Source organism: Emydura macquarii, unplaced genomic scaffold (genome assembly GCF_026122565.2).
Source record: "Emydura macquarii macquarii isolate MOO-44397 ecotype Brisbane River unplaced genomic scaffold, CSIRO-AGI_Emac_v2 contig_1254, whole genome shotgun sequence".
In the NCBI taxonomy this organism is placed as follows: Eukaryota; Metazoa; Chordata; order Testudines; family Chelidae; genus Emydura; species Emydura macquarii.
Genome location: NW_027131391.1, coordinates 8,960,080 through 9,021,064, shown reverse-complemented (window position 1 = coordinate 9,021,064; position 60,985 = coordinate 8,960,080). Strand labels below are relative to the sequence as shown.

The 60,985-nt window shown below is 56.3% G+C and overlaps 3 protein-coding genes and 1 long non-coding RNA gene across 5 annotated transcripts; 2 read left to right on the top strand and 2 right to left on the bottom strand.

Moving 5' to 3' along the window:
* Positions 1 to 17,179: 17,179 nt before the first annotated feature.
* SEC14L2 (SEC14 like lipid binding 2) lies at positions 17,180 to 39,848 on the top strand. The gene is given in 12 exon segments (XM_067550206.1): positions 17,180 to 17,325; positions 23,076 to 23,151; positions 27,734 to 27,777; positions 28,599 to 28,682; positions 28,811 to 28,999; positions 29,724 to 29,819; positions 32,533 to 32,593; positions 33,108 to 33,191; positions 35,250 to 35,356; positions 35,608 to 35,747; positions 36,206 to 36,375; positions 37,210 to 39,848. Coding segments are annotated over 12 exon segments (1,260 nt in total). The 5' UTR covers positions 17,180 to 17,271; the 3' UTR covers positions 37,365 to 39,848.
* On the bottom strand, positions 37,009 to 40,942 carry LOC137154511 (uncharacterized). Its single transcript, XR_010920225.1, has 2 exons — positions 40,370 to 40,942; positions 37,009 to 37,316 (listed from the first exon to the last, which is right to left on the bottom strand). It is a non-coding gene; the product is annotated as an uncharacterized lncRNA (long non-coding RNA).
* A 3,873-nt stretch (positions 40,943 to 44,815) lies between these two features.
* On the top strand, positions 44,816 to 51,291 carry MTFP1 (mitochondrial fission process 1). The gene is made up of 4 exons (XM_067550205.1): positions 44,816 to 45,037; positions 46,580 to 46,707; positions 47,560 to 47,792; positions 50,650 to 51,291. Exons 1-4 carry the CDS (start codon positions 44,983 to 44,985, stop codon positions 50,723 to 50,725), a joined length of 492 nt encoding a protein of 163 aa, XP_067406306.1. The 5' UTR covers positions 44,816 to 44,982; the 3' UTR covers positions 50,726 to 51,291.
* Positions 51,292 to 52,335: 1,044 nt separating this feature from the next.
* LOC137154507 (uncharacterized) lies at positions 52,336 to 60,132 on the bottom strand. Of its 2 annotated transcripts, none has more exons than XM_067550203.1 (9): positions 60,004 to 60,132; positions 58,815 to 58,955; positions 57,435 to 57,635; positions 56,401 to 56,581; positions 55,707 to 55,818; positions 54,598 to 54,689; positions 53,942 to 54,036; positions 53,016 to 53,096; positions 52,336 to 52,664 (listed from the first exon to the last, which is right to left on the bottom strand). In XM_067550203.1, exons 1-9 carry the CDS (start codon positions 60,062 to 60,064, stop codon positions 52,375 to 52,377), a joined length of 1,254 nt encoding a protein of 417 aa, XP_067406304.1. In that variant the 5' UTR covers positions 60,065 to 60,132; the 3' UTR covers positions 52,336 to 52,374. The 2 variants fall into 2 exon arrangements, with proteins under 2 accessions (XP_067406304.1, XP_067406305.1); XM_067550204.1 differs by lacking the exon at positions 60,004 to 60,132 and adding an exon at positions 59,039 to 59,078.
* Between the last annotated feature and the right edge of the window lie 853 nt (positions 60,133 to 60,985).

Genomic DNA, 60,985 nt, shown 5'->3' with positions numbered 1-60,985 from the left:
TGCTTTTCCCAGCACTTGGTTTATCAGGGTTGCTTTAAAAATGGGGTGAGCTTTAGACTTTGTTTGGGATTCACAGATATGTTGCTGACCTGTTATAGTTAAACCCCAAACAGATATTTCAGGCTCTTTCAGGGCAACTAATTGAACATTCTCTGTCATGAGGGCAAAAGAGTTAGTAACAGAATATTTACCCAAGGTTTGTAGAGTTACTGTGCTTGTAATACCAATTCCACGTTTGTTAACTGTTTAGAGGCACCGATTGTAATAACCATTACTGCCCTTCAACATAGCATAAAAGACAAGTTAAATTGAAATTAAATCAATTTAATTTATTAAATCAAAATTAATGTTAAGTCAGGTCTATGCAAATACTTTGAGGGTATTAAACTTTTATAATGTTTAGTTGTATTTGGGGAAGCAAAAGTGGAAACCTGTTGAATTTGTTTGGTTAGCTCCAACATTCCCACAACAGAACCAGACATAATATATATTGTTATGCATTTTATCATTTTTACTATAACATTCTTATAACTATATTTCAATATTTAAAGGTGAAAACAAGTTTATAAACACCCAAACAAAAAACCGATATTTGCCAATATTACCTTTACATTACTGCTGAGATTTTGCCCTTACATTTTTTCCTTTGAATAAAAAATTATGACTAATAATTTAAAAAAAAAAATTTTGTTTGCAATTGCATTATTTGTTGAGACAAAAATATATATGTACATATATTTATAAATAAGGCTTTTTTGAAGTTTGCAGAAAAATTGATATTATGATGGCTATACCCCAATCCTAACATTAAATTAATGTGGTACCACTTATATTAAAAAAAGTATAAAATTGACTTTCGTTGCAACAAAAAAAAATTACGTGACACACAACACACAACACAGGACAAAATACATGACATACAGGACAAATTTACAATTAAAATCAAATGGTGCCAGTTAATTTACAAGATATTAAGAGCTAAATTATTAAGGCAATACATATTAGAAAATAGACAGGTAAACCAAAGAATTAAACATTTAAATAAGTAAGTTATTACCTTTTTATTTAACATTTTTTTATAAGAATTGATTAAAAAAAAGAATTCACATCAAGCCACCCATCAAATTTGTTGTATTAACTGACAAATAACATGACATGAACTTCCTCTTCACCATTTACTTTATTTCAAAACTGTATTATATGGAATAAGGAATGCCCATGTTTTAAATATTAATAAGTGACTAGGATTAGAAGGGCGGTATGAATCTCCGCCGCTTCAACATTTTTGCAACAGAAATTCACACCGCACCTCCGAACCCAGTGGTGCGAACCTCTGCTGCTTAGCAACCATATCTTCAAGTGAGTTCTCTGGCATCCCTTGGAAACATTCCTAACTCTCTTGAAGCAAAGTTTTGTACCTGTTTTGGTTTTTGTTCTGTTCGGTTTTATGTTGCTTCGTCTTTTTAGGAGTGGTGGTTTCTGTAACAACTATATTTTTAAACTTATTTTTTTACAAAACAAAGAGCAAGCCATAAGTGAGCAGAGGTGGGAGAGAGGGGGAAGAGCAATCTCAGAAGGGAGGAAGCCTTAAGCCAAGAGAGAGATTAACTCTATCAAGGTATCTGAAAGTACAGGCCACAACAGAGATTTTAGCAAACAGAGACGATATAAAGGAAAACGTAACTGGTATGTAAAAGTATTTAAGAAAGAAGGTTTTCGCTTTGAACGAGGAGCGGGGGTGGGTTAAAGCAGTTGGAACCCGCACCCCTGGTTTTTATCCTGGCTCTGAGAGGAGAGTGGGGGTTGTTATCTGCTTTTGTAAAACTTTAATTTGTTCCCCCAGGATCTGTTGCTTTTCTGTGCATGCCAAATGGATTGCAGGAGTGCCCTTGCCTGCAGTAGTTAACTGTTTCTGGGCAACTCCATTGTTAATGCATTAATTTTAGATGTTAAATTCCCTACTCTGAGTTTTTCACTTTGAAATCTTTTCTATCTAGTCCCCTGTGATCAAGTCGCAGCTTCTGTCCTCTAATGTGCTCTGTGAACTGTTCCATTTTCTCCTTTATCTGATTTACCAATCCAGTGAAAGTATTGTTTGCTAATTCCCCCTCCTGTGCACTTACTTTTCCCATTCTGACAGGCACCAGTCTAGGTCCCGATTTAAGTTTTACCGGAACCTGGCTTTTATCGTATGGTGATGGTTGCAATGTGGTGGCCTCTGGTTCATTTTTTAATTTTGCTAGGGTCACCTTTTTCCATTTCTGTCCCCACATACCAAGTGCTATAAAAGTACTTGGATTTTGCTGTTGTCCTCCAAAATGTATTATGGGGGATGGCACTTCTCTTTTTTGTAAGTTTTCTACAGCTGTTTCTAGGTGTTGATTTTCCTGTTTTAATTGCTCGAGCATATCATGTGTCTGAACGGCTTCTTGCTCTACCAGCAGAGACAGAGCTTTCCAATGTTCAGCCGTTTGAGTCATCTGATTTAACTCTTTCATTGTATTTGTTGCTAGCTCTGATACTTTAAGAGCATGCTGCCTTAACCATCTCAGCATCATGGCCATGATTTGGAGTACTCGACACTTCTTACTCTTATTATTCTCTTTTAGGGCAAGGCTCTCAGCCATTGACCTACATATTCCTGTCCATGTTTCCCCACTCTGTTTCTTAAACTCATATGGACCACCTTTACTTGCTACCCAATGCGTCCAATATTCATCAAACTCTGTGGGTAAGTGAAGGGAGGGAAAAAGGGGATTACCTAGCTCGCAGTTTTCTGTCATGTTAGATCGCGATTCCTTCCAGAGGACAGCTCGTTTACTTACCAGATCAGTGGTCGGGGTCACCAGTACCTGTTCTTGGTCCCTGATTATCCTGGTCTTATTCTCCACTGATGTTGCTATATGCGACACCAAACAAGAAGAGCCAGCCTCCAAAATCATGTGGAAAGAGGTATGGAACTCGCTATCAACACTGCCATAGCATCACTACCATATCAAATGCAATAAGGTGCATAATCATATATTATCACATATCATATATCTTATATATTCACATATATTATAGTATTCAATATATTTACTAGAGGTATATTTTATAATACAAAGTATCAGCACTATAACAACAGCGTGAACTACTGAACCCCACTAAATAAAAATGGTCTCGGACCTAACATTCCCAGGCCCACCATAAGGGACCAAAAACAATTGGGAATAAAATCTGTCCATCAGTCGTATGAGGGAATGTGCAAACTAAGGGACAGATGGGGCACGAGTGTATGGATAGTAGCAAAAGAGGTGACCACATAACAGTGTTTAGCCCACTGGGTTACCTTTACGTCCATGCATTATGCTTTTCCAGGACGATGGGTAAACATCCTCCACATTAAAAGACAAAAAGTGGGGGAATGTAGTAAGAAGTGAGAGCTTAAGGCCTGTAAAACAAGCTAAGGCCTAAATGGAAAAAGCCAAGTGAACAGGAGTATAAGGGGTCACTCAAGTTAACTGAAAGTGGCCCAGGAAAGTGCTGATACTGCAAGATTGCCAAAATGTTACTAAAATCTGTAGCAGGTATAGGAGGTACCAAGATACTAACTCCCTAAAATGACACTTTGATGGATAGAAATGACAAAAGGTGATACATGGAGTTGTTTTGCCCAAATCAGCCAATTAACAGAAAAGGTGGTATTAGACTACGGCAAGAGGGTGGCAACTACGTCAAAGGGGGCAGAACGAAAGTGTCTGTAACAATGTATAAAAGAGGGTGTCAGAGGGAATACCGGCGTCCGGTCTAGGGGATAACAGAAAGTCCCGCCGTTGGGCCGAGGCCATTGTAATGCCGCCTATACGAAACGGACCCAGAGATACTCTGTAGGTCATTTCTCATTGGGCCGCACGCAATAAACCTGGCCTGGGTGCCTTCGTTGCTCAGCTAATCCGTGGTCGTGTCGATTCATTTGATCGTGAGAGCCATCTCGGTTTCCTGATCAGAGCTGGGACAGCATCTACACAGGGACACACGCACGCAGCCTACACTGATAAACACCGGTGACCAACACACCGATTACCACACTGGTTTATAATCTTTGGAAACCAAGATGTTGAAGAAACATTTCTATAATCAGAAGTCCAAAGGGTTCTGGTATTTCATACATCTTGAGTGTATTTGCTTTTATTTGATACGCACAAGCTGCATTGAGTGATGGTTGATATGTATAATCAATACCTTGGAAAGGAGCCCGATGCCTTGATTACACACGGCGGAACATTCTGGAGAAACAGACCGGGTGTTTATACAGAGCAATAACGCCCAGGTGAGGAGCGGGCCGCTGAGAGCACAGTCAACACACCATTGAAACAGGAAACTAATCACTGGGAAGCCACAAGGCGAGAGTGGAATGTCCGTCTGACTGGGGGAAAACAATCCACATGTCCAAACAATCATTAGTGATACCTTAGGGGTCTCAAGTGGACAGGTGTCCACATTACAAAGGCAGCACCATTAATCAGCCGCTTGTTGGCAATCTCAGCTGAGAGGCTAAGGATTGAATGGCCAACAGAGCCCAACCTCCCCTCCCAGTCTACATTCACATTGGGTCAAGTGAACATAGGCCTGGGGGAAGGGGCAGGACAGGGAGCCCTGGAGTCTGAAGGCCTCCACTGATCCAGAGAGTGGGTGCTCAGCGGCTGGATGCTTCCTCCCCCCATCTTGTCATTGTCTCTAGGATTGGGAAGACAGCCCAGTCTCTGTGTCCCGTTCAGGCCGTGGCCTCTCTATTGTGAGCGATGGAGTTGTCAGGGGTCCAGCTGGCTCCAACACCGTAATGAGTTCCATGAAGCGGACAAGGGGCAACAGATTCAGAAGCAGCAACTGGTGTGGCGTGCCTCCGGTTTTGCGTGCTTAGCTGGAGACGTGGGTCTGTTGTTGGAGACTGAGCACCCGCAGCTCTCCGTGACGTCAGCAAGGGCTCGGGGTGCGCAGCACCTCTGAAATGTGTCCCAAGTTGGGCAGATTTGAAGCTTCCGTAATGAGCGGCCAAGTTGGAATAAGCTGGGTCTGGGCTCTGAACGGACGCCATCCAATTCATTTGTCAAAGGAGGTGCTAAACAGCAAGTTCATGGTTGCAACTCCCAGTCGCAATGGACCGATTTAAATTCAGACCATTGAATGTGAAGGGTCCTGTACTCCACGATCAAACACCTGAGCCATGCAGTAACCTGGTCAGCGGTATAGAGCAAGATTTCCTTCCAGCAACGCCCTGGCCCAGTTAAACATTCTTCCCACCACTGACAAACCATGGGGGACTGACATTCCCATCTCCCTCCACTGGGACCTCTTAATATTCCGGGCACTGTGGCCAGCCGCCCTGCCACAGGGTGTTAAGGAAGATTTTGGCTGAGTGGGCAACGCATATGTAATACGATTGGATCCAGGTTTCCTTGCTGTGTCTGACTGCTGAAGACTATCTAGTGGCCCGTCATGTTGATTCCTCTGTGGTTAGGCTCCGGGATGGAAGGTGATGTTCTCAGCACCTCCACGCCTGGAGTTTAGAACATGCTTGGAGCAGTATAACATTCAGAGACTGCAGCTGGCCAGTAACTTATTTGGAAAATTTAAAGTGGGAAAGGGAAGTGCTGAAAATCCTTATTTCACACAAAGCCGGACTCTGGGCATGTCACACCCGGCCCTGCTCCAGTTTTATCTCAGGGCAACATTGCTGAAATGAACCTGGAATCACCCAGAGCTGAATTAAACCCTTGCAGGAGTTCTGCCATGACTGTTTAAACACACACAGCTAAGACGTACTAAATAAAAGCCAGACATCGTATGGATGCCATAAAAACACAGTCACCAGCCTTCATGCAGAAAATAAACAAACCTCCATTCTAACACGTCTCCCCCACAATCAGACTGGGTGTTTCCACTATTTTTTGTGCAATCTGCCTATTAGTGATCCAGCAAACACACACACACACACACACACACGAGTAGCTTTCCCCTTAAAGCTGAGGTTAGTCCTGCTTTAAGCAGGAGGTTGGACTAGATGACCTCCTGAGGTCCCTTCCAACTCTAATATTCTATGATTCTATGAAAGTCAAATGGGAATACTCATCTGAGTAACATGACTCATGTGTAAAAGTTGGAGGGATTAGGTCATTGGATTGTGAACTCCTGCAGGCAGGGACTTTTTCAGGGTCTTGAACTGTGCCCATGCAGTGCCAGTATTTAACTAATCACAGCGGTGCTACGGTATATGAGACGGGGTAGATGGCAATGTGTTCCCTGCATCGTAAAAAAATCCCACTGAGAAAAATACAACGTGTGACCCTAATAGGTCCCTGCGTCCTTAATCACCTCATAGCTATGTTCATTGCTGATCTGGAACTGTTCTCTAGGGCTTGTCTACATGTGGACATGCAGGGAAGTTAATCAAATTAACAGAAGCCTGGTCTACACTTCAAATTTAGGTTGACATAGCTATAGCACTCAGGGGTGTGCAAATTCCACACCCGAGTGCCAGGCTATGCCAGTCTAACCCCTGGCCCCAGTGGAGACACCGTCGCTCAAGGAAGTAGCATTCCTATAGCAATGCCGCGATAGCCCCCGCAGTGTAGATGTGGCCTGAGAGCAGGGGTGAGCCCAGGGGTCCTCCCCAGAAATGACTCTGTGGGCGTGCCCGAGGATTCAAACCACACGGCTTCCACCCAGCAGTTAACCCAAGAGAGCGCCTCGAGGCAACGCTACAATCAAAGACCGTTTCAAATGGAGCAGCCGAGATAACAGCTTCCAGCACACACTGGAAGGCAGGGGAGGTAGGTCTCCGTTCTTGGCCACCGCCACCACCAGGGAGTCTCACCCTGTGTCACGCGTGTTGGCTGAGCTCATTGCACAAACCCAGGGCACCTGGCACCCCTCCATTCCCCTGCACCTCCCTCCCCACAAGCTCCCTGGCCACCCTCTCATCTTCCTTCTCTGGAACTCCCCCAAGTCAGGGGTGCTGTGTGCCCGCCATGTCCCTCTCCGACTGTCTCAGGGTCCCCTTCTCCCCCAGACCAATGGTTCGGAGTGCACCCCCTTCCCACCTGCCCCTCCATGGCAGGGGCGCTGTGTGCCCCCATTCCTCCCAAAGCAGGGTCCCCCATTCTCCCCCCAGACCAGGGCTCTGTGTGCACCCCCATTCCCCTCTTTCCCTCATACCCCTATTCCAGCCAAGGTCCCCCAATATCCCGCATCAGGGGTTCTGTGTGCCTCCCCCCCATTCTCCCTTCCCTTCTTCCTCCCATGGCAGGGTTCTGTGTGCCCCCGTTTCCCCCTCCCTGCATAGCAGGGTCCCCCACTCTCCCCCCCTTGCCAGAGGCTCTGTCTGTCCCCTATTCCCATCCTTCCTCCATGTCGGGGGTTTTGTGTGCCCTAGTCTCCCCGTCCACAATACTAGCGTCTCCCGCCAGCTCCATGCCAAGGCTATGTGCCTGCCCCCCAATTCACCCCCCCGCCCCTGTTGTTCTTCTTTCTGCCTGGTGATAAAATTCACTCAGGGTGTCAGCACAGGGCAGGCTGATGAGCCCGGGCATTGTTATGTGGGAAGGTGTGAAGGGACGCCAGCAGCCTGCTGTTTGCTCTATGGACAACGGCAGAGTTACAGGCCGGCGCTCCTACTGCCCAGCTGCAGCGCTGCCAGGGCAGCTGTTCTCTGCTGCTGAGCGAGCGCTGTCCCATCCACCTACTACTCCAGCCCCAGCGAGCGGCAGTAGCGACGTCTGCGTGCGAAGCCCTCCTGCCGACATAGCGCTGTCCGCACCAGCGCTTAGCTCAGTGTAACTTACGTCACGCAGCGGGGCGGCTTCTTCAAACCCCTGAGCGACACCACTTATCCCGACGGGAGCGGCCGTGTAGACAGCGCTTGTGTCTGTGCTAAAGGGCTCTTTCCAGTTTTCCCCCAAATCAATAGAGCTCTCCCAGAAATGCTGGGATTGAATATTACCCTGTTACGCACAGACAGACAGCACAAGAACGCTGCCGCCTTGAGAGCACGGCCTTCAGAAGCCCAGCCCGCCAGGCCATGGGAGTTGCAGCATTAGACACCTCCAACCCGTGCAATCACAGGAGCCCCCGAGATGGCATCTCAGTCACTCGTCCCTGGGACAAACCCAGTTGTAGGGGAGCTGGAACACGCTCTACCCATGCGGAGGATGCCCCCCTCCATGCACCTGATGCATGCAAGGTCATGCTGTGCAGAGCCCAGGCAGGGGCCTTGGAATTGAGCTTTGTAGCGTGCCCCCCCACCGGGACAAACGCCGCCGCTCTGCACCCCCAGCGTTCTTGGGGACGCACACAAGTGAGCAGAACGCCAGTGCGGACAGAGCACGTTGCAGTAATTGCCGCAGAACGCACGTGCTCTTCTGCTCTTTCGCTAGACAGGCTGACGCCAGGGGAAATGCCTCGCGGCTGCGAAGGCTTTATCCAGTTGGTTACGCTTCTGCGTGCGGCTCCCACAGGGTGTCGTAAGAAAGAATCCGCAAAATTGCCTTTTATTCGACTCAGTAAGCAGAGGTGTCCATCAGCCCCTTTGCTGTGACACCATTAGTCACGGCCTTCTCAACACCGCATGGCTGGTATGAAATATGCGACACCCCCTTCCCTCTGCGCTGTGATATCCTCACCTACTGTCAGCCACCAGTCCAGCATGTCCCTTACCCACCACCACTGCACTGATGACAGTCCTGCAAAAACTGTGGCTGAAGGTAAACAGCGATATAACTCTGATTTCCCGCCCCTTGGACTCAACAGTGATTTCACACCCAGATAACTTTGCAGCCATTGAGTCCAATTCTCTTTTCCACTAAAGCGGGTGGAAACAAGCTCTGTAGAACTGCCCTGCTGTAAACGGGTTCCCTGGCTGGGAGAGAGCTATTAGACAGGTTCTGCTTGGTCCCCCCAGTCCAGACTCTTGCACAGGGATGTAGAGGGAGGCATGGGCTCAGCACACGGGAATCCAGCTACCTTTGCTTGGTGGATGGCTCATGAGAGGCAGCTGCAGACAGAACATGGATGAAGGCAGCCTCAAGATCGCTCTAAGATGCTGAGCGCTGGGGGCCGGGAAGCCCTGTGGCTGCATTGAGTATTCAGTAGGTGCAAGCTGGTCCTTAGCCTCTCCTCCTCCTCCATCCCGTAGCCAAGTGCAGGAACAGATGGACAGAACTTGGGCCAAAGCATCCAACCCTCCTGATGGAGGCAAAACTCAGAGGGAATCTGATAGCGGGTCATGGCAGGGCTGCCGGATCAGGCCTTAGTCGCTGTGTAGCCTGATCTGTGGATTGTGTGTTGATTATACTGATTGTTTAAGAATTCTCACTTCTCACTTTGAGGGTTGACAGGTTCTTGTCCCAAGATCAGGCCCAGCATTATTAAAATGACTGTGTAGCCGGGAACCCCAGCGTGCACAGCTCACACAGCAGGGACTCGTCTCTATTGACAATAACGTATGAATACAGTTAGCACAGTCGCACACACGCTAACCCAGCAAGGTGGAGAGAGGTAACACAGCATGTACCTCTGAACATCCACATACGCAACACCAGCACCTTCCTCCTCATCACCAGGGGCCATCCTCCTCGTCCTCATCACCTCCCAAGGGCTACAGCTTTCTCTCCTCTCGCACCCAGGCTGGGATACAACTTTTATAACATGTTACGCTGATGCCACTACGTCTAATGCATAGTCAGTAGGGGTTTTGCCCTCTTCCTTATCGTATTTCCTCACCCTGCTAATGTCGGGGTGCCCTTCTCCTACAAGTTGGTAGATCAATGCTCTGAACTTATCATCATCTATGTCGGCTCCTTGCCATGGCACTCTCGTGGGTAGACCTTTGCAGATGTTCTGTCCAAGAGCTGGTGTTAGCTCCTGTTCCGGTGGTTGGCTGATGTCACTGTGGACATCCCGCTCTGTTTCCAGTGCCCCAGAACGGAGGGGTGACCATTGGGCCGTTGATCTGGGCCCAAGTCCATAGGCCTTAGGCTCACTGTCGAAGCCAGTGTCTGACAGGACACGGGCCTGTGGGTTCCTTGCACTGCTGCTGGGTACGACGAAGGCAGGCTAGCCCTGTGGGCTACCACTGAAACCCTTTCACTAGCCGGGGATTAACGAGCACAGCCACCTCACGCTTTTAGTGGCTCCGTGTTGTGTCCTAACGCAGGCGACGAGGGCTCTGAGTATTTGGAGAACACGCTCCTTTTGTCCTTAGGCAGCGGCAGGATGAATGCAATCACAGTGCGCACCCTCTCCTGGCTAGCCTCTGCTCGCAGTATATGCCAACACAGCCCCGCTGCTCCGTCTAGCCAGGCAAACAGAAGAGCTCAAGCCAGGCTGCAGAGGCAAACTCGGCCGCTGGCCTGTCAGAGGGTGCCAGCGCTCCCAAATGCCTTCCGATGTCATTTGGCAGCACAGACCAGTTCACAACACTCTGGGCCTCGCCTGGGCCTGGGGCTCCAGCGCGTAAGCCAGGGGACAGATCCTGTTCCCCGTATGCCGCTCCAGCAGCATACAGGGCCAGAACTGTGCTAGGAGGGGCTGGGGTAGAATTCCCCTGGTTTAGGCACAGCACAGGTCTGCCAGAAGCCACCCTACGTGCCCCACGTAGGGCCTCACAAGCAGGGGATGTACTGAGGGCAGGAGGGGGGAGGCCATAGCACCCCCGCGCCCCCGGGGATTCACAGGGAGCTACCCGGAGGCGACTGTAAACCTGGCCACTTCTGCAGCCACTCTGATTTGCAGTGAGGACCCCGCCGGGCCGGCTCCCAGCCAGCTCAGAATCCAAAGGCACCGACGTGGTGTGAAGTCGGTTTGACTCTCCACCCGTGCTGCACCCCCTAGAGGCAGCGCACCGAATCTCAGCCTAGGGGAAGAGGACAAGGATGAGCCCAGCCTCAGTCACACAAGCGGGGCCGAGACCTCGTCTGTGATGGATAATGCTGCTTTTGGGGACCCCGCAGTTCAGAGTCACCCTCCGCCACCGCCCTGCCGGTTATCGATGGCGCGCCCCACGTGCCCAGCCAGAGGGATGGGCAAGAAACAGCCAGCACTCGGCCTGTAGCTAACCACGGCCGCTCGCTGCCTAGTCACACGAGGACTGGGGAAACAGCTGGGTCCTTGCGGGTCCAGTAAGAGTTTCTCCCATCTTGATTAACAGCGTGTGGCTCTGGGGCACCCGCATAACGTCCCTGGGCGGGTGCAATAAGGTATGAGGCCACACCCTAAACCAAACCACATGGGTGCGCCTGGAAACCCTTCCCAAATCTCCTAATCCCAGCCCACGCTGCCCAGCTCAGGCCCTCGGGGAGCCCATCCCACAACCCTCGCACAGCATGGGTCTCACAGGGACATGGACGAGGCTGTGGTGGAACCAGAGCTGCTCTGTAATGTCTGATGCATGCAGCAGCGGGATGTGGAAGTGGGATATCACGGCAGGAACATACCGGTGTCGTTGAGGAGGGGGCTGTAAGGAAAAAGGAGCAGGACGGGAAAGACTGGCTCAGCCCCGGGGGGCTGGGAAGGGACAGCGGCAGGGCCTGCAGGACCAGAAGGGCCAAAGCTGTGGAACACAGAAGAACAAAAGCGCTCTAGCAGTTTAGCAAGGGACACCGTCAAGAGAGGCTCTGAGGAAGCCGGGTCTGTCTAGGTCATCTGGGAGCACAGCGAGACCTGGGGATGCTTTAAAAGCGTTTGTCTCTAACTGCTTTATTCCTACTGGCCAAGCAAGCGCACTTCGGTTTAGGCCGGCTGGCTGGTTCCCGGCTCAGCCCGCTCACACTCCCGCGGGGAAGAACTGCCGGAGCCGCGCTGAGCTGCGTCCCCATGGCGACACACCGGTGCGGAGCATGGCGGGCGTCGACCCCAGGAGAGGAAAAGGCGTGAGGCCTGTCACCTGAGGAGCACCCAGCGAGGGGGCCGGGGTGCTGCTAGCCCCGTGCCCGTGACACGGGGTCAGCCCTGTTTGCCCTGCCGCCACAGTGACCGGCTCGCCTCAAAATAGCCAAAGCTGAAATGAGAAGCAGACCCCCTCAGTCTACACCGGCAGCCCCTCCCCTACACAGCGTCAATAACAGGAAACCGCGTCCCTTCACAGAAAACCCCCGGAGAGCAGGTCTAGAATCCGGGTGGGCCACCCCACGGCGCGTACCCAGTGCAGCTGCACCCAGGACCCAGCAGAATTGTTTCGGGCCCTGTACAAACTTGTAACACGGGCCCCCCTCCCACAATCCCTCATCCTAGAAATACAATCGCATGAGCCATGAAAATGTTTTTCCTCATGGTAATGGGGGTTGCAGCCTGGCGGGCCCCCCAGGGCCTCTGGGCCCCGGTAAAGTGTACCCTTCCCTCCCTCCCCCATGTGGGGGCCCTGGCTGCACCATCTTCTTCAGTGGCTGATCCCAGAAGCTCTGGGAAAAGACAGATGTTTTTTCGAGCTCCGCTCACCGGCCATAGCTCAGGGTTACAAGACGTTACACTCGCTATGATACAGCAGCAACAGGCACGACCGAGAAACCAGCCCTTCATGGAGAACCACTTGGTTTCTCCTAGTGCTCCTCCCCAGAGCCTTGCCCTCGTACAGTCGCGTTCCGCCCAGGATGCGTTGCTGGGGTTGGTCCTTTCAATTTGGGAGAAGCAAGCAGCCAGAGCCCTCAAGTGCCTGTGTTGCAACAGGTTGGATCTGTTTCTCTTCCAGCCGGTGAGGACCCGTCAGGTTTGCCCTTTCCTGTTGCTAAGGAGCTGGCCTAGGACAGGGCCGGGGTAACTTCCCATTCGCGCCGATGGCCACTGTGCCAGCGACATTTTCTCTTTTTAAATCAACTGCACCTAAATCCTAACCTCAGCCCAATGCCGCAGCTGCAAACGCAGCCAGCCGGGAATCAGACACGTAGGGACATGCAGGGCGGGAGCTAGAGGAGGTGAGCTGAGCCCCCAGCGGATGAGAAGACTCGGCTAGCTCTGAAAACAGTTCCCATCTCAGAACCTCCAGGGCTTCCCCGTCGCACGGCCACGTCTCTTGTTCGCCTGCACTGGTCTGTTTGGCCGTAGAGGCTGTTACCCCACCTGGGGCCTGGATTTGCTGCTGCTGTTTCTCATCGTCGGGGGCATAGGGGGTCCCCGTCGCCAGCACAGGACACTGGCAGCAGCATTCGGGGTGTTCTCAAGAGGCAGGGCTAGTTTCCTCCTCCACCGTAGGACTGACCTCCAGGGCGGCTCTGACGCTGACCCGTGGGGTGGAGGTGCAGGCCAGTGGGATTTGGGCACCTGGTTCACTCAGGCCTTTTGACAATCGCCACCCATGCCCCTGTCACGCAGCAGGGGCACCGTTGACCGCAGTGGCTACTCTTAGATCTGGCACAGTCGGGATAACAGAGTGGCTTCCCCTCCATGCTTTGACAGTAGAGGGTTTGCCAGCCCTCCAGCATTGTCCTGGAGTCTCCAGGAATTAGAGATTATGTTGTATGATGAAACCTCCAGGAATACGTCCAGTCAAAACTGGCAATGCTACTGAGTAGCCCAGCAGGTCCTCAGTTTTCCCTGGTTAACGACTATTTACTGTATCTCAAAACTTTTCTGTCCTTGCACGGGGCCCTAACTTCCATCCCAGCACCTGCATGGGCTGTAAATCGGGGCAGAATTAGGCCCAGGGAGTTCAAGAGCAGCTGTGTGCTCAGCACTCACGATCACACTGCCCCAAACCACCTAATCTGGTTCATCCCGGGGGAGAGCTGAGGCAGGTGGTTTGTAACAGTCCTCACGTTTTTCTGGTAGAGGATCCTTTGTGATTGTGTGGATTACCAAAGAAACAGCCAGAATTGTCCTAAGGATGCCAGGCCTGGTTCTCTGCTGCCTTGTGCAGTCACTCACTTACACCTGTGCCAAGATATGTCATGAGCATGGCGGCACTTCACACCGCTGGAGGTGTGCAGTAATTGACTACTCCAGGTGCCAAGAGTTTCCGCACGCTGAGTCTGAGCCAATGCCCACTGAAGTCAATGGAAATGCTCCCTTTGACTATAAGGGTCTTGGATGAGGCCCTTACCCCCAGACCATTTGCAGGACACAGCTGAGCTGTACGGCTCTCTCTGGGAGTATTGATCAATGCAGTTTGCTCAGGTTTCGAGGCTGTCTCAGGGAATGACCCGGAGCTCACACCACTAATAGCTAAGCACCCCTCAACTCCTTGCTGCAATCGGTGAGAGTCGAGGCTCCTCCGCGGCGAGGATCACTCCCTGATTTACCCGGCCTCCATTCTAAAGCGGAGGCTCTTTCAGATCAGGAATTAAATTCGCCCGGTCTGAGGTTCAGAGAACGCTAGATTAGCTTGTGGACCACTGGCAAGGAGGCGTCCAGGGTCTGATATCTCAGCCATGCAGATGGATGAACACTTCTGAAAAGTCAAGGAAAAAAGGTTGTGACTGTTTTGCGCGTGTGTTTTTTCCAACCAGCGTATCGAATGGTCGGCATGTCTTCTTTACAGAAAATGGAAACTGACGCTTTTAAAAAAAAAAATCTGCAGAAATATTTGTGGCCTTTTCAACCAGCTCTACTCATGACCCACCCCATGCTAGACATGAACGGGGAAACTGAGGAGCAGATGTTCAGTGATGTGCCCAGGATTACACAGTAAAGCCATTACTTATAATAACAAAAGGCTGAGCAAAGCCAGGCCCTAGACTCAACATGATGGCGTTGCTCTGTCTCTGTCTGTCTGTAATGCGATAACTTTGAAAACCACATTGGATCAATTCCAGGATTTCAGGGCACATTCAGGCATCAGTGGGCAGAACCCTATTTATTTTGGGGCCAGCCAGAAAAGCCTGATTTCCACTCAAATCACCGTTCGCTCACTCAGGATACGGCCCTCACCCCACTCCGGTCAGCCCCCCCATCAGATGGGCCCCTCACCTCCCAACTCTAGCCAGCCGGGCCCTTCATGTTCCCATGCCCGCCGGGCCCCTGCTTTCCTGCTCTGGTCGGGAGTGAGGCCATGAGTGACCTCACAGAGGACGGGTGCAGGGTCACTCCCGATACTGGGGTGTAGTAGTGACCTCACAGAAGTCTGGGGAAGGCGAGCAGGGTCCCTCTGGATACAGGCAGTGACCTCAGAGGCCTGTGGCTGGGAGCAGGGCTCTTCTGGATACGGGGTGAGGCAGTGACTTTAGGCTAGGTCAGAGTGAAGGTTAATGTGCCCCTTATCCCACTCCATCCAGGCCTTCATCCCCCCTCTAGCCAACCACCCCTCAGCCATGCCCCAACCCCCTCCCCCCAGCTCCGGCCGACACCCCAGCTGAGCCTCTTGATCTCACTCTTATCAAATGGTCAGAAAAAAAGTCAAAATGGAAAGTGCCATTTTTGGGAGGGGGGGGGAAATTTGCACAAATGCTTTTGCACTTTCTGGCTAGACTCTCCCACACTAGAAATGAATGGGGAAACTGAGGCACAGATTCTAAGTGACGTGCCCAAGATTATACAGCGAATCCGTGGATGCACCGGGAATTGAACCCAGGCGTCCGGGATCCTAGTTCTCTGCTCCACTATAAATATTCATATTTTTATAGCGCTGTGATAGCCTCACCTACTGTCAGCCACCAGGCCAGCATGTCTCTTACCCACCACCCTGGCACTGATGACAACCCTGCTTGTGGCGGAAGGTAAACGGTCTGTGAGCTAGGAGAGATCCAAAACAGACGAGACGTGCCAAGACGTGCGAGGAGACAGCCATTCGAGGACAGGAGAGCATGGGGAGGTTATTAGTGCAGACAGCAACATCTGAAGCATTCATGGATGAAGTAGGGCTTTAAGGCAAGATTTGAAGGGCGTGTGGGGGGAGGCTGGGAGGGGCTGGGGGGTTGCTAGGAAGTGGGAATCTGTTCCAGGCATTTGGGGGAAGGGGGCAGCAGGCGGAAGGTAAGAAGCTAAATGTGGGAGAAGCCTTTGGGAGGAGCTGCGCAGGGCCTGGCGCACTGGGGATCTGGTCTCTGGCAGGGGTTTCTAGGTGCTACCGCAAGACTAGGCTGTCCCAGGCTAGCTAACATGGGCTCAGTGTACGTCAGTGTGCCCACGGGGCATCTGCGCTGGCACTAGCTGAGTGGTGCAGGAATGTCTGATGAGTGGCAGGCTAGATGCTGGTCTGGCGGCTTTGCCACGGGCACCCTCACCCCACTCCCCCGCGCCTGGCAATGGCACCTCTAGCACTTGGTGCCTGAGTCTAGAAGCTGCCCGAGAGCTACCCAAGGACCTAGACCCTCATTCTGGCCTTTGCTGTGGATCACGGACCCCAGCTCTGCAGGAGTAAAGAAGCTGCATCAGCCAGTCGCCCCTGAAGATGCCCCTGATAATGGGGGACTGCCTGGCTGGTGCAGCTCCCAGCAGAGGGCATAATGGTGGGAGAGGGTGTTTAGTTATTCTTAAATGTTTGTGGCACCTAGGAACCCCACTCCAGGACCAGGGCCCATTGCGCCAGGTGCTGTACGGAGCAATAACAAGAAGCTCCTGCCTTAGAGCAATCACAGGCTACACTGGTGGACGTGCCCTCTGCCTAGTCTTGGCTGCTGGAATGCTGGTACCGCTGCAGCCAAGCAGAAGTTAGAGCAGCCCTCTGGTCGCTCTAGCTTGTGCTAGGGGCTAGCCTGTTCCCTGGAGGGCCTCAGGACTAGGGCAAGAAGGTGTCTGGGGAGTGGGGAATGTCCCGTGCGTGGGCGCAGACACTGGGAGATCCCTGGGTGAATTCCCGATTCCGAGCCAAAGGAACAAACCAAAAAGGTGGCGTCAAAATCTGCCATCTCTTCTCAGCGCAAACACACTCTCCCTCCCAGGGACAGTCGGAGCTTTCGGCAACAGCTGTGCCCCGGCAGGACGAGGCTGGTGACCGAGAGGACGAACTGGGCCGCAGAGCAAGAGTCCAAGGCCAAAGGCACGAAAGTTACCGTCTATTATCACGGCTTGTCAAGGGGCAGGAGGCCGTACCAGACCGTGCCAGCCACACACGGGGGCGGCTGCTCCCTGCCCGACACCCCTGCCACAGCGCCCTGGCTACGAGCCCTCTCCTTCCAGCCAGGCCGGTCCTGCCCGGCCTTCTACATGCTTCCGGCATGTCTGAGACCTGTCAGGGCTGCCAGGGAGCTGTCGCCTTTAAGAGGTGGAGCCTGCAGCCTGGCACAGGAAGATCAAGGCTGGAGCGAACTGCCGTGGTCAGAGGAGGCTGCAGACAGAAGCCAGCTGATCAACAGCACCCAGGAGACCATGAGTGGCAGGGTGGGAGACCTGAGCCCCAGGCAGGCAGAGGCGTTAGCCAAGGTGAGATCTGGCCCCAGTCCCTGTCTTTAGCTGTGCTTTTATTTCCCCCACTCCTCCTCCCGTGGGGGAAGGCTGCGGGGGGGGGCTTATTTCCCTCCCCAAGGGTCCTGCCTTGGAGATGCTGGGATCCTGCAGTGATGGGGGCTGCACAAGCACCTGGACAGGGATCTTAGAGGGGTGAAAGGGGGCTGGGGGAGGCACATCTGGGCCCCCAAGCGGAGCGAGAGGCTGTTTACCTGCCCTCACTCGCAGGCTGCGAATGGGATTTCACATCTCCCTGCGCCCAGCTTTTCGCAGGACCGTCCTGCCAGGAGATTTCTCTCCCTCCCCAGCACCTAGCACCTGTGGGATGCAGGTGCCTGGAGCGGCCTGGCCCTGCTCCAGGAACTGACTCAGGAGGAGTGAGTGACAGTCCCAGCCGTGATTAGCCCAGAAAACGTTGGCAGAGGGTCTGGCTCGGGGGAGCCTCGTGCTCATGCTGGGTTCTGCTGCTGAGCTCCCTCTGGACTGTGAAAAAGGGGCAGAGAAGGATCCTGGGGTGACTAGGAAAAAGCCCCCCCTCACACCTCCTGCACCCCGAGTGGTGCCCCGAGCGAGCGGGGAATGGGACCGTTCTGACGTGTCGCCGCTGGGCCCTGGCGGGAGGGAGCTGGCACCTCCGCTGGGGAATGTGGTTGCCTGGTGACTAGCGGAAGAGGCCGGACATGAGGGAGGTGGCTGGTGAAAAAGGCTTAGGGCCGCGGGCGCTCGCGCGCTGATTAGCTCCGTAGTTGTTACTTAAGCGTGAAAAAGATGACGAGTCCTGGCTGCACAAATTACCGTGGCCCTGCAGCCCCCTCCTGTTCCCTCCATGGCCTGTTTCTCCCTGCCCAGGAGTAGCTGGGACTTCGCACAGCAAAGCCTACGGGCTCATTCCCTGCCTCTCCCGGAGAGGAAGGTTTGGGCGGGGTAGCTCTGAGCCCCTCCACAGCCAGGCTGCTGCCCCGTTCCCTGCAGCGCCTCCTGCTAGGCCAGACTGGGAGAAGTGGCCCAACTCACATGGTTGCTTCTTTGCCCCTTCTCTGCTCCCTCCCTGTAATCCCTGCCTCCTGTGCACCTTCCACCCCTTCCTTCCTGGGGCCCTTTCCCATCTTCCTTCCCCCAGCCCCTCTGCGCCCATCAGCTCTTTCCTGTCACCAGGAGCATCTGCAGGGGCCTTTTATGAAACTGCTCTTCCTTTGGTGCTAAGTCTCTGCTGAATGTCGGAAGGGGGGAGAGCCCTGAGGGGGATGTTAAAGGAAAAGGCCTGGTTCTGCTAGTCAGCATTGTTGCATTCGTAATTACATACCCCACCCCCCAATTATACAAATACCTGGGAAGTGGGAGCATTTCTGGTGATGACGAGTGGCTCAGCGTGTCCTGATCTGGGGCTCCCATGGCCCTGTACTGAGCAAGGGCGTTTGATCAGCTGAGCCGCGAGAACCTATCCCCCTGGGTTCAGAGGGAGGAGCAGCCAGCTTGGATCGGGCGTGTGAACAGGTTTGTAAGGCTCTGGGGGAGCAGAGCAGGGCTGCCTGGAACAGCACCTGCTTCAGTGAATTGACAGGCAGGTAAGGGCCAGGATTTGTGCATGAAGGCAACTGCACCCAGCCCCAATGTGCTCCTCCACGACCCCCTTCCTGCAGATCCTGGCCTGCCTCCCCACTGCCTTGAGCCAGGTGTCCTTCACCACGGCTGTAAATGGGGGAGGGAATCTTGACAGGCATTGGGCACAAGGTGGTGGAGAACCAGCCCCCACGCCACTTGAAGAGCACAGGTGCTGTTGTGGTTTAAACGTGTTCCTCCAGGGAATACAGAATAGCCTCGTAGGTAAGGTAGGAGGAGAGTGTACTCCTGGGAGATCTGGAGTCTATTCCCAGCTCTACCTGCATGGACATAGGCAAGTCACTTAATTTCTGTGCCTCAGTTTCCCCAGCTGTGAGATAGGGACAGTTCAACTTCCCTGCTTCTCCATGGGGCCAAGTTCATTAGTGGTGGGGGAGCCTTGGCAGCCTGCGTGCTGCCAACCGGTCTGTTTTGCATTCTTCTCATCAGCTCGCAGGCCGCCAGTTTCAGTGGCACTTTTGACTTAAAATAAAGAGAAAGAGGGTGAGATGTTGGCGAGGAGCGAAACCTCTTCCTCATTCCCAATTCTTGGCATTCAAGGGAGAGGGTCCAGGGTGAAGAGTGAGACATCAGAGGAGCTCTCTCTGGTGGGTGTGGGTGAGGGATTGCAGCTAATCATCATGGAGCCCAGCTCCTTTTATCTGCCTAGAAATAAACAAGTGCAAGGAACAGTAACTTAGTGCAAATCGACATGCACAGCTCCCCTAAAGGCTTGCTGAAAATCACCTCCAAACAGCGTTCAAAGATGGCTGCTTTCCCCACTGAAATCTGCATTCAGCAGAGGAAGCCTCAGCTCGTCAGATTTCACAGGCCTGTGTCAGCCTGCACGGGAAAGGTTTCCTCTGGTGTTAGACCCACGAGCCTGATTCTTGCACCTTGCAGGGCCATTGACTCCTGTGCAAAGAGGCTGGGGAGCATTTCACCATCCCTCCCCCCCTTTGCACAAATGTCAGGGACCCTGCGAGGGGCAGGGCTGGGAATGTCCCAGTCTCTCTCTGGGAGATGAAGTTGTAACCAAGCGTTTGCCTTAATTTCAGGGGCAATTTGGAGACTCCTCTGCTTTTCTGACTCCAGCGCCACAGCTGAACAGAGGAGTTGCCAGCCTGCAACAGACCCAAGGTCCCTCTAGTTCAGCAGCTTGGTTCTGGCTGTGACCCGCAATGGCTGCTTCCGAGGAAGGTGTAAAAACCCTTCCAGAAGGGACAGTAACACATCTTCCAACGCTGCCTCCCAGATTGTGGGTGCCACCCCTGAGGCCAGATTTTCAGACCTGCTGGGGGCCCAAAGCTCCCATTAGTTTCAAATGGGTGTGCTCAGCACTTTGAAAATCAGGTCCCAAATCAGGCACCCAAAATCAGGGGGCAGCCTCGAAAATTTGGCTCTTAAGAATAATAAGGCCATTGGGGGACATTTCTTCCTATCCACAGATTTACGAGTGTGCGGTTACACCTTGGAGCATGAAGGTTTATCTCCTTTATACATTTGTATTCGTCCATATTATCGCTATAAATACCTTATTCTTTGTTTCAAAATCCTATCAAACTTTTTACCTTGACCCGTCTTGTGGCAGCGAGCTCCAGAGACAAATTAGACATTTAAAGAGTGTTTCCTCCTATCTTTTTTTAACCACCTTGCCTTTTAATGTCTTGGGAGCGCCCCTTGTTTTGCTGTTATAAGAGGCAGACCGGAATGAGGTCAGTGGGAACGGAGGGGATCTGTTAGATGGACAGTCGAATAAGAGAGAGAGAGATTTTAAGTCCTGTGAAGGTTAGGGCAGGTTTGCAAACGGAGACGTGTTCTGTTCTTTGCAGAGGCTCTGATCTGATGCATAGCTGCATGTAACTGAAATCTCTTTTGTGCAGTAACTTTGAGTCAGGGAATGGCAGGTGAGGCAGAGCTTTTGTTGACAACAGACCTTTGGAAATTCTCCTCTCCTGCTTCCCAGAGGTACTGCTGGGATTTCATCTGATCCTCCCTTTCCCTTCACGCTGCTCCTTGGTGTTGCTGTTCTCAAGGCAAAGGAATTAATCCCGGGTTTAATTACACCTAATTTCAGACCACGATAATCGAATCAGCCTCATTAAGAAGGGAAGGACCTGCAGTGACCTGCCCCTCTGAGATTTATGCTATCCATTGCCCTGCTGAGGCCGTGCCTGATGCCTGGGGTCTGGAGTGGGGGGGATCAGTTGACCTGCAGGCTCAGGCTTAACTCACACAGCTGTTATTTGTGACGGATTCCTCTCCTGCCCTTTGCACGGGCGTGGGGCTGCCCCACACTGCGCTCGCCTTGACCCTAAGCCACGTACTGGGCTTCCTGCTGCCTCTTGGGCTGGGGCCAATGTTGGGCTGCCCACCAGCAATCCCAGCCGTGAACCCCTCGTTCTCTGTATCTGGAGCAGGGGTCAGCTCCGGGATGCAGATGTGGACAGGCAGCTCAAGGAGAGGCGTGCTGCCTAGACACAGATTGCCCACAGGCCGCCATCCATGTGCTTTTGTGCCCTATGCTAGCCCCTGAAGGGTCCCTTCAGGAACCGAAGAGATCCATTTAGACCCCTAAAGATTGCTTTAACGCTTCCCACTGTGGGAGACGGAGATCAGGGCTACCCTGGCCTGTATCACTGACCCCTGTTTCCCTTCTAGCTCAGCCATGCTGTTCCTCACCTGGCCAGCAGGAGCTGCTGTTGAGCACCAGGAGCATCCCCTCTGGCAGGGTGGGATGCACTGCCCCCCGCACTGCGGGGCATTGGACAAGATCCTAGCATCTGTCTGGCTCCCCTCACAGCAGCATCTGGGGGCCTGGCCGCTTGATTAGCCAGGCGCAGGGAGGTCCCCAGTAGATTTCCTGGTGTCTTTGGCCAGCCCCCTTCTCGGCTTGCAGGGCTGGGTGGGGGGTGTTGCTCTGGGGAGGCGGATTGTGCAGTGACTGGCGTTCCAGCTAAGGCAGGAAGGCTTGATCCCAGAGGCAGCCCCGGGCGCTCCCCCCTGGATGGTCAGACTCCGGGTGAGGCGAACAGGTTTCCACAGCCAGCCCCCATCTCGCCCCTGTCTGGGCTCTATGCCCAGCGATGCCGCAGGAGCACAGCAGGCTCCGTGACCATTGCACGCTTCTTGCTTGTGCCTTTCAACTGCCTTAGGTCTCCCCCTATTCCCAGGGCAGGCTGGGTGCCTCAGGGCTGAGACCATCTCTTATCCCGGCTGGGGAGCCGGTTAATAACCCCTTCGCTCTGCCCACGGGGCCCAAGGATCCGGCCTAAGCGATAACCAGGAATGGTCCTTGATGGAGCCGGCTCCTGACTGGTGTAGGGCTTTGATGAGCAGGACTAAGGCCTTGAACTGGCCGCAGCAGCATGAAATGCAGAGCTGTGCGCCGCGCACCATCGCTGAGGCCCTTCCGATGAGAGACATGAGCCGAAAGCACCTGGAGCCCCAGCATGAACCCCCGGGCAGGGGCAGGTGATTGGACAGAGAACAATCCTGCCTCGAGCCCAGAGGGACGGACTAGATGGGCCCCAATGGGGCTCTTCCAGCTCCACAGCGTCTTCCCTGGAGCTGTGATCTCGGGGGACAGCATATGTTGGCCTGCTCATTAGCCAGCCCCTCCCTCCCCTACAGCCACGTCCTCGCTCTCCCTGTGGGTTGCTGTGGTCTCAGTGTCTCAGCTCAGGGCCCCAAACCTCGGCCTCGGGGCTTTTGCTGCGGGGCAGCCCCGGGAGCGCGTGGCCCATGCAGGAGACGCAGCCTGCTGCAGATGTGCTTAGCAGTTGCTTTGCCCTGCCGGCTCGGCGACAGAGGGAGACAGGGCAGGCTTGTGGGAGGCCCCAGCCAGCTGGGAGAGCAGGCCTGGGCCTGCCTGGTGCCTGGCAGCTGGGCACATCCTGGGGGAGTGCTGTGTGCCCGCCGCACTCCCCTCCACCGTCAAACCCACTCCTCCTGTGCCCCTGCCCCGCCTAACAGCCCATCCTGGAATCAAGGGTGAGCGTCCAGGACCCAGCGCTCGGGGCTGGGTGCGAGGTGCTGGCCTCTGAACGGAGACAGAGCTGTGCGGGCCCCGCGGTGCCCGGGCCGTGCCCCCGGCCGTGCTGATCCTGCCCCTTTTCTCTCTGCAGTTCCGCGAGACCCTCCAGGATGTGCTGCCCTCCCTGCCCCATCAGGATGACTACTTCCTCCTGCGCTGGCTCCGAGGTACCAAGGGGCAGGAGGAGCAAATGGGGCTGGATGGGGGGAGCCAGGCGGGTGCCCCCTGCCCCGAGGAACCCCCCCCCCGGAACCCAGCACCCACAGAGACACTGAGCCATTGCCTGGAGTTTTCTTTTGCTCCCAGGCCCGTGAGGCAGGAATAAAACAGATGGGCCGGGGGCAACCGGAGACTGCTGAGCCCTGGGGGGGCAGGGGAGGGGAATCCCTTCGTGCAGTGGCGGGCCCCCATGGCCTTGCGCTGTAAGATCCAGCCCCAGGCCCCAAGCAGCCCTGCTGGCCGGGGGGGCATGTCAGGTTTTTACTTCAGCTGCTGGTTTTTCTCCGTTAAAGCCCAGGGCAATAGAGCAGCCTGCCCTGCGTGGGGCAGCAGAGCCGTGGGGCAGCCCAGGGTTTGGCTGTCCCCCAGCGGGGGCCTGGCTGCCATGGAAGACGGGAAGTGGATGGGTGGGAGGGGGAGAAGCTGCCCGTCAGTCGGGGGTGGGTTGGGCCCCCGGAGGCTGCGCCGTGGGGTTGCACACAATCCTCCGGGTTGCACACAAACCTGCAGCGGGGAGAGGGCGGCGAGCTCAGCTCCGCTCCGCGAGAGGTCGGGGCCCTGCCCTGCTAAGCCAGTCTGCTCCGTCTGGGCCGTTCCGGGGGCTGACTTGGATCTAGGGGCAAGGGGCTTCCCGAGCACCCAGCCCTGCTGCTGCTCTCACATGGGGCCTGAGCCTGAGGGGGGGACCCCCAGATCTGATTCCCAGCCACGGGCACCAGCGGGACACCCCCCAGCTAGAGCCGAGCAGGAAACCAAGACTAAACTGACGGCAGCCAGCTGGCAGCCAGGGCATCTTTGCCTCTGAGCAGCGAACGGGGCAGGGAGCACGTCCCTATGGGGAGGCAGGGAAAGGGCCTGTCCCTGGGGGTGGAGAGAAGAGCAGGGACGTGGGGCACATCTCTGCAGAGCGAAGATGGCCCGGCCCTGCCCTGCCCTGCCCTCTCAAGGAGCTTTTATTTCCCTGGCCCTGCCCTCCTGCTGCAGGCCCAGTCCGGGCAGCTCCCGGTGCCATCTGCAGGGGGCTGGGGAGGTTTGAAAAGATCCAGCTGATACCACAGGCGGGACGTGGCGCCTTATCTCGCAGGAGTGAACTGTGAGCTCTGTTATCGCGGCGCAGGGCACCCTCTCACATTTTCTCCCTCCTATCTGTTTTGGAAAGTCCAAAATTCAGAGCCATGCCCAGCCCTGACCTGGGGATATTTCTGCCCCCCCCCCGTGCGACGGGGCACATTGGGCCCAGCAATGCCAGATCCAGGGCAAATCCCAAAACAAGGAGCTTTGCAGGTCCTGCCTGCTTGGCCTCGGTGCTAAGGGGAGGCTTCCAAAGGCACAAAGGGCAGGGGTGCCTATTTCTCCTGGACTCTCCCCCCTCCTGCCTTTGCATTTCTCCCCCGTAGGCTCCGACCTCCCAGCCTTTCACTGGAGCAGGCCCCAAAGGGAGGGCCTCCACCATCAGGATTTTTGTACTTGGCCCCATGAAGCCAGGACCCTAAATGCACGTCGGAGGCCCTGAGCTCACTGCTCTGGTGTAAGGGGTGTGGAGTACCCCAGCGTCCACTGAGAGCAGGAGGGGCTGGGGTGATCAGGCTGGCTAAACAGCAGGCTGCTTTTAATTGACGGGCTGAGGTTCTGAAGGCTCTGGCCTAGGCATGAATGGACACCGTGGGCCCAAACTTAGATTGTTTTGTCATTAAAATAAAGGCTTTTAAAAACCCCTGAGTGTTGGGACCAGCATTACAACAGCGGCAGCTCCATGGGGTCCACTCGGATGCCAGAGTAGGCCAGCTGGGCTTAGGACTCCTGCTTCCTAGGCCAGGGGTCCTGGGTTCAAGTCCATCTGCTGCCGGGGGGAGTGCATGAATGGGGCAGTACCCTTAGCTGCAAGTAACCCACAGTGTGTGTGTGTGAGAGGGGCCCCCGCTGTCTGTGCCAGAGCGGCAGCAGATTAGAGGCTGGTACTGCCCCAGGTGGGGAGTTGTGGCTGTCAAGCTTGCGCAGCTCAGGAGGTCCCGGTTCCAGTTCCTGGTGGGCTGGCCAAGATGGAAGCTGCCACACAATGGCTCTTTCAGGTGGATCCACTTCTGGGGCTGGGTCTTGCCAGGTGTCCCTCCAAATTCCGAGCACGTTCCCAGGATTGGTGCCAATCCCACGTCAAAAATGAAATTTTAAAAAATTGCCTTAAAAGTCACCAGTCTTTTCATCAGGTTTGCGCGTCGAGGCGGGTAGGTAATATCTTAGTGGGCCAACTTCTGCTGGTGAGAGAGAGAAACTTTCTGGCTTACCCAGAGCGGCTCTTCTGTGTAAGCTCAAAAGCTTGTCTCCCTCGCCCACAAACATGGGTCTAATAAAAGAGATTACCTCTCCCATCTTTCCTCTCCCGTGTCCTGGCACCCAGACAGCTACATCCAATCAACTTCCTGGGTCTTTTTCTTGACTGTCGGCTTTTGGAGCCGGTAGGGAGCATTGGGGGGGTGTCACAGTATCAGGCTTTTCTCCACACTCCCATGGGCCAGAAACTCACTGAGGTGAGAGTCTCACCTAATCACTAGACTCCAGAGGCTGGGACTTGAAAAAAAGACCCCACATGCCATGAGATTGGCCATACAGTCACTGCAGGTGGTGACAGCGCCCCAGCGAACGCTGCGGGGCTTGCGGAGATCACTGCAGGGTTTTTTATTAGAGGAGGTTTTTCCGCTTGAAAAGCTCCCAGGAAGAACCTGGGGGATTTAAACCCTAGCAGCCCTTCAGAGAGATCTCATAAATGCAGCTCTTACTGAGGAGTAAGGGGGGAGGGATGTTGCCAAGCCTTTGACCTGTGCACCTGTCTGTGATGGTACGCAGAAACCCAGGGGCACCGCCTGGTAGCTGGGTAACACTGAGCCCTCTGTCTGGCCAGTTTGGGCTCCCGCTCACATGGTGATGCTGTCACTGTGACAAGCCACAAACCCCTGACAGGAGACTAGTTTTTCTACTGCTCTGCTCGCGCATGAGCCGCACAAGCCACTATTATTTGGGATGCAGAGTGAAGGCAGGAATATAAAGAATTGCCACAGCCGGCTGAGGCGTCCAGGGCCGGATCGGCAGGAGGTAGCAATAGGAAAGAGGGAGCGGCCCCTTAACGTTACTTTTAAATCACAATAATTGCGTTTTCAACCCGGGAGCCCAGGCACTCGGAGCTGGCGAGCGGTGTCATAAGCAGTTCAGTATCCCAACACCATAAAGGCAACACCCTCGCACCTAGCCAGACAAATCCGGAGAGCTGCCGGGGCAGAAATCCACTCTGGGGTATCAGTTTGTTCGTATTGGAGGTACAGTCCCAGCGATGTCAAAATGGCATAACAGGGAAAACTGCCCCGAGGGCCCCTTGACAGCCAGGCGTGGGTCTGAGGTGCCCGGCCTGTTTCCCAGTAAATCAGCATGCTCCGCTAGAGATTCACTCATGGCCAAAAACACCCCGCGAGGCCGGGTTTAGTAAAGTCAGTCTCAAAGTCCCAAAACAAAGTCCAACAAAAGTTCTTTGCCCCCCCCCCCACTTCAGCAATCCTTTAACCCACGCCCAGCCTTCCCGCAGGGGCAGACCTTACCTGGCTGGAGTCTTTTTCTGCTCTCCCTGGCCCTCTAGCCTCTGGTTCTGGTTTCCAGGCCCAAGAATCCCTGCAGGAGTGTCCTGCTCATCACAGCTCTGGTGCGATCTCTGCCACAGCTCCCTGCGGGGGGGAGGGGGTCTCACCCCCAGCTTCTCACAGCTCATAGAGGGGAAGCGCCGGGTCCCTGCTCAGGTGTGTCTACTTGGTAACTCAGGTTGGCTGGCCCCAGGCTTCTAGCCCTTAAAGGGGCATACCAGGCTGTTCCTGGCCTGGATCAGACTCAGCTCCCCGCTTCCATGACAGAGGAAAGTGTGGCCACCTTTGGGTGCCTGCTGGCCCTATCAGGCTAACTCGGCTAAAGGAGGGGCAGCTAGAGTCTAGTTCATCCTGGGCATCGTCAACAGGATGGGCGGTCAGTGACATCTGCACGGCTCCCTGGCAGACCCGAGGCTGCCCTGGAGTCGCTGCCATCACTGCAGAACGATAATGGGAGGGAGCTTTTCCCGTCTAGGTCTCTGGTTTGGATGCAGCCCAGGTAGTGGTGGCAGGGAGTGAAACTCAGCAGCATCTGATGGCAGGCAGGGGGCTTGTGCGCAACGAGTTGGTGGGTCTCAGCCCAGTTTGCAGTGGGCGGGTGTCCACATAAAATAAATTGCCATCCCACTGGGTGCTATTCACTCCAATAGTGGCACCTCAGCTGAGAAGCCATGGACTGACTGGGAGACGTAGGTGGACTCCACCCTATCTCTGGTTGAGGGGCCAGGAACACTGAGGGGGCTGATTTTGCCCTGCTGTTCCCGTACTTTCCTGGCTCTACGATACAGTGCCAGCCTCCCATGCTGCTGTGCGGGCATGTTCGCCAGGAACTCCACGGGCAAGTGTTTCAGATGGGTAATGACAGAGCGGGCCCGGCCCTGAGCGTAACCTCCCCGTTCTGTTGCAGCCCGATGTTTTGACCTGCAGAAGTCGGAGGCCATGCTTCGCAAGGTAAGAGAACCCCTCTCCCCTGTCCCGTCCCTGGGACTTTCTGCCTCCCGAGGGGGAGGGGGAAGCCGTGCCTAAGCCCTCTGCCCCTCACTGCCTGCCCCTCTGCACACACACGCTGTTTCCAACAGGATCAAAGCCCGTGATCCCGTGTGCAGCCATTCACAAAGCTGCCCAGTCCCCCTCGTACGTAGCAGGCTTGCACTCCCAATCTCCGATTCCACACAGTCCAGCTCACACCAGAAGCCTTTGACGTATTTATTTAAGTGATCACTGCGTCTCTTGTATTTTGCACAACACATGCGTTCCTTCCCCCTCCTCCTCACTTCCAGCTGCCCCGCTCCCTCGCCCCGATACACCTCTTCTTGCCCTCTTCTCAGAGAGTCACAGGCTTTCAGCCAGAAGGGACCCCCCATCCATCTAGTCTGCCTGCCTGCTATTCCAGTCCTGAGTCCCCCGTGCAGCACAGAGGGTGCGCTTCAGTCCCAGCCTGCTGCTCCAGACTTGACCTCCACACACACCCAGCTCTGCTGATGCCCCACAGTCCTGAGGTGCAGCCCCCGGCCCCCCCATTCCAGTCCTGAGTCCCTCCTGAGCAGAGGCTGTCCGTTACACACCCGATCCTGTATCTTTCATGACGCTGCAGCTGTGTAACCCATATCTTCCTCCCTACCTGGCTGAGCTTTGCTCCACAAGCAACGTTCATAGGAGGAAGGTGGAAGACGTACGCAGATTCCTGTATTTCCTGCCTGTGTCCTTGCTTGAAAGTCACCCAAACTGGTTCCCACCATTCTCACCAGCTCCCCTCTGGTTTGTTTTAACAGCACGTGGAGGTTCGGAAGCACATGGACGCTGACAACATCATAAACTGGCGCCCCCGGAGGTGAGCCCCCATTTGCCCCCCCCCCGCCTGCCGCGGGGTCTCAGGCCTTGTGGCAGTGGAACCTGAGCTGGATTTCCGCACCTGTTCTGAGTGCAGCCTGCGCGTGGCTGTGCTTAGTGGAGGGAGTCTGAGGCCTGTGTCTCCTTTGTGCAGGTGATTCAGAAGTACATGTCCGGGGGGATGTGTGGGTACGACCGGGATGGCTGCCCCATCTGGTACGAGATCATTGGGCCCCTTGATGCCAAAGGCATCCTCTTATCGGCCTCCAAACAAGATCTGCTCAAAAACAAGTTCCGTGACTGCGAGATGCTGCTGCAGGAGTGCGACAGGCAGACCCAGAAGGTGAGACCTCTGGCCCACCACGAGTCAGTGTCATCTGGGCCTGGGGAGGCCACGACAGGGAAGGAGCTCTCTCTTGAGGGCCAGGGTCCTAACCTGGAGTGTGACTCGGGAGAAACTTGCATTCAGACTTGGCTAGGATCCTAGTAACTGAAATGGAACAGGCTCTCTGTACAAGGATCACGTTGCCCAGCACTGAAATGCAGTTGTTTAGCAGCACACAGCAGCGCTGCAGAACAGCTCAGAGCAGGTAGTGAAGAAGAAATCCGTGTCCAGTTGGAACAGTGGGTGGAAATCAGGGAGGCAGAAGGCACGTTCACTGCCTGTGTTGGGATGTGGTCAGGACTTCGGGTGTTAACACCCGGCGTTGTTGGAATAGCTTTGGAATCTCAGAGGGTCCCCTGAAAGATGGGGTCCCCCGCAAGGCCTCGTCACCACGCTGGAGCATTGGGCCCGCACGTGAGAGGAGCGCGTCCCCTCTGAGCCACACACAACACCGTCTTCTGAACCTTGGTGTCTTCTTGGACTAGCCCAGCCCAAAGCTGTGAGATCTGCCAGGATGACCGCTCAAGGAGCTCATTTAGGATGCCACTAAGACACAGGAAGTGAATGGGAGAAAACCCATCACACAGTAAAACAGTCTTGATTGGAGCTGGTTGTGTGTTTCCCTAGGACGTTACCCTGCAAGGGGCGTTTGTCTAAACCTTCTTGCTCTGGTCTCTTGCAGCTGGGGAAGAGGATTGAGACGGTCATGATGATCTATGACTGTGAGGGGCTGGGCCTGAAGCATCTCTGGAAGCCAGCTGTGGAGGCGTATGGAGAGGTGAGGAGGTAGGGATGTGGGGGGCGGAGAGGTGGTCTCTGTTTGCATGTTGCTTAGTCTCATCCTGCAGGATGGTTTGGTGCATGAGTTTCCTCAGATCAGATGCTTTTCCTCCAAGTCCAGTTCATGGTGATTCAGGGGTTAGTCCTGGGGCTAGGAAGCATATCTCGTCCCCCCGTTTGTTTGTTGATGAGTGGCTATAGGCTAAACGATGTGGCTGGTGGTTCCTTTCCCGGGAAGGATCCAACTGGATTTTCCAGGATGACATTGTTGCTGGCCAGACTCAGTATTATTCTCTTATTGAGGGTCTGACAGGATCAGCTGCTGCTATTATTGCTCACACAGATACCACAGTAGATGTTTGCACCGAGGGCATCTCTTTTGATCATGGCGTTAACTAGCCCAGCTGACAACAGACACGTCTGCACTGCAGTCAGGGGGGTCAGTGCAAGCGCAGCCATCGTTTAGCAATAGCAGTGACGCTGGCAGCTGCTTGAGTGTGTACCCACCGACCTGGGCAAAGTCGCTTTGATCTAGATCAACGCTGGCTTGGAAATATGTACACATGCTGCAGTGGCACCTTCTGATTGCAGTGTGCACACACCTGTATCTTGGGTAAGTGTCTGGATTGGAAGCTTGGGCTAGATCGGTTTAGAAGGGCTTCCTGGATGCGTTCAGTGGAGTGTTTAATGTATGACTTGGGCCCTCTGATCTTCTGGGTTTGAGGTGCTGAAGGCTGATTTTGGTTGCTTCTCTCGTTCCTACAGCATCCATGGCGTTTGGGTAGTTTCTGCAGTGTTGCCAGCTCTCACAGTTTTATTGTGTGTCTTGCAGTCTCTGGTGATTTTTCTTAAAGCCCCAGCTCCTCGAGTCATGGGAATATGTGAGAATTTCAGCTTTCATTTAAACCCTCTCCCCAAACCCACCAAAAAAAGGTTTCTGGCCCTTATGGCAGTGGAAAAAACCCTCAAAAACATGAACCCTAAAAGCAAATACAAATAAAAGAAACCCTAAAAGAAACCCAGAAAGCAAATACAAATAATCCCAAGTTATTTCTTAAAATCTGATGAATTTCAAGCCAGTCTCTTGATGCTGGGGAGATCTCACTTGTGACATGTTGACCATTTGGGGTTGGCTATGTTGATGGTGCTTCCAGTGTAGCTGGTTTGGAATGATTCTGTTTTATCCTCACATATTGGCCAACCCCAACCATTTGGAGAATCATGTCAGGGCCCCAGTAATCATGAGATTGCTGTAGGAAATCATGAGCGCTTCTTCCCCCCTGTGGTTGTGTGGTTCTAATAAGCGTGGAAAGGCTTTAACAATGTCACTCTTTTGGGGTCAAACCCCACGCAGAGGCTATGGCTCAAGGCCTGGGCACCACATGAGTCCCACGTCTGCCCTATGGTCGCTCTAGTCCTCTACGCACAGGTGAATTTCATCCTCTCTACGGATGTCATAGGGCTGCCCTCGTCTAGGGCACCCTCTAGTGGCAGGCTGCAGCATGACAGGCACACCCAGCCTCAGTTTCCCTTTTTGTCTAGCCCTGGAATATAGTCTCAGTGTCCGCTACCAAGCCCACCTCTGGGCACAGCTTACTCATGCACACCAGTGCAGTAGTTCCCCAAAAGCCTGACAGTAAGGCCATTCTCCAACATGCACAGGAAACATTAGTACAGGGGCTTCTCCATTCCCTGCACCAGGGAAATCCCCACCACCCACCCACTCAGTAGCAGCACTTGGTTCCAGTGCCTTCACCCCTTCGGCAGGGTCCCGCTCCCCAGACTGTCCACCTGCGAGTGACCGGTCTCCACAGCCCCCAAGTCAGGTGTCCCCAAGAGCTGCCCAGGACTCCACTCCCCAGGCCTGCCTGCCAGGGAGTCCCCCCTGCTCAGGGGGAGCCACCCTCCCACAACAACCCCCGTGAGCCCGGGCTCGCCTTCCCCAGCTAAGCCAGATCGTCCCCGTTTGCCGAGGAGGCACTGCCCGAGCCTTCCACTCACCTGGGGTCTCCAGCTCTGGTCAGGTCTTGCACAACGCTTTCTCTACAGCTCTCCTCCAAGAAGCTCCTACCTGCTGCTTCCCAGCCTGCTGGCCGATCTCCCAGCTCCTCCCCTCTAGGGCCCAGGTGCCCTATCTTAAGCCCAGCTGGGACAGGGAGGTGTCAGCTGACCATTCACAGGTGCACTGGTCTCTTACCTCTCAAAGGGCCAGTGTCACCCGGGACAGGAGAGCTGCTGGTTTTGTTTTAATGCCCTTTTGTGGATCTCAGATCTGGGACTCTGACAGTCTGTCCCGGACTGACCCCTCTATCCTGCGGAGCTGGGCTTTGGATTGCTTGCCAGCCCTTTCCTGGTATTTAGTGCTGGCCTGTGCTCTTTGATTGCTGTTGCTGTCTGTTTCTGGCAGAGGGGCGGGGATTCAGACTGGGGGAGGAGAGGGTCACTGCGGTTTCAAGCAACCAGACTGCCTGTCCCTTGGTGCAGAAGCCGTGGTGGGGAAGGGCTGTGTCCTGTCTGAGATCATTGCAAGCCTTGTGCAGGTGTCCGAGCTGGCTGTGGATCTGTTTCTGTCGCCATCCACACAGCTGTTGGCTACCCCAGCCCAGGACTGGCTGGTGGGGACTGAAGTCAAGTTCCCGACACGGGGAACAGGGAGGGCTCTGGATGGGTTTCTGTCTTCCTGACTCACTAAAGCTGCTTTGGATTCACAGCTTCTGTCCATGTTTGAGGAGAACTATCCCGAAACCCTGAAGCGCCTGTTTGTGATTAAAGGTGGGTTTAACCCCGTGCAGGACAAGCCTCGTGTGCTTCTCCTCCCCGCCCAGCTGTGCAGATGCGTGCACGCGTACACACACGCTTATACATGTGTAAGCTGGGACAGCAGACATGCATTTGGGGGAGGTGCTGCATCCACGTCTCTGCCCCAGGGGACAGAAACATGGGGGGATACCCAGTCTGGAGGGTGCTCTGCGCAGACCCACCGGGAGACCCTCTGTCTTTGCCACTGGGGCTACAGTGCTGGTACCCAGCTGGTGAAGCATAGTAGGAGGCACCATTGTCAGCCCCAGGAGATGCACCAGGCTATTGGCCATGTACTATGTTGTTCTCCCAAGCCCCGCGCTCTGTCCCATTGGTGCAGCACTGGCACTCCATGGCCAGGATCTGTGGGGACGGTCTTGGGGCTCCCTGGCAAGGGGCGGTGCAGGAGGTGGAAGGCCAGGGTGAGAGGCTGGTGGGAAGGATTTCTTGCCCATGCTGCTATGTTCTCTCTGTACCATCCTCGCAGCTCCCACGCTCTTCCCTGTGGCCTACAACCTCATCAAGCACTTCCTGAGCGAAGACACCCGCAAGAAGATTGTCGTCTTGGGAGGTGAGTTTGGCTCTGCCCTCCGTCCCAGCCCGGCTCTTGGTCCCCCAGTCCCAGAGCCCCTTTTCTAAGGGGAAGTTGCTGCCCACCTGAGTCCAACCCGCCTCTGGTCGGTGCGGTGACATCACCAGAATGCTACGCCCCAGTCCCCCCATTCCCAGAGGACTGTTACGGGGGGCAGGGACGGTCTCGTGATGATGAGGATGCTGGGCAGGATAAAGGAACCCGTTCAAAGCGTTCTCGTACATTGCACCGGCTCAGCGGGGCGGGTCTGATCGGCGGCTGGCTGGAGACCTGCCAGGAAGACGCAGGCAGGTGTGAGTGCCCCGGTGGCGGTGCTGCTATCAGTGTCTTGGCATGGCACTAGGGGCGCGCGGTGCTGGGACTGCCAGACTTCAGCTGAAACGTAAAACCGCGAGGCGTCTAAAACCCCGTGGCTCTGTTTGTAAATCCATCGACCCTCCTGGCCAAGCTGCAGTTTGCAGAGCTACATTCTGCCTCTCTAAACCCCCCTCCGCCCCCGAATACTTTTCATTGCCTGTCCTGCAGTACAGCCTGGTGGGGCTGTTGCCTGCAGGCCTCCCCAGAGGCTGGTGAAGTGCTGTACATAGTCCGTAAAGCCCTTGGGACCCTTGTGTTAAAGCATAAAGCAATGCACGATCCCTGGTCCCTTGCTATTAAAGGGAAACCGTCGGGTCGGCCAGGGCACCTTGATTGTCACCTGTGTATTTCCCGCTCCGCTTTGTTCCTGAAACAAATCCCGGCGTGGGAGCGCCCCCTGCTGGCTCTACTCTGCCATTGGGCTGACAAACCCCGTGCCCGGGCCGCTGATGCCTCGGGGTCACCGCTTCCTGCACAGCCCCAGAAACAACCATTGTTCATTTCAGCCCCATTAAACCTGCCCCAGGCCCGGGGAGGAGGCAGCAGCCCAGACCCAGTGCATTTCGTGGTGGGGCGCTGGCTTGAGAGCCCCAGGGAGCGGAGTCCACGGTGGTGGCCAGGGCACCTTGTGTCACTTCTACATCAGTGGCGGAGGCCCCAGCCGCGAGCAGTGAGACACAGCGAGACAGTCCTGCCCCCAAGGGGAGCGTTACCGTCCCTATTTCATGAGAGCCAGAGACACGCAGCAACTTGCCCAAGGTCACACAGCTGGGAACTGGAGTCGGCTCTCCTGAGTCCCCCTCCAACGCCATGCCCCCAAGACCACACTTCCTCTCTCCTCTGAGCTGAGCGTGTCCCTCAAGTGTGAGACAGGAGGTCACGCTCCATGGCCCAGGCAGTCACTGGCCGGTCTGCTTGCCCCAGGGGGAGCCAGTGGGGCTGATATCTCCTCCCCGTGTCAGAAATGTGCTGTTCTCTAACGCAGAGAGCCAGGGCCAGGAGCTGTAGAGGTAACGCTGGCCTATGCTAATAAAGATCCTTGCCCCGCGTGAGAGGCAAGCAACTCTGATCCCTCCTGTGTCACACACAACTGGGCTGAAAGCCACCTTGGCCCTGGCTCGGGTTTTCGGGCTCTGCCAATCCAGGCTGGCTTTGAACCCGGGCTGTCGTGTGCGCTCAGGAAGTGACGAGGTGAGGCGGAGGAGACTGGCGCCAAATGCTCAGGCCCGGCCTGTTCTGGAGCAGGGACGAGCTCGTCAGCCTGTCGCTGTCCCGGCCCTTGGTGAGGTTTGTGCCGTGCAGGGGACACAGTGTCAGTGATACAGAAATGCCCCCTTGGCTCCTAACCCCCTGCGTTCCCTGCGCTGAGCTCCCTGCTCTCCTTAGCACAGCTGGCCAGAGCTGGCGTCAAACTTCAAGGCTGACGTTGGTTCTGTTTCCCTCAGTTATCTCAGCCCCTTGGCAGGATCCCAGCGGAGCAGAGAGCGTTACTTGCCCCCCCCCCCCCCCCCCGCCTGCTCTCCTTGTCTTGGCTAAGGTGGGGGATGGCTAGTGAGTGGGTCTGCTATGCCAGCCCAGCGCCATGGCATCGCCCCCTGCCCACACTCGAATGCTGGGCTGGGAGGGAATGGCCCAACAGGGGCGGGACTGTAACCTTGCTGCTCCTCTCTCTTCTGCCAGCAAACTGGAAGGAGGTCTTGCAGAAGTACATCGCCCCCGAGGAGATCCCTGTGGCATACGGGGGAGCCCTCCAGGACCCAGATGGGAACCCCAAGTGTGTGACCAAGGTACGGGGACCCCCTCCAGAACACCAGTGCCCCCACTTGCATGCTGGGCTGTCACACAGTGCTCCTCCAGCAGGGCATGCCAGTCCCAGCCCAGCTCTGCTAATGCAGCCACCAATGGGGAGCCCAGTGGGAGAGCTGGCAGGGGAGAGGCCTCTCGGCCATCTTGCCTGTGTGATCCCGGGCTGGGAGCACTGGCAGAGGCCAGGGGGCGATGCCCTCATGGCTCAGGGCCTGCTTCTCGCCCGTTCCAGATTAACTACGGCGGCGACATCCCCAAGAAGTACTACGTGCGGGACCAGCTGAAGCAGCAGTACGAGCACTCGGTGGTGGTGAACCGGGGCTCCTCCCACCAGATGGAGTACGAGATCCTCTTCCCAGGCTGCGTGCTCAGGTAGGGAGAGCAGGGGCAGAGCGGTCCCTGGTGCTACAAGCAACACAGGGCCCAGCCGATAACAGTGACAGTGTGGGGGGGGGGGGGGCAGTGCACAGGGCACCCACCCGCCTGGGGGTTACTGGGGCCTGGGTTAGCCCATCCACCCAGACAGAGGTGGGGAAGGAAGGTACCAAGGCTTGGTCAGACCAGCTGCCTTGCGTTAATGAATTGTGGGTCACACCAGCTACCTGGAATGACACTGAGGTCAGGGATGAGGGGGGCGGGATACTGAGGCATGGGTTAGCCCCACTGACTGGGGATGGTAAGGTCTGGGTCAGCTCCCCCGGTTGCAGGGTGATAAGGTCTGGGTCAGCCCCACTGTATGGGGGTGGGGTGGTACTGAGGTCTGGTCACCCCCACTCCGCAGGGGAAGGGGTCATGGGCGCCCCATGTGGCTAAGGCATGTGCCCCGGCAGGTGGCAGTTCATGTCCGACAGGGCGGACGTGGGCTTCGGGGTCTATCTGAAGACGAGAAGCGGGGAGCGGCAGCGAGCTGGCGAGATGACGGAGGTGCTCCCGAACCAGCGCTACAATGCCCACCTGGTGCCCGAGGACGGCTCCCTCACCTGCTCCGTGGCTGGTGTCTGTAAGTGGCTCCCTCTCCCTTCCTGCTGGGAGCTTCCCCAGCTGTTGGCTGCAGCGCCCATACTGAATCTGCTGGGGGGGGAGGAGCTGGGGCTCAAAGGACATCCCCTCTGGCAGCGTTTACGGAAAGAAAATACAGAGAATCCCCCTCTGCTAATCAAGACGTTAATTTCCCGGCCAATCTCTGTGCTTTCCTCTGGCTGTGAGTTAATCTGACAGCTGGAAATGCCGCTCTGAGTGCGAGTTTCTGTCCTGTCAATACCCAGGGCCTGTTCTGGCCCCACATTACATGGGCCAGGGAATGGGTGGATGGCATGGGAAAAAAAAAGTTGGCTGCGTAAGCCTGAATAACTCTAAAGGCCACATCAGCTTGCGTGGCAGACACAGAACACTTCTCTCATTTGTCTGCCTGGTCTTACCCAGATCACAAAATCAGCCATTGCCATTTGGGCAACCAGAAGCCTTTTGCTGGGAACACTCCATAAACTAGCACCTCCACAGGATTTCTGGGAGTTCTCTGGATCTCCCTGGGAACCCATTCTGTCTGCTGCATCACATGCAAATAAGAAGCAGTCCCAGGCTTCTGGAAAGTTGTATTTAATCTCTTTAAATGGCCACGTATGAAATAGCCCTGTATAAATATTTACTAACAAGAGGGTGTTAATACAGCCTCTCTCTGGGGAGCTTATATCTCCTGCATCTGTATCCTCCAGCCACTGGCGGGCAAAATAATTGCCCGCATTTGCAGGTCTGGGTCTGTCCAGCCAGGGACAGCATCCTCGGACTCTCTCCTTCACAGCGAGCGTGGAGTAACCTCTCTCTCCTCTGCCTGCAGATGTTCTGCGGTTCGACAACACTTACAGCTACTTCCATGCCAAGAAGGTCAGCTACACAGTGGAGGTTCTGCTGTCAGACAAGAAGTCGGAGGAGCAGATCCAGCATCTAGAAGAGACTATGAATGAGTTGGACCTCAACGATGCCAACCAGTGACAGCTCATAAAGCCTCCTCTTCCCTCAGTGTCTGACCCCCAACCCCAGCCCTGCTCCTAGCTCTCTCTGTACAAGGAAACCCAGGGCTTCCCCCAGACCCAGCCAGCCAGCTCCCATTGGGAAGTGAAAGCGGGACCATTCTCCAGAGAGTCTTTGTTAGTTGCCATTAGAAGGTTCAGGCAGCTTCTCTGGTGTTCTTTCGGGCATTCCCTCGCCCTGGGCTGGCCGGGCAGGACTTGGGGCGTGGAGGGGGGTGTTTGCAGGCAGGAGAGTGGACTCTGCAGTGTGGAAAGTTTCCCACCTCTTCCTTGCAGCTGTCTAGAATGAACACAGCTGAGCCTGCAGCAGTCGGGAATCAGCGTCTGCATGGCTAGCTAGTTCTCTGTGCCCAGCCATGCACCAGTTCAAGCTGCCCATCCAGCCAGCAACTGCCAGGTTCATCTGTCCCTGGTCTGAGCACCAGGCTTTAGGTACCTGGGGGTGGAGGCAGGATCAAGGGGGCATTCAGGAGGGAACCCCTCGTATTATCGCTGGGTTTGCCCTCCACTGGCTGGTACGAAGGGCCTGCTTTATACCCTTGGCTGAGCTGAGAACAGGGAGGGGAAAAGGCACTTCTTGGCCCAAGCTGGGCAGTGGCAGAATGAGGCACACAGGCTGAGCGCCCAAGGCTTGGGTGGCAGCAGCTGGTGTCTGTGGCAGGGTGCTGTCCAGCCATCCTAGCACAGATCTTTGTCAGAGAGCAGGGTGCCCCTTCCTCCTCACCCCTCTGAAAGCCTCCCCAGCACTTTGTCTCTATAATTCACTGCCTTGTTTGTTAACATTTGCACATAATGTTCCCTAAGGGCTGGGGCATCCCTGGGCCAGCAGATCCCTGCAGGCTCCCCAGTCCCAGGGGCCATCGCTACCCATAGAGCTGGAGTGGGGCCTGCCCCAGGCGCTACCCACTCACTCCACAGTCCAGTGTGCCCTAGAGGGGCAAGGATTTGTAAAGACCAATCAGCTACAAGGGAGTGGGGCCACCTGGAGATGGGGTGAGAAAGAAAATCACAATGGGGAAGAGGGGCAGGACCCCGGAAGTGGGAAGCATAGACATAGGGGGAGGGGAGATGGGACATAAGGGCTTGTTTGGGGCATTTCCCGTCTTAGAAGCAAAATCAACTATAACACAGAGTATATCCCAGCCACAGCAATATTACCTTTCACATCCCCCTCTACCCCCTGCCCAGGCTGGCCTGAGGCATAAACACAAGCCCTGCACTTTAAGGAGGATCCAGGCACTCAGGTCTGAATGCAGCTGTTGGCCATTTCACTGACTTCCAAACTCTCAGCCTGCAAGACCTGATCCCCAGCCACAAGAGAGAGGGAGCGGCACGGGGGTGGAGAAGAGAAAGGACTCCGCACAGGAGAGCCAGGAGCACTGCAGACTGTGCAGTTAAGGGTGCAAACGGAGCAGGTGGAAATGCTGGAGACAAAGGCCTACCACCCTCCACTAGCCAGAAAACCAACTCTGGATCAGAACCAAGATGGCTCAAGCATCCAAAAGCAACTGGATGTCCTGCATAGCGTGTGCATGCACCATGTTCTGGGACATAGAGAAACAGCCCGTGCAAATTGCATGTGAAACGAATCCCAGAGACAGCAAAGGTGGGATTTGATCCCTGCCCAGCTCCGATTTTCTCAGACATCTGTGGAAGAGCCAAGTGCGGTGTCAGTATGGAAGCGCATTGACCATAAAGGGGGAATGGGTGGGTTTAATGAAGGACAAACTCCTCCCGTTTTGAAGGAGCCCCGAGTCTGCAGAACTTCCTCAGCTGTCTGGAAAAGATGTGGCACTTTTTGTTCTTTGGATCACGGACAGCAGAGAAAAATAAGAAGTTAATACATGCTAGGTGGGCATTATGAGGATATGCAGTCTAGCCTGTATCACCCCATCTGTGCCTCAGGCCCTGACCATCATAGGTGGGCCATATTGGGTGATACAGCCCAGCCTGTGTCAGCCCACTGGTGTCTTACACAGGTTGCACTGGTAATAGGAACTCTAGTCTTAAAGAGGGACCAGCTCTCTTCTTCCAGGGAATGTAATGACTAGCTCTGCAGGTTGTGTTTTTCTTTAGAAGAGATGTTTACAAGACCATGAGTATAGCACAAGTGTTAGCAGGCAGCTGGGCCATCCGGAGGCTGCTGGGTCTGCAGCTGTTACAGAAGCTCCAAGCTGGAAAAGTTACAAAATGAGAGTAAATTCTCATAGGAAAGGAAAGAGGATGGAGCCTCAGTCACAGCCACTAGCTCCCAGCCCACCTGCCCTGTCAGTTGAAACTCGGGTGCCAGGGTAAACCTCAGAGCTGAGATTTTTTGGAATAAAAGTGGATAATTCTAGTATGATAATATAGATATATTTTTTGCTATCTCATGGTGTTCTCACGCTTCGTTAGTAAATGGTTGAACAGATCATTGTCGCCTCTTCTTTTTGGGGCGTGGGTTCATTACTGCTTCTGTGGGCCAGGCCACTGTTCTCCCTGCCTTCAGCCCTGGCCGGCCTGCCCTTCCCTACAGCAGCTGAGTCCTTCCCCGCGCCCTGCAGCAGGAGAGCCCAACACTAGAGCAATACCGGGGGGGTCAAGCCATTCTCACAGCTTTGGGGCTGATTTGTGAATGTTGGGGGCTGGCAACACAGCTGCTCAGCCACTGCTGCTGCCACATCTGCCTCCCTCCCCCACAAACCCAGCATCCCCCCCACAAACCCAGCACAGACCCAGCATCCCCTCAGCTCCCCCCAGCATCCCCTCATACCCGCCCCACAACCTCAGCACCCCCCACAGCAACCCCCACACCCAGCACCCCCCCACAACCTCAGCACCCCCCTCAGCTCCCCACAGCAACCCCAACAAACCCAGCATCCCCCCCAGCGTACACCAGCTCCCGTATCCCCCCAAGACCGCCCCGGGGCCGGGCCCCCACAAGCCAGGCTGAGGCTCCGCCCCCGGCCCGCTGACGCTCACGATCACCCAATCATCTCTGGCGCCAATGATCGCGACCAATCCGATGCGCCCCCGACAGACGCTGCGGCCTGATTGGTTCCTGGAAGATCACGGGTTTGTTTTTCATTTTGGGGGGCGCTGATGTGTATTGGACAGGAGTGTGTCACGTGATACAAACATTACTAGCGTAACCTAGCAACGAGAACTTCCACTTCCAGTTGTCACGAACCGGAAGCAGCGCCTCATACTACGCAGCCAGCAGCAGCCAGCCGGGAAGCCCAAACTGTCAGAAAAAAAGCCCCAAATCCGCGACGTGGTGCGGGGAAGAAGCGACTGCCTGGATCATTAAATAAACCCGAATCCGCTTCCGATAGACGGACTCGGCGGAGTCACTGGGGGCGGGACCCGGGGATGCTGCTGGCGCAGGCGCAGTGATGCCCTGAGGTCCCGGCTGGAAAAATAGGTGCGCATGCGCACTATCAGGCGAGGCGCTTCCGGAGCAGCTGGCGACAGGTCCAAGCTGCGTTTCACTGTCACGTGACGCCAGGGCCGGGACTATAGGCAGGCATCTTTATTCGGGGCGGAAGTGACGTACCCTAGGGGCGGAATCAGGGGGCGGGTCCGAGGAGCAGGAATGGGAGGGGGCTAAATAAGGGACTGTCTGAAAATTCGTGTCCCCATCTTGGGCGTGCGGCAGGGGCAACGCTCACCGTCCCGGGCCCCACATGGCGGGGGGAGGTACTGCCCTGGGGCCCGGCCCAGGCTGCAGCCTCCAATGGGGCGTGTTACAAGTCCGGACTGGCCTGACAACTATGCTGCGGCCCTGCTCCTGTCCCGGCCTGTGGGCTGGAGCTAGGGGGTGCTGCCCGGCCCTGGCTTGACGGTGCCCAGGGTCTCAGCGCCTCCACCACTATGCAAAGTGCTCCAGCGCCACTGCCAGCGGGGCCTCACCCTGCCGGGTCCCTGTCCCGTCCCCTCGCCCTGCCGGGTCCAGCCTCCTCGCCCCACTGGCTCCAGCTCCCTGGCTCTGGGCCCAGCCAGTCCCACTCCCCCCAGACTCTTCAACACCATCTATTCCCTCCCCCTCCCCCCCCACTCACTCCAGCTTTTGTCCCCGCTGCTTTGAAATCAGGGGTCTTCCTGCTCCACCACCTGGGCAGTAGAGGGGAGACGGGCTCCCTGCTCTCCCTCAGGGCACATGGCCCCAACCAGGCCCAAAGCAGCCATTGCAGGGAAAGGAGCCCGCCCAGCTGTAATCCTGCCCCTGTGCAGTCCACTCGCACACATGGGGCTGAGAAGGGGCAAAGCCTTCATACTCAGCTGCTCTGGGGGGTCCTGCATGGCCAGGCTCAGTACCAGCCGCTGTACGAGCGTGTCGCATGCTCAGGGCTAGTCTACACTTGAAATGCAACTGCGGCACATGGGAGAATTCTGCCATCCACACAGCACTGTCTGCACCAGCTGTTAGGGCACCATAACTATGCCCCACCCCTCAGCAACACAGCTGGGTCAAGCTAACTGTGTGTATAGACCCAGCCTCACCAGGGATGGATCTTGGGAGATTTTTACATCTGAGCATGTGAACACTTATTTTTCAAAGGCTGATGGCTTGGCCAGCTGGACAGATTGTCACGGGGATGGCCGAAAAGCACCTCCCAGACACAAGGCCACACTGCTGCCAACTCCCTGCTCCAAAGCATGAGTATGCTAGAGTTTCTCCCACAGAAGGGCCCCAGCATATTTTAATGGGGGTTTCCCTAGCCTTAGTCGCAGAAGCAGCTGAGCCATTTTGGCTGGATTTTTCCAGCAATAACTCAGCCTGCGGCAGACACCCAGCCTGGAAAACATTTGCTGAAATGGTTCATGTATGGCAGAGCTCTGAGCAACCAACGAGAGGGTCTTCCCATGGGCACTGCTGGGCACCCTCAATGGGCAAGGCTCACCCCCCATGCAGCTCACCTTGAGAACAAACCTCTAGGCGGCTGTTACCACAGTGCCACTTAGTGGGGAAACTGAGGCCTCCCAGTCAGATTCCTGCCAAGAATAAAATCCTTACATTTTTATAGTCTAACAGTCAGGATTATTATTGTCTCTCTCCCCCCCACAACCTCCTGTGGATGTTGAGAGGAATAATACAGCCATGCCATTGCCCAGTGCCACTCTGCAGGGCACCATGTTCATTTGCAGGGGGTAGGCACTGCTGAGCCTTCTCACTTTCTCCAGGGGTGAGGATGTAGAAGAGGGACTTGCTCATCAGTACACCCTTCGTGGCTGGGCACAGCATTGCAGGATCTTGCTTTCAGTCAGCTCCTTCTCATGAAGCTTCAGGCCCTGCCTGAGGGCAGGTCATTAGTCTCACCCCTTACAAGCAGACCATGTCCCAAATAAACAGTGCCCATTAGAACACATCTTCCACTCCTCCTGGGCGCCTCTTAATCCCCCCTTGTTGTTCAGCATAGCAGGATCCCAGGCTTTCCCCCAGGAGAGCTCAAAAACCCCAGCCAAAATCACACACAGCCACTTCTGCCTGCCTTCAGCTTTTAGTCCCTCCAGGTCCTCCTCAGTTCCCTGTTCCTCATCCAGCACCACAAGCCATCTCCTGGATCTCTCCCCCAACTCCTCTGGGCACCTTCATTTATGTAGACCTAGCTCTTCCCAGGGGGCAGGTGTGTGTGTGTGTGTCTCATCCAGGTGTACCTTGTGAGCTAATTGGGTCCACAAGCTCCTGTTTAACCCTTTGTCTACCAGTGTGGAGTGTCTACCCCCCATCGCAGGTGATTTTGTAAAGTGCTGGTTCTTGGGAGTGGCTGGGCCCTGATATAACACAGCGAGGGGCATCCTTGCACACAGGGCCTACGCAGCCCTGCTGATTCCGGCCTTTGCCAGCCCTGGATCTGCCTGTCTGCATTTTGAAAATATCGCGACACTGAAGAGTCGGTGGAGTGCTGGCGAGCCAGGGGCTGAATATCGTGCCCATGACACCTGTGCCGCATGAGATCTCCGCTCAGCTGCCAACAGCATCCCTTGGAGATCATGCACCTCTGCTAGGCTGGCTTGCTATAGAACAGTGCCATCCGCTCTCGCCGATCTTCTGAGCTCAGATTCTAGGCCTGAGGACCTATCACCATCCCAGCACTGCTTGTTCCTTTCCCCTTGCTGCTCCTGATGGCCCTGGCGCCCGGCTCCTCCATTTATCCTCAGAGCAGGCCCAGCAGGCAGGGGAGGCGCAGGGCAAGCCTTCCCCACATGGGGCCCTTCTGGAGGGATCATCTTCAGAGAACAAGCAGGTAGTTCAGTCTCCAGGGCCTGCTCCGTACTAGGCTTCCCAACTGAGGCGTCCACCAAGGGGCCAAGTGCGACGGTGGCTTTTGGGTCATGGACACCTGCGCAGTAGAAACCTGCCTGCCGCCCTCATTCATGCCACGCTGCTGAGATGCCATCAGATGGGGCTAAGTGTTGCCTTCTACTGCGCCGGCTGTACTGGAACAGGTAACGGAGAGGGATGCTCTCTGTGCCCCAGAGCCAGCCATTCCCGACAATAACGCACTCTGCTCTGCCATGCACTCACTGTGTCACACCAGAGCAGTGGTTCTTAACCGTTCCAAACTACTGTACCCCTGAAACCTGAGTCCCACCCCCACGGGGCTGAGGCATGTAACTTAGTTTCATGGCGCCCCTGTGGCTCCAGGCAATTACCTTTCTTGCCACCCCCAATACCAGCTCTGCACTTGCGACCCCTCTAAAACTCCAGGTTAAGAAACACTGCACCAGAGCCTCTAGCTCAGAGCTGCCTTCCAGAGAGGAAATGACAGGCTGATTCAGAGAGAGGAGCGTAAGCTAATATATATGCCAGTAACTCACTGGAAGTCCTAACCGCAGCCTGGCCCTACACGTGCGTTCGTTCTCGGGAGGACAGAGCTCTGGTAGGAAGGAATAATCTTGCAAAGGAAATGGTTCTGCTCTGGCTATAAGAACAGCCGCCTTTAGCACCATCAGAGCAGCCAGCCCGCTGTCCAGCGTCAGCTGCCCGTGACTTTCACCCGGCCTCCTTTAACTCTCCGAAAAATCCTCCCTTGGGCCCTGGGTCGTCTGGGCGAATTCTTTCCTGCCTGGAAAATGGAAGAAAGTTAGCCCAGGGAAGACTACTTTCAACTAGTGCTGTTTGGAGATGGCCCGGACCAACCCTCCCGGGGCCAACCTTGCAGGGGGAAGGTGGGTGAGGCAGGGTCCAGCCGAGAGGAGACCCCCGACTACTGGTTGTGATGAGCTCTGCCCCCTCCTCCCCTTGTTTGGGTGCAGGGCCCTGCCTTTAACAGGCGCTGGGTGATGGGTCTCCCCCGCGGGGGCTGCACTGCAGAGACCAGGGGGACCTTTGCTGCCCTTGCACACACGAGGAGTTCTTGTGTGTGGGCGGCCGGGGGCGAGTGACGGGGCGGGGGCTGGAGCTATCACGTGTTACATGTGGGGCAAGGCATGAAGCCAGGCTGGCCTGGCCCGGCTGAGCTGCGGGCGGGCGGCAGAGGACACGTCCCCGGCCAAGGGCAGAGCCGGTTCCCAGCGCTGAGTCTGCGCCGGCCGCGGGCCCGGGCATTTGCCGACGCTCCCTGCTGGGGCTGGACGAGCCCGCGGCGGTCGCTGCCATGGGGCCCCCGGCGGAGCCCGACCTGTACCGGGACACGTGGGTGCGCTACCTGGGTGAGTGCGGGCCCGATCCTGCCCCCCGGGTCCCGCCTGCCCGGCACGGCCGCGCTGCGGGCCCGATCCTGACCCCCCCTCCCCGCCCGCAGGAGGGGTGCGCGGCGCTGTACTAGCTCCACGCGCGGGCGGTAAATAGCTGGGTCGGGGTCGGGAGCGGAACCTGCCCCGTGTGTGCCGGGCCTGCGGCTGCCTTGGCTCTGTGTGTGTGTCTGTGTCTGTGTGCGTCTGTGTGTGTGTATGTGTGTCTGTCTGTCTGTGTGCGCGCGCGCGCGTGTGTGTGTCTGTCTGTGTGTGTGTGTGTACGCGCGCGCGCGCGTGTGTGTGTGTGTCTGTCTGTGTGTGTGTACCATCGCTGTCGCTGGTAGTTGTCAACCTGATTTTTCAGGGTGACATTGTGTGTCTCTGCACTGGAGAGCGCGTGTGTGTTGTTGTGTAGCCAGACACCGCTTTATATACAATGTGTATGTGCCGTTGTGTAACCACCCACTGGTGTCTAGAGATCTGTTTATAAGAGGGAGTGTGTTGTTGTGTAATCCAGGCAGGCTGCATTTCCCCCCTCCCCCCCCCAGCTTGTCACAGGCAGAGAAGGGGCCTGGGTCTCCGATCCGTGCCATGGTGCGTTTCGTTTCTGCGAGTCCCGTGTGTTCCTGTGACCAGACGCTCCATGGGACCTTCCCGCTGGAGCTGGCTAAGCCTGGCTGAGAGGTCAAACGCCCCCCGCGAGGGCAGTGTTCACCGGGGTGCCCCCGGCCAGGCCTTAGTGATGGGCAGCTGCCAGGAGGGCGAGGAAGGGAACAAAGGTCACTCTCTAGGTGACCTTCCTGCTGCCCACAGGCTGGGAGGCCTCTGCGAGGGCTCAGCGATTCCACCCGCGGGAGGCGCCTGGCACGTCCGGCAGGGTGTCGGGGCAGCAGGAGGAGGCTCCGTTGCCGTCGCAGAGGCACCAGTCCTGAAAATAACCCAGGAAGAACTGACGGCACTGGCACGCCGAAACCAGGCTGCTCAGAAACGCCAGGTGATGGGGCGGCCAGCAAGAGCCGCAGAGTAGGCGCGGCAGAGGGCCAGCGTCGCCCCCAATGTCCTGCCCATGTGCCTCAGCCCTGAGGGAGGGACCCGCCTGGGGACGAGAGGGGAGTTCGCTCCCCATGGCCTGGCCTCTCCCTGGCCAGCGCCTCCAGCAGAATTTAACCAGGCAGTTCCTGGCCTCCTGCTGTCAGAGGTGACCTGCTGCAGAGTTGTCTGGTTGCGCTCAGAGAGCCTGAAACAGACGCATTGGCTGCCCGTTCGCTGCAGAGAGCTGTCCCCGCAGCTGCCTGGTGCTCATCCTTGGATGACGGCTCTTAACTCGTGGTGGGCTGCTGCTGATCATTTGACTACTAGGGTACTGTGGGTGGAGCTTGGGGCAGTGGGTGGAGCTTGGGGCAGTGGGTGGAGCTTGGCTAGACCCATTTAGCAGATCTTACTGCTTTCTGGCCTGTGACTTCTCCGTAATGAGACCTGCCTCCCTCTCACCCCTCTGACCTTTGCCCTTCCTTGCAGGCTACGCCAATGAAGTCGGAGAGTCCTTCAGAGCCATTGTGCCCGTCTCGCTGGTCTGGGCGAGCTACGGCGTGGCGACGGCGTACGTGACGGCCGACGCGGTTGATAAGGGAAAGAAGGCAGCGGTCGTAAGTGTCCTGGAGCTCTCAAACCCTTCCATCTGCACTGCTCCCTGCACGTCCCTTGCACCCTGGGGATCGCCTGTGTGTGTCCTAAACCCCAGAGAGGGGGCAGAGCAAGATCCTCTCTCTTAGCCCCTGGTGGGGGGTCCATCTGAGACCTTCCATGGGGCCAGGGCTCCACTCTCCTGTTGCCAGACAGGGCAAGCTGGGTCCACGTTCGCTCATCTGCCAGCTCCACCCTCCCTCTTGCTCCTGCCCGGAGACCACCAGTCTGAGCCCATCTATCCCTGTGGAGGGAGCAGGAGTGAGTGTTAGGACATGTGTCAGACAGGGGCCAGTGCCAGAGGTGTCATACCTGTGCAATGTGCGGGCTGGGGGATTGTTTCTGAGCCCACCCTCTGCAAAAGCATGCCAGCGGAAGGGCAAGCTAGGGCGGTCTCTGACCTTCCATGGGGCCAGGGCTCCACTCTCCTGCTGCCAGACAGGGCAAGCTGGGTCCACATTCGCTCATCTGCCAACTCCACCCTCTTGCTCCTGCCTGGGTCCTCTCACCCCCAGATGTGTGTACACACACCCCCTACACACACACACACGCACACACAAACACACACCCCACACACGTACACACACCCCATAACGTGCACACACACACACACACACACACACCCCATAACGTGTTTTCTCTCCTCACCTTCTGCTGTGGTCCATTCCTCTCTGCACCATCTCCCCAACCCCGTACAGTGCCCTGTACCCCCTCTTCCACCTCAGTGGGCCATTCCTTTGTGTGCATTCCTGCCCCCCCGTTCTGCCCCCCGGTGCAGTGTCCCTGATCCATGCTCTCTGTGATGCACCCGTCAGGCATGGGAAGACGACGTGGGGAAGACGACGCGGGTGGCCGTGGCTGTGGTGGATACGTTTGTGTGGCAGGCCCTGGCCTCCGTAGCCATCCCCGGCTTCACCATTAACCGCATCTGTGCTGCCTCCCTCTACCTCCTGGGCACCACGACCCGCTGGCCTCTCCCCGTCCGGAAGTGGACAACCACAGCCATTGGCCTCTCAGCCATTCCCTTCATCATCAAGCCCATCGACAGGTAAGGGCTGGCTTAACTTCCCTGGCGTGCTGGGGGTTAATGCTGGGGCGGGATGGTTCTGCTTATTCACCAGCTCAGTGCCTGCTGGTGCTACATCCTCAAGAGAGAGCAATGCGGGGCCCGGCCCTGTGCTCCAGAACCCAGAGGGGACCTGGGGGGAGCTGGTGATGGAGAAGGGATAGTGTGCACTATATGCACAGGGAGGCAGGGTGACCTAGGAGTTAGAGCAGAAGCCTGGGAGTCAAGACTCCACTGTTGACTCATGATACGGCCTCGGGCACATCCTGTAGACTGCCTGTGCCTCAGTTTCCCTGTCTCTGTCGGCGGTAGATACTGTGCTTGGCATTAAAAACGCAGCATTTGCCAGGACTGCTCTGCCTTCTAGTTTGGGGCCACCAGTGCCCCTGCAGGGGTCCTGTTCCCGCTGCCTGGGGGCTGGGGAGCAGCACAGGGCCCGAGTAACACACGCTGGGGCACGCCGTGAGTTGGGTCTGTTCTTCCAGAGGCCTGGCTTGCGCTGTGAGGGACAGCGTGGCCTAGTGGCCAGGGCAGTGCAGTAGCAGGCAGGAGGATGCGGTTTGGTTCCTGCCGCTGTCACTGACCTCGAGGGACGTTATTTCCTCCAGCTTGCTGTTCAGCGGCTGTCCCTCAGGGTGCGATTGGCCGCTATCTAGCACGGGGCGGGCCCAGTTCTTTGGTGTAGCCTTGAGGTGCTAGTGTAACGTGAATAATAATGAGTCATCGACAGTCAGGCGCGCACGCTCGCTTGATGGGTCCGGCTACAGCCGCCGGGTGCTTCATGACGTATCAACTGCTTCTGCCTTTCTTGTTTGGCGTTGACCTTCCCAGCAGCTTCGCCCCGGGCCCAGCAGCCTTGCTCCAGGCTTGCAGGCATGGTGCTGAGTCCTCACCCTTCCCCCCGCGAGTGGAAGGAGCTCAGCACCCCCGTGGCGCGCTCAGCACTTTGCAGACCCTAGCCCAGCCCCACCATGCGGTGCCCCACACACGCTGTCCCTGCCGTTGGGATTCTGCCTCATCCTGCTCTGCGGCTCCTCACAGCCGACGGTTCCACTCGGGTCTGTTAGCAGGAGGCAGCACCGGCTGCAGACAGGCCAGGTGTAGCCACAGACTCGGCGTGGTCGGGGCTGAGCGGGGCAGGGGCCAGCTCTGCAATACAGGACCGGGATTAACGGAGGCAGGCGGGCCCAGATCAAGGAACGTGGGAGCCTCTCTCGCTCTTTAGGGGCCCACCTCCACCCTTCCGGCACCCTAGACATTTTCAAAATGACGGCGCAGCTGCCACAGAACCCCAGGGGGGCCTGAGTCTCTGCCCGTGGGGCTGTGCAAAGCCGCCCTGGCCGGACACCGCCCCAGCTCAAGCCCAATGCCCAGAGGCCCCAAAGCCGGATTCTCAAACTAGGCAGGGAACCACCTGTCTGGCCAGGGGGGCTGAGTCCTAGCCATGGTTTGGGCATTTGTTGGACCCAGCAGGGGAGGACCGGGCACAGGCCGCTCCGGGGGGCAAGAAGGGGGCAGAGTGGGACTCAGTTCACACCGGGCAACGGAGGGTGAGCAGGAGACGGCAAGAGGCCATTAAAGGCAGCCCACGCCTCACGCCAGGAGAGGGCTCCCAGCTGAGGTCAGGCACATCAGCGCCACGTGGGGCAGCCCCTGAGTGTCTTTGAATGCAGGCCGTAGGCACGGCAAGTCACCTCATGCCCCTCGGCCCTCTGGGAAGTGCAGCCTGTGTTCACTGGCAAGCGGCTTGGCAGGAGCTGGCGCTGTGGCAGGTGTTCCCGTGGCCCGGCTGCACCACTGCCCTGCCCCAGCATGGCGTCCCACCCTCACCGGGCACTGCTGCTGGGGCATGTCCCGCCGAGCATGGAGCAAGCGCCTCACCCAGTAAACAAACCCCTGCCCGGTGCCGTAGGACTCGTGGCTGCAGGGACCCATGGCACAGACCAGCCCAATGCTGGTGCCGTTCCTTGCTCCGTAGCGGATTCCCGCTGAGACAGCACCTGCAGGCCGCCAAGCCAAGGGCATCACATGACCGTGATGCTGCACCCCACTCAAAGCAGATGGTTTCACGGAGGGCCTCAGCTCCCCCCCGGTGACGGGCAGCGGGGTATGGAGCAGGCACTGCTCTTTGTTTTCACCTGGCACCCGCTCTGTATTGCCAGACCCAGACATCCAACAGTCATGAGTCAGGCGCCTCCCACCATCATGGCTTTGTTTTAAAGACAACCCAAAGCCCTGTTGTTTCTGGCGTCCTAACCTGTCAGAGGCACAGGTTCAAGCTTCCCCCCAAAGAGCTAAAATCCTAGTTTCCATTTTAAAACGTGAGCTACTCCGACAACTCCAAGAGCTGAGGCGTTGAGAAAAGCCCCACTTCTCCCAAGCGCTAGCAGGTCCCAGAGGCTGCACGGATCTACGCCCAAGCACCCCACTGCAGCGAGAACCTGGAGGGCTGTGAAAGTAGCTGGAGATGAAGAGCAGCCTCTACGAAGGGCTGCTGTCTGCGAGAAGAAACCAGCAGGTGGTATAGAAGAGTAGCAGCGAGGGGAGGAGAGCAGGGGGCTGGGCAGCGCATCTAGCCAGGGAATTAACAGATGGGAGGTGAGAGAAAGCAAATCAAAAGGAACCCATGGGATTAACCCGTTCCCTAAGGCACAGCACTGATCACAGAGCTGGGGACAGCTGCTTTCCTTACCTTACTTCTCACCAGAGGAGGGGCCCCGATGGAATGAAGGCAGATTCCTGGGGACACGGGGAGGGGAGGGCCTGCCAGCAACGTGTGGCCACCCTGTGAAGACAGCCTGAGCACATTTGACGTAACCACAGCCTCTCCTCTTGGCAGGGCCGTGGATTTCCTGATGAACTCCAGCCTCCGCAAACTCTATAGTTCAGAAGAGAATCGCCCCTCTTCCTCCTGAGGCAGCCTCCCCTGGCTGCTGAAGCAGGGGGAGCATCTCTCCCGCCCCAGCTCCACAGCTGACTGCACTGGATTTCAGACTCATTCGCTGCTGTTAAACCTACTTACTGTGAGATGGGGGCAGCCTTTCCCTAGGGGGGACTCCCCTGTTTGAGAGGCATTAGCACTAGGCCTGCATTTCCAGGCGCTGGTGCCCTACATCTGTGCTGGCAGGTCGGCTGCATGGGACTTCAGGGTTATCCGGGGTGCTTGGGGCCTTCCCCAGGGTGTACAGGGAGAAGAGGGCCCTCTGCCCCCACACACACTGATGCATGGGATGCTAGTCCAGCCTAGCGCTGGTAGATTCTGTAGCTTAATTTAGAAAGCCAGGGGACCATCTTAGTTTTGGCCCCCGGAGAGATCTATATTTACTGTGAAACCCTGGGGGGGGGGGCGGGGCACGGTACTTGCATTCAGTCACACGCACTCACCGGCCCTGCTTCCTGCTGGTGACCAGGCAGGTGCCCCCTCCGTGACTCCAACTCCCTCAATAAACTGCTTTAAACCTGAATTCACGCCAGTTCCATGGGACACGGAAGTAGCTGGTTAAGGCTCCTTTTCTGCAGGGCAGGGACAGTCCTCAATAGCCCCATGTGCCGGCAGGCAGAGGTGAGGAGCTGTGTGTGTCTCACTTCCTCGGCTGCCCTTCCCTGGCCTAGGAGAGAGCAGCCAATGCCTCAGGCCGACCCCAGACAGTGCAGCCGTTGGGCTGTGCCTGGGCCCCCCACCCCCTGCAGCACTCAGCCCTGACCCCTCGCACAGCTCCTGGTGACTGGGCAGCCTCGGCTCAGAGACTTCAGTGTGAGCCTTGCACTACCCCAGCTTTGTTCTCTGCGTGCGTCGCTGCCGGCCCGGTTCAGTTCGACCGACGGCAGAGAGGGGCCCTTCGCACAGCTGCTTTTGTCAGCGCTCGCCGGCAGGTCGGCCAGTTCTGAGCAGAGGCAGCCACCGCCACTTCAGCTACAAATTGGTTTGGTTTTTTTAAGCGATCAAGTCTCTTGCAGGAGTGCATGAAGGGCCCTTGCTGGGTGGGAAGGGGAAGGTAGATTCTGCTCCACCCCCACAGTGCACAGACAACTGCATCTCACAGGGGGACTGCTCCAGCTGCCATGTTTGGCTCAGCACTTTGAGTGCCTCAAGCTGGGATTCATCACACAAGGTCTTTAAACAGCTGGCAGCTGCAGAACATCCTCCCCCCACCCGTGGTTTCCAGTTACTCTCTTCCCCCCCCCGTAATGAATCTGTCTTCACCCCCCTCCATTACTGCACAGCCAGGCCTTCTCAGCAGAGCACAGGCATTGGGGTTGGGGGAGATTGGTCCTCCCTCTCCACCACATTCCCCCCCCCCCCTTTGCCTCTGCACCCCCCAGGGGGCAGTGCCCCAGATTATCTGGAGCTGGTGGTGGAGAAAGTTAGCAAAGCCATTGAGACCAAGTCAAGCGTCACTCCAGCAAGGAAGACCCAGATTCACATTGAGTGGCAACAAAGTCCATCAGGCTCCTGCCTCCACACACCCCGCCTCCCCCCCCCCCCCAGGGCCTGGAGGCCTCACAGGGAGACAGGAGGCGAACGTTAGAGAAATAGAGCATTTATTGTAGCCTGAAGGGCTGGTTATTCCTTCTCTGCTGCATCAGTTTTCAAGTTGCAGTCTATGCTGGATTCTTCCTTATCCTTGGGAGTCTCGTCCGCAGTCAGGAGGGCGCCCACCACAGTCTGCAGCTCTGTGTGGTAGGGATACTCCTTCCTCTTCCTCAGCAGCCCGTGCCCTGCACCGCGCCCATATGAACGCAACAGGGCCAGAGCCAGAGCCAAGAGACCGCCTACAAAGAGGGCTGCCACCAGACAGCTGCCTGCGAAAGCAACGCCTCCCAGCAGCAGCTTCTTCACGGTGCGGCAACGTTCTAGGGGCAGAGACGTGCAGGGATTGAGTCCGGACCAAGTGAGACAAAGCGTAACCCCGGAGAAGCCGGTCTAAGGCGAAGGCCCTGCCTGCGTGTATCTGTGCCACGTGCAGAGCACGTCATGCTGAGATGCCACCTACAGAGACGTGTCCAGCACGGCTGGCACACGCAGTACCAGCCATAGCGCCAGGCACCGCCTCCTTCAGCAAAGCCCAGCGCGGACAGAGCCGTGGGCCTTTGACTCGGCCAGTTCCAGGAGTTGCAGGGCTGGAAGGACCCCGAGTCTAACTTGGCCATTCCCGCTTCCCTCCCAATACAAGGGGTTTGAGGACAGGTCTCATTCAAACCTACCTTCATACCATGGAGCCTCTTCCATGTGCACCGTCAAGGGGCCAGCCACCCTTTTATGGAGGGTCCCTTCCCCTACAAACTCTGGAAGAAAAAACCACCACGAATAGGCATGTCCATGTTCACACCGGATTATTCATCTGCTTTACTTGAGAGGCAGCGGAGTACAGCCATGGAGAGCTACTGGGGAAGGGGGGGACGGGGGGACGCGGGGAAGAGGGCTGCAGTCACCTTGGTGCCACAAGGAGATGGCGGCTACAGGTCCCAGTGTGCAGCTGCACTACTCCAGCTGGGCTGGTCGCCCACCGGCTGCACTGCTGTGTGGAGGGGTTTGGTTAATGAGAGCAGGGGATCAAGTCCTGGTTACTGTGTGAGAAGGTCCAATACCCACCCAGGATCCAGAGCTGGGTAACCTGCCTCTGGCAAGGTGGTTCTGTCCCCGTAGTGCCTGCCATCCTAGTGCCACAGGATCGCATGGAGGGTACCCACAGGCGGATGTTCGATGGGGACTTTGTTAGTTTCTGCGCTGGGGCAGGGATGTAGGAGTGACCAGCTGCTGGTGGATGCTTAGGAGCGGGAAGTCTAGCTCTCCAACAGGCTCACATTGCCTCAAGATTGCCCCACTCCGGTTGGCGGTGTTATTGCCCTCCCAGCCACTCACGTCCAGGAGGGGGCCCAATGCTAGACTGCCTGGTCTCCTCTGCTGTGGCACACAGAAGCCCTTCCCACCTGGGCAGATGAAGCACCCTCATCCTTGCTGCAAGGTCCTACCTGCAGTCTGCAGAGACTGCCCCAGCAGGGAACATCTGGATCTCTGCAGCCGACAGACGCCACCCCCCACTCAGGCAGCGTTCACCCAGTGGCCACACCTTATCTGGCTGCACGGTATCAGACATGCAGAGAAGATAATGGACTCAGAGTCCTGGTACCTCTTAGTTCTTCTCGGGGAGCAGAGTCAGCAGGGCAGCGGCTGTCACAGCAACTACACTTGAAGTTCTGGGAAGGGTCCTCCAGGTTCTGCCAGCTGGAGACAGAGAGAGGAAGGAGACAGTCATTGGACATCAGTCCCCACACAGCACATCTGGATCAGAAGGGGGTCTTACAGAGAGGGCACCCGCAAAGCCAGGTCTGCAGGCAGACTCCGAGGCCAGGTCAGCTCCACACCCATTCTCTGCTAGCTGGTGCCAACTGTAATGGCAGTTCCCTGTGGTAGCTTGAATGGAAACCCACCCCTGAGCTGGATTCGAACCAGCTGCCTAATGGCAACATCCCTAATCCTCACCACACCGTCACAGGCAGGGCCTCACGGTGCTGGGGGAATCCACACTGCAGCCAGGTCATGGGGGCTCCAATTTCGTCACCCCCCTTCCTGTCCCCTGAGCACCACCCAGGAGCCTGCGCCAGGTGCTATTGGACAGAGGCCCTCGAGTGGTGTCGTTTGTGCTCAGACATGAGGCATTGTCCCAGGTGCTACTGTTGCAGCAGCCTTGCCAGTTGCTCCTTATACGGAGAGCCCCACTCGCCCCAGTGTCATGGGACACTTTGGTCACAGCCCCGCTGACCCATGGAGAAGGGGTGCGCAGACCTGAAAGCGGCGCTGTTGTAATAGCAGGACTTCTTCCCAAGGCTGGGGGGACTCTCCTGGCCCCAGGCGCTCAGCAGGCAGTGAATGTAGATCTGAAAGACACAGCTCGTGCTCAGAGCTCCCACCCAAGATCTCCTGGCAGCTCATCAGGGAGGATTTGGGATCAGGGCTGGACTGCAGAGGGGTTGAGCTCAAGGTCCTGGGCAGAGCAGCTGGGGAAGCCCTGGGGCTAAACCTCATCTTGGAGGAAATCTGCACTGACTGCCAATGTCATGAGATGCCGGACGTTTGGAGGGAGCCTGGTGGTGGACCAGAAGCAGATGGGGACAGTGGGCTTGTCCCACTCCCCAGGTGGGGGGGGGGGGGGGAGCCACAGGGAAGCAGACCGGAAGCCTGTCAGCTCTCTGGAGAAGCAGCATGCAGAGAGCCCACAGCCGGGCACACGCCACGGCTCTGAGCAGTTTGCCGTACATGCTTGTGCAGAGACGGGCAGAGGCAGCCAGTCCAACTACCCCACACACGTTCTGGGGCCGACATCTCCCTCAGGTCCAGCTACACCACTGGTAGTGGTGCTCTGACCCTGGCAGTGGGGCAGGACATACCACTGCCATCCTAGAGTGTCAGCCATGCACAGCAAGGGAGACCCGTCCCAGCCAGGATGGTTCAGGGGCAGCTAAAGCATCCAGCCAACAGGGCTGTGGAGACTGGGATCCTTGTTGCAGGAGGATCTGGAGACAGTTACTTCAACTGGGCTCTAAGCAGTTCCTCCTCTGCTGGCGTAGCCAGGCTGGGAGGGAGGGAAGGAGGGAGGCTGGCGGCAGAGTCCTGCTCCTAATGCACCCTCTGTTCACCCTTCAGACCCTGAAGCAGAACAGGCGATTGTGGCTTCCCCTCGCTGCCGAGCACCTTGGCCAGCCGCAAGAGAAAGGCAGCTCTGTTCAGTTGCTGCAGGGAGCTCGTTCAAGGCTCCCGATTCGGCTTCATTGGAAGCATCTGAGGAGGTGGGTGCTCAGACGCTGCTCCCCTCCATCGCCCCTGCCTGAGCCCCGCTGCCCCTTTCAGACACAGGCACAGCTGGTAACGCTCCCACCCCCCCAGAGGGACCTCACCTTCTCCTCTGCTTCATCAGCCAGCAGGAAAGCCGGGATGGCAAACCGCAGGGTAGAATTCTCCGGCCGATGCCAGACAGCAGAGTCCCCAGTCTGCCCCCCATGTAGACACCTGGGGGGGGGGGGGGTGGTGAGAGCCAGTCAGGGATGAAGCAAGAGCCACCTTCAGCCCAGGATCCCAGCCTCCAGAAGGGCTCAGAGGACATGCCCTCCCCAGTGAGAGCAAGGGCTGTCCTGCTGCTGACCAGAGACCAGCTGCAAACCTTCCCCTTGGCTTGTCCTCAGCACCCCCATACCAGGGTGAGGGGCACAACACAGGAAGGGACTCCTCCCTCCAAGTGTACATGTTGCCATTGCATGTTCCCCTGCTAGAGCAAGGGATCCACACCCCCTTGCTTACAGCAGAGAGTGAACAGGGAGGAGCAGGAGCATTTACACAGGAACCTGTGAGGGTCCAAGAGTACCCGCCCCCAGCCCTGCTGTATTCCTTCTGGGGCTGCAGGTCCTGGAGCTATTTGGGTATTTGTTTGCTCCAGTGAAGTGCTGAAATTCAGCCAGAAGGGTACAGTGCAGGGTCTTTCATCAGGAATGCGGAACCCCCCCCACCCAAGCCGAGGGCATGTGGAACAAGCCTCAGCAGCTCCTCAGTCTCTACTATGTCCCCCTTCCCCCAATCCCTTCATCCCTCACTGACCCATGGTTGTTCACAATCACATAGAGCCTCCTGGAATGGCTCAGATGCCTGGCCTGGGTCCCATAGCACGCGTCCACATAGATTGTCGGGGAGACACGCGCACTGGATTCCACTCTGGCCTCGATGTGGATGGGCGAGCCAGGTGTGTATGTGGGGGGCTCTGCCATCACACTGAAGTCCTCTGGGGAAGAAGAGAAAGTTACATGTGCTGCTGTCTTATACCAACCCCAAATACTCCTGGAGCACCTCTGAAGAGGTGGGCCTGTCTCATCCACCCAGTGACAGGTGGAGTGCTCTGTGGGGCTGAGTACACCCCTCCTTCCCAGCAGCCACAGAGGTCACAGGATGGAGAAAGTCTGCAGCAGGTCCTTGCACTCAGGAGCAGTGATCCCTAGTGTTCACAAATACCCTATCCAACCTCATCTCTTCTGCTGTCAAGATTACACAGGACTCCATTTATGAAATCCTCTGCTGACGAGCTAGCCCAACATGCTGGCCTCTTAAATACCTGGGCTGGCAGGTGTACCCCAGTCACGCGACTCCAGCGTCTGAGTGAGTCTGTGCGTACCTAGGCCAGCAGAGACTCAGAGCTGGAGAGCTGACACACCCGTGGACCAGGGAAGCAGCTGTCCACTGTGGAGGTGAAAAAACTGGTGTCAAGCAACACTTCCAACATCTTCCTTAGGAAGTGTCCTGGCTCTCCCAGCACACGAAGCCCTGCACTTGGGGCAGCCTAGGAAAGGACAGTTGTGGGGAGGGGAAGAGAGTCAGTGGTCACCAGATGAGAAAACCCAAGATGCCTCTAGGTGGACACACCCAGAGTATCTATTGTCCATGGGTATCTGGGTAGATGGTTACCCTAGAGACCGTTGGCTTAAACTCAGACTGACATCTAGGACGCTGGGTTGGTGTTTACCAGAGTTGGTTTTGTATGGGGCGCGGGGGGACAATGGGGGCAGAACAGAGCATGTGGGAAGGCAGAAGGCGGTCTCGTACACATGGCAACCTCACCACGTTCTGTAGGAAGGTCTCACCATTCAGGATCCTTAGGGTGAAGTTCATCTTTGCAGACGTCATGGCACGGCCACCTTGGATGAGCTGGACGTGAGCTGGTGTCCTCACCAAACCATGGCCAGTCAGCATGGTCCCAGAGGACACTGAAGTAGCAGGCGTCACCGGGGTCACCGTACTGTTAGAGGAGTCAGCCCAGAGGGGCGAGACTAGATCTTTGGCAGCTAGGAGAGAAGAAATGGAGACCTGGACTTGATCTAGACATAGAACAGCCTCTGTGAGAACACCACATGTACCAGACTGGATCAGACCAGGGGTCCTGTTCCCCCTCCCCAACAGCATCCAGCTGGAGACACTTTAGAGGCATGTGCAAATAGGCTGCCTATGGGGGAAATTTATCACTAAACACTCACCCCCATTGCAATGTTTGGTTTATGTCATGGAGAAGCCTCTGTATATTTAAACCTGAGCATGGAGATGCTCTTGTTACCCACAGTGCAGGGCTAAAAGATGCTGAGTTCTCCATGCAGTTGTGGCATTGAGTGCCACAGACTTACACAAGTCCGGTCAGTTTTAAGTTTGCTGCAGTCCCATTTCACTGGTGTCCATTTGTTCTTGGAATGCAAGAATGGGTGAGAAGGAGCAGCTTGTCCACTTCCTATCCCATTCTTTAGACTGGGGACCTTTATCAGGCCCTTGGATTCATTGATGCACCATGCAGGCACCTCTGAGCCCTCCCCCTGCAGCATCCACAAAGCAAACACCACCTGGGTAACTATAGCCACAGGACTGGCTAACCTCCAGCCAGTGGGACCAGCACCACGACCAAGGAGGGACCTACTGAAAATAATTTCAGCCGAGAACCAATGGCAAGAGCAACCTGCAGCACTGTAAGAGGGACCATTAGCTGTACGTGGGTTCCTAGATAGCTGGTCTTTCCTCCCATGAAGGGTTCGAAGGGCAGGGAACCTTCCTTTGGGTCATTCAGGGAGGAGAGGCTGGATGGTAATTAAAAGGGCTAGTCAGCAGCTCCAAACCCCATACAGCTCATCCTTCAGGAGAGTCATCCATACGCTGGGGCAGGGGAATATGACTCTACAAACACATCTCTGTACAGAAGCTGGTTGGGACGCACTGGCTAGGTTGCAACCCTCAGGTAAATGGTTCGTTTTGCAGAGTAGCAGCCCAGCACCTCGCCTCCAGAGCCCTGCCTCATGCGGCTCACCCGCCAAGGGAATGGCAGGGATGCAGGGCGAGGAGCGGAGAATAAGCACTGCAGAATTCCGTGGATGCAGCTGCTGCAGATATGTTGAGGGCCTAACCCATGATGGAAGTGGCTAGTGTCAGCTCATTGCCTTTGCAAGGCTAGGACTGCCTGCCCCAGCAGGCAGAGGGGGTCTCACCATTCAGGACCATCCGGAAGAAGGTCATCTTCGCAGGCTGAGCAGTTGTGGCGTCCTGCCGAGTGTGACCTGTGGCAGTAGCTGCTGCTGCGGTTGGGTGGAAAGAGCCATTCCACTGGGGGGATCCCAGCTCCAGGGCCGCTAGGGAAGGAGACATTGGATTATCGCCCTGATTTAGCTGCTATGCTTAGAGTCCTCCCCACCTCCTCTCAAGGGACACATGCCAGGCCCCACAGCCGGAAGAGTCATCCTAGCTGAGCTTCTGTCTCCTCAGCACAGTGAGAGATTGTAAAGGGAGACCTTGACAGTTCTCAGAGTCCCAGGATACAAGACATCACAGGAGACCAGGGAATTTATTCCTTTAACTCCAGAGTGATCACAGGGTAGGGGCCTAGTAACAGAAAACCCAGCCAGGCCCAGGAAGCAGGACCCAGCAAGGAGTACAGACACCAAGGGAAGAGCTCATGCAGGTGGAGCATGTCCACACAGCTATTAAGTCTTCCAGCTCCCCAGCCCCGGGTTCCAAGGTGGGGAAAGACAGAAATGAGAACAGAGGAGATCCCGCCCCTCTCACGGCCTATGTATGAGGTTGGTGGATGCTCCAGCTCTTCGCAGTCGGTGCGGAAATGCAGGGAGCCCAGGCTGGAGTGGAACAAAAGCACCATTCCGCCAGGAGAGGAGACGTGCCTGTCCCTAGACAGACGCCTCTCGCATGGAAAGGAGCAGCCGCCAGCAAGTGGCACTGGAGACCACGCTGCCTGTGGTTAGCACGTTTGCAGCAGTTACAGAAACACAAACACCTCTTCTCTGTAAGGCAGAGAGGCACAACGCTCCCCACCTCCCCTAGGCTGGCTGCTGCTAGGCCCATATTACACCTGCCCCACAGAGCCCCACAGCCTGCAAGCAGGACCAGGAAAAGCCCCCGGCTATTTAAACCAATGGCTTCCCATTTTAATGCACCACACCATGACTCAAGCAAACACCCCAGACAGGCCTAACCTAGCCTAACCCAGGCACTACCTCCTCCAGCACAAGGCCCTGCCTGAGTCTCCCAGTAGAGAGGAGGAGAAGAGAAGCCCCCTAGTAGAGCTGCTAGGTAAGGAAGAAAGGTGACATCACAGGGGAAGAGATCCCCCAGCTAGCTAGCACGCGCACACCCACCCACCCACCCACCCCCGGCTCAGATTACCTGGCTCCCCCAATACTGCTGTACACAGGGCAGCCACCACAACTGCCCTCCAGGAAGCCATCCTAGAAAAGAAAAGATTCAGGGTGCTCCCCCCTCAGCCACTTTAAATAGGGCTGCAGCAGGTGCTGTGAGTGAACCAGCCCCACCGGAGCCAGCTGCAGCCCAAAGCTCCGCCTCCTCGTTGGGCAGTTCACCTGGGTGAGCACCTGGGGGCTGGCAGTGCCAAAGTAAAAGCTGGTAGCGATTCCCTGAGCACCCCTGGGTCAGCTTTGCCCTAGAAATGGGTCTTCTTCAGCCCCACTGCGCTGGGGCGCGATGAAGCAGCAAAACCGTCAGTGGATCACAGCCTGTGTGGAGCTCAGCGCGTGGTGAACGTGCTGAGCAGAGACTCCCTATTCATTTCGCTGACACGCGCTCGGTATCAGCGCTGGGAGCAGGGCTAAGGATTCAGGGGCTCTGTCCAGCCCAAGCTTCCAACGTTTCAGGGGCTTTCTGGCCACCCAGCCCTGGAAATCCAAGTGGCTCTGCCTCTCCCCCGGGCTCTGCAGGGTCTCGTGATAGCAGCAGGGCGGTAGATGCCTGAAGGACAGCAGCTGTGCAGTGATTAGTTTTATTTTTTGCAGTCTGGCAGCACCGAGAAGCTACTTCCTTGTGAGGTCCAGGCCCCATCGCGTTAGGATCGGAAGAGGCAGGCCCTGCTCTGGGGATGGAGTTGCCCCACATATAGGATGTCAACAAGGGGTTTTCAAATCTCAGGCACAGGCTTTGGGGCTCGTCTGATGAGAACCAGTTTCTCTGTCTCTATCAAATTTCCTTCTGATGTGAGGCATGCCGGGGGGTGGTCTGGGCCTGGTCACCAAGGATCTCATGCCCCCAAAAGAGACTAGTTTGCAGTCAAGGTCTAAGTGGTCTCAGAAGCATGGTTCTCTCTTTGCTCATCCAGCTCTCTGGGGCTCCTGGCAGTGGGACCAGCCCGTCTTGC

Bases quoted from the DNA above. Each gene is read 5' to 3' on its own strand.
- MTFP1 (XM_067550205.1), top strand. From the start codon at position 44,983: ATGGGGCCCCCGGCGGAGCCCGACCTGTACCGGGACACGTGGGTGCGC. The intron at 46,708-47,559 runs GTAAGTGTCCTG...TGCACCCGTCAG, and splicing joins AGGGAAAGAAGGCAGCGGTC to GCATGGGAAGACGACGTGGG. The intron at 47,793-50,649 runs GTAAGGGCTGGC...TCCTCTTGGCAG, and splicing joins ATCATCAAGCCCATCGACAG to GGCCGTGGATTTCCTGATGA.
- LOC137154507 (XM_067550203.1), bottom strand. From the start codon at position 60,064: ATGGCTTCCTGGAGGGCAGTTGTGGTGGCTGCCCTGTGTACAGCAGTA. The intron at 56,582-57,434 runs GTGAGACCTTCC...CTTCTTCCCCAG, and splicing joins CACCCTAAGGATCCTGAATG to AGGACTTCAGTGTGATGGCA. The intron at 55,819-56,400 runs GTCAGTGAGGGA...CCCCCCCCCCAG, and splicing joins GTGATTGTGAACAACCATGG to GTGTCTACATGGGGGGCAGA.